At 41.5% G+C, this 71,900-nt stretch overlaps 3 protein-coding genes and 2 long non-coding RNA genes across 5 annotated transcripts; 2 read left to right on the forward strand and 3 right to left on the reverse strand.

Moving 5' to 3' along the window:
- Positions 1–3,939: 3,939 nt before the first annotated feature.
- LOC110696329 lies at positions 3,940–4,355 on the reverse strand. Its single transcript, XR_002506267.1, has 3 exons — positions 4,333–4,355; positions 4,179–4,250; positions 3,940–4,078 (listed from the first exon to the last, which is right to left on the reverse strand). It is a non-coding gene; the product is annotated as an uncharacterized LOC110696329 (long non-coding RNA).
- Positions 4,356–15,079: 10,724 nt separating this feature from the next.
- On the forward strand, positions 15,080–18,414 carry LOC110696330. Its single transcript, XR_002506268.1, has 2 exons — positions 15,080–15,172; positions 18,230–18,414. It is a non-coding gene; the product is annotated as an uncharacterized LOC110696330 (long non-coding RNA).
- Positions 18,415–22,244: 3,830 nt separating this feature from the next.
- Positions 22,245–49,512, forward strand: LOC110696312 (outer envelope pore protein 24, chloroplastic-like). Its single transcript, XM_021873606.1, has 3 exons — positions 22,245–22,567; positions 22,834–23,193; positions 49,089–49,512. Exons 1-3 carry the CDS (start codon positions 22,358–22,360, stop codon positions 49,167–49,169), a joined length of 651 nt encoding a protein of 216 aa, XP_021729298.1. The 5' UTR covers positions 22,245–22,357; the 3' UTR covers positions 49,170–49,512.
- An 815-nt stretch (positions 49,513–50,327) lies between these two features.
- Positions 50,328–51,567, reverse strand: LOC110696351. Its single transcript, XM_021873640.1, has 5 exons — positions 51,473–51,567; positions 51,204–51,374; positions 50,943–51,087; positions 50,634–50,778; positions 50,328–50,548 (listed from the first exon to the last, which is right to left on the reverse strand). The coding sequence occupies exons 1-5, from the start codon at positions 51,565–51,567 to the stop codon at positions 50,328–50,330; spliced, it is 777 nt and encodes a 258-aa protein (XP_021729332.1).
- A 1,901-nt stretch (positions 51,568–53,468) lies between these two features.
- On the reverse strand, positions 53,469–54,360 carry LOC110696352. Its single transcript, XM_021873641.1, has 2 exons — positions 54,041–54,360; positions 53,469–53,997 (listed from the first exon to the last, which is right to left on the reverse strand). The coding sequence occupies exons 1-2, from the start codon at positions 54,358–54,360 to the stop codon at positions 53,469–53,471; spliced, it is 849 nt and encodes a 282-aa protein (XP_021729333.1).
- Positions 54,361–71,900: the final 17,540 nt, after the last annotated feature.

Consider the following 71,900-nt stretch of genomic DNA (forward strand, 5'->3'; position numbering starts at 1 on the left):
ATCGGCTTCTCAATTGAGATCCGTCCCTTGATTTCTTTTAGGATAAACTGGTTATCCTTGTTAAACGCATACTTTGGGGAGTATGGTTTGAATTCTTTTTTCTTTTTCTGGGCCGGCTGTTTAGAGGAATCAGCTGCCCAGACCTCTTTTCTCTTCTCATCCTTGTTTGACGACTGTTTATGTCGTCCTTCTCTTTTGTCGAACCTTTTCCCGTCTGACTGTTTTACCGTACAAAGATCAGTCGCCTGTATATAGGCTTCTGCTTCAATCAAGGCCTCTTGAAGAGTCGCCACCCTCTTTCGAACCAAATCAAATTTGAAGGTAGACCCGTCTTTGAGACCTCTGAAAAAGTCAGTATAGGCTACCTCATCCGGTAACCCTTGAATCTGTATTCTCATCAGGTTAAACCGCCTGATGTAAGAACGAAGCCCCTCCTTCTCACCCTGTTGAATTGTTCCTAAATCAAGGGTCGTTTTCTTCGCAGGGATGTTCATGGCGAAGTTGGAGGTGAACAAGTAAGCAAGCGTCCTGAAGCTATTTACACAACCAGTCGGCAGGTTGCCGAACCATTGTTGTGCGATTCCTTTGAGAGTCGCTGGGAAACACTTGCACCAAGTGGGATCATCCAACCCTTGAAGATACATCAGGTTGGTGAATGCCATCAGATGGTCTTCTGGGTTAGTAGTGTCGTCATAGGCGCCTACTAGTACATTTTTTCACTTTGGCCGGCTGAGCGGCATCAGTAATTTCCTTGGAGAAGGCCGACGGCTGTTCACCAAGTCTAAGCAACCGTAGCTGCCAGTCCATAGGTTGGACGTTTTTTGCTGCAGGTCCACCAAACGGAGGTGGCTGCAAAAAATACTGTTGTTGCGGCACAAATGGTAAGTTTGGTACCGCCTGGTCGCTATGAAAGCCGGACTGACGGGAGGTGCCGCCTGACTGACTCTCATGATACGACTGAGTATGCCTCATCGAGGCATTTCGCAGACTGTCTTGAAAGTTTGAAGTAGAGGCCGACTCGAACAATCGGTCACTCTTCTTCTGCTCTAGCAGTAGCCGAGCGTCTGTGAATGTCTGCTTCGACCCGTCCGCCTGAATATGACGAACAGGTTTCCTATTTCCTGTAGGAAAATGGAATTTTGTGAAATCAAGGGCAGGTGGCTCCCGCTTCCTAGATTTAGGATGAGGAGTCGTCTCTCGCCCTTGAACTGGCTTCCTCTTCAGTGAAGTGGAGGGTTTCTTGGCCGACTGCTCCTTAACTGGAGCAGGCGGCTTCTTGTTGATCAACTCTTGAATCTCTCCCTTGAATGTCCTCATGAAGGTCATGAGTTCGTTTCTTGTGATGGGAGCAGACCCATCAGTCGGCTGTTGCCGAACAGGCGGTGAGCCTGCTGGATCACTTCCAGTTTGAAGATGTTCCCGTTCCCTCCTTTCAGTATGACGGGTACGTCGGGCCCTTAGGGTCCCGTCTGAAGCTGTGTGAGCTTCAACTTCAAATTCACTCTCGGTATCATGGTCCGGCTGAACTTGAGGGTCGTCTAGGGGACGCCTCTCTTCAGAAGTTGGTACAGACTTAGATGCCATCTCAGAAGTACTCTCCCCACAGACGGCGCCAGATGTTTCGGGGTTTTCTGATGTCCTGCGGGAGAGTTACAATTCCGAGACTGGAACCGGACGCCTGTACCTGCAAAATAACGGAGACTCCTGGGAGCTCCGCCTCCAACGGTCAAGTTAGTACTTGATTAAGGAGTAATTAATGCGGAAATTAAAGTGATTAGGTCTCTCTAGGTGAGAGTGTTTAACGTAGGTAATCTGCTTTGTTAGCGAGATCAGCCGGTTATTACTGTGTGTAATTAATGTGTTTTTTCGTTATATCCCCCTTAATGAGGATTAAGGGAGGTATTTATAACCTTGGGAAACGTGCCCATCCTAGGTTTAGGTTAACCTAGGGCTGATTGGGCTTCCCTCGGAAGTTGGGCCTGGGTGGCCGGTTTCTCCATTAGGCATGGAGTATGCCACATGTCATGACATAATAGGTCCAGGGTGGACGAATAAGCGCGTGCCACGTGGCAAGCCCTGACAGTTCCAACTGGGGGACACTTGGCAGGACCTGATTGGCCCACGTGGCGCATTCCGATTGGTGGGAGCAAAATCCCCTAATCACAAGGAGTTTATAAGTTGAGAAATGAAGAAAATAGTCAACTAAGTAGCCATTTCGGCTCAAAATGGCTTTATTTTGATGAATTGGACCATAAAACTTAGAACTTGGCGATTTTTATGTAATTTAAAATGAAAAACACTTATAAATATGTAATTATGAGTTGTTTTGAGATGCAAGGAGTTTATAAGTTGAGAAATGAAGAAAATAGGCAAGTAAGTAGCCATTTCGGCTCGAATTGGCTTTATTTTGATGAATTGGACCCAAAAACTTAGAACTTGGCGATTTTTATGTATTTTCAAATGACAAACACTTATAAATATTTATTATGAGTTGTTTTGAGATTCAAGGAGTTTATAAGTTGAGAAATGAAGAAAATAGTCAAGTGAGTAGCCATTTCGGCTCAAAATGGCTTTATTTTGATGAATTGGACCCAAAAACTTATAACTTGGCGATTTTTATGTAATTTCAAATGAAAAAAACTTATAAATATGTGATTATGAGTTGTTTTGAGATGCAAGGAGTTTATAAGTTGAGAAATGAAGAAAATAGTCAAGTGAGTAGCCATATCGGCTCAAAATGGCTTTATTTTGATGAATTGGACCCAAAAACTTAGAACTTGGCGATTTTTATGTAATTTAAAATGACAAACACTTATAAATATGTGAATATGAGTTGTTTTGAGATGCAAGGAGTTTATAAGTTGAGAAATGAAGAAAATAGGCAAGTAAGTAGCCATTTCGGCTCGAATTGGCTTTATTTTGATGAATTGGACCCAAAAACTTCAAACTTGGCGATTTTTATGTAATTTCAAATGAAAAACACTTATAAATATGTGATTATGACTTATTTTGAGATGAAAGGAGTTTATAAGTTGAGAAATGAAGAAAATAGGCAAGTAAGTAGCCATTTTGGCTCGAATTGGCTTTATTTTGATGAAATGCGCCAAAAAAATTAGAACTTTGCTTCTTTTATGCAATTTCAACTCACAATCACTAATACATATGTAATTATGATATGGTTTGAGAATGTACAAGTTTATTAGTTGAGAAATGAATAAAATAGGCAAGTGAGTAGCCATTTCGGCTCAAAATGGCTTTATTTTGATGAAATGATGAAAATTGCTTAATTTTTTTTTTAAAATATGCAACGGCAGCCGCACCGGGACACCCGAGGGAGCCGCCCCCGCTGCCGGAACAGCGAAGGCAGCCCGTGCCGAAGCCACAACAGCCCCGATAGGTGGGTGTAAAAGCTGTAGCAGCCACGGCAGGTGGCTGCCAGTCTGCTGCAGCCTTGGCAGCAGCCTGCCTGGGCTGTTGCTGTCTCGACAGGCGGCTGCCATGGCTGTAGCAGCATAGGCAGCACCTGCCGAGGCTGCAGCAGCCATGGCAGCCGCCTCTCAAGGCTGCAGCAGCCAAGGCAGGCTTCTGCCGAGGCTGCAACAGTCTGGCAGCCACCTGTCGTGGCTGCTATAGCCTAGGTGTCCCGGTGCGGCGAAAGTTGCTTATTTTAAAAAAAAAAAAATTAGAACTTGGCGATTTTTATGTAATTTTAAATGACAAACACTTATAAATATGTGATTATGAGTTGTTTTGAGATGCAAGGAGTTTATAAGTTGAGAAATGAAGAAAATAGGCAAGTAAGTAAATAATTTACCTCCTTATTAATCAACTTCACCCATGCACGTGGCCAATCACCGAAGCTACCTACAGCTTGCCAAAGCATTGTTATCTCAATCTCCTCTATCGGTACGGGTAGTGGGATGTCTTCAAATCCCGCAACCACTGAATCGATCCCAACCGAGTAATGATGTGGCCCCGCCGTAGCACCCGTCGTCGGTTGGGCACTACCATACGCCACCAAACTCAACGCGGTACTATTTGCATGCCCCGGGGCTAGAAGTGCACACCGGGTGTCTTCCTACACAAGTATATATATAAAAAGAAGATAGTTAAATAGGACTTTTACAACAGCATAGATATAACAAACCGGTTCATTAAGGTAGAGGGTTACAAATCACCTGTAACTCTGGAAATTCATGCGGTGTTGGATTTTCAAGCTCCCTCGAGTCCGCATGTGTAGGAGTAGGAACCTGCAACAGTACATCAATCATTGCACCTCAAATCTCAATTAACTCGGTATTTTAAAACTTTTAATAACCCAATTGATTTTACCTCAGGTGGCACATCTTCACCACATATCTCATCTCCTCCATGTCTACCACCTTCTCCTTGTCCTTTTGGTTCAGAACATGAGTCGACCGGGTACTAGTGAGGAACGGCAAAGCCGGTAAGTTCATCAGCTTCGCCCAAGCATTCAATTCACCAACTAACTCGTTGCGTACTTGTTCCTTAATTGATGCCACCTTGGCATCCAACTCCCCCGGTGAGTTAACACTGGCTTGAGATCTACCCGATTTTGTGTATTTGGGACCCATCACCTTATTCCATCCAAGCAATGACCCTCCCGAACCTACTACTCGTCCTGGATGGTATGGTCTTCCCAAAGCCATGGAGAAAGGGTCATTCTCCACACTTGGTTCAAATTTTCCCTCCACCATCTCTTGAGTGTGCTCAAGCTATAGCATAAGGAAAAATGAGGTCAGTAAAACAGTTAATGGTTTGTATAGTGATTAGATGCAAAAGTGACTTAATTTCAACAATTCATAGGTAACTTACAAGCTTATCCGCCAGTTTTTTGGCTTCCGGACCCTTGATGAACCATTTTCCGCTTTTCTTATCAAACGAATGGAGAGAAAAAAAGAAATCACCGGCAAGACTCACCAATGTAGTGATCGTGGAACTAGAGGGTTCCTTCGATGCCACTAGAAGCACTTTAGGGTATACACTCGAAGCGGCCCACTAAGGTCTCTTTTCAGCAAAAGTCTTAGGACCCATACGATGGACGTATTCCTTCTTTTCTGCATTCGCTTGATTTTGCTCTCGAAGTTCCTACAAAACAAAAAATGTTAGTCTCATTAATACAAAAAGTGTCAAGCTATTATCTCATATTTACACAAACTTACAATGGCTTTCTTTTGACTCTTCATTCTAACGAACTCTTCCCAATCATCTTTTGACACGGTCGGCCATATTTGCCACGGGAGACGGTCATCCTCTTTGGCATTCTTCTTCTTTGTTTGCACATTCTTCTTCTTGTGGATCCACCGATTAGTCAACTTGGTCTTAAAGCCTCTGAATCTTTCTGCTAATAAAGAGACAAACGGAAACCCCTTCGTCCCACATCTTTCTCAAGTCATCAATAAGCGGCGCAAGGTAAACATCTATGTCGTTTCCAGGTTGCTTAGGACCAGTTATTAGCAATGAAAGAATTACATACTTACGTTTCATGCACAGCCAAGGAGGCAAATTATAAATCACTAAAAGTACCGGCCATGTGCTGTGTTGGGTACTAAGAGTGCCAAATGGATTCATCCCGTCCGTGCACAACCCAAGCCTTAAATTTCTAACTTCATTACCAAATTCCTCAAACTTCAAATCAATGTTCTTCCACTGTGGAGAGTCAGCTGGATGCTTCAGCATTCTGTTTTTCTTTCTTCCCTCTGCATGCCACCTTAAGTTTTTAGCGTCTTTTGGTATTGAGAACAAACGCTTAAACCTTGGAATAATGGGAAGATACCACAACACCTTAGCAGGAGGTCCCTCTGTGCCAGGATTGCAACTCATGCGCTTGTACCGCGACCGCTTGCATTGTGGACACTCCTGCAGTTTTTCATACTCATTTCGATACAAAATACAGTCATTAGGACATGCATGTATCTTCTTATACTCCAAACCAAAGGGACACATGAGCTTCTTTGCGTAATAATAAGACTTAGGAATTTCATTCCCATCAGGCAACATATCACTTAATGCGGTCAACAAAGAAGTAAAACTGATGTCCGTCCACCCATGCTTCGACTTAATGTTGAAAAGTGTTAGCACGGCCAATAGTTTGGAGTATTTTTTGCACCCGGGATACAAAGACTTTTTGGAAGCCTCCGATAATAATTCAAACACTTCACCTTCAACACCTTGCAACATCTCATCCACTTGTTCATCCTCGACCTCATCCGCCTGATCTTCATCGGCTCCATCCTCACCATTATCAACAATATACTCATCATTCTCGTATTCCTCGTCCACATGAATCTCAGTGCTTCTAACACGCACATCATTCTGATCAAGATCCCCACTGTACTCTCCACTTTCTCCGTGCCAAATCCACACATGGTATAATTGCCTAAACCCACGACATAATACATGATCTCTAATGATTTCAACACTATCGACCACATTCACACAATTACAATCAACACAAGGACAATAAAGGCCTTTGCCTCCCAGTTTGCGTTGATAAGTTAAAGCCCTCTCGCAAAACTCTTGAACCCCATTCCAAAATTCCAATGTATCGCGTCTACCATACATCCAACCACGATCCTTCTCCATTTAGTAAATTGTCTCTAAACATATATATAGCACCATATAATTATAATGTGTAAGTGCTACATATTTTATGTAAATCAAATTCAAGTACAAAACGTGAATATACCATTCATATAGTGAAAAAATGCATGTTTCTAAAGGGTCCTTATCACTCCAACCTAACCCATCCTTGAATGTATACTCTCACTAGTGAATGTATGTCAACTTCCAATTTTAAGGAAAATCCGGCAGCATTTCCCCCTAGTTCTCCAAGTACACGATGTAGATAATTAATTACCCACATATGTACCCAGAGAACATAGTGAGGAAATGGTAAGCCAAGATGTTCCTTAAAATCGAAAAGAAAACATACATTCACCACCTAAGTGAGAGTACACATTCAAGAACAGTCCCAACCGGGGACTATTCAAGACTTTCTCCTAATGAGAAAGCCTTGAACGGGTATCTAGGCATATGATGATGCAATTCAAGTATTCTATATATTGTTGTATTTATTTGCAATTAAACAATACACAAGTTGCAATTTCATGAATAAACTTTTATTAAATGGATGAATAGAAAGAAATATAGGTAAGTAAAGTTTAGTAGTCATACCAATATAGCAAATACCCACTTGAGCTCAATATGTAGTCCTCAAGCTAATTAAACTCTTGCTTCAATTCACATATGAATCTATATATTAAAAAATCAAAAATTAGCAACGTCACTAATTATCTAATATATTCACAAATCTCTAATGTATTCACAATTCTCTAATTTATTCACAACTAATTAAGTGGCAATATCATTATTTCTCTAATTTATGCACAATTCTCTAATTTAATCACAATTCTCTAAATTATTCACAATTCTCTAATTTATTCACAATTTTCTAATTTATTCACAACTAAGTAGAAGCAAGGTCACTAATATACACATTAAAACATACAAAAACTCGACTAAGGAACAAGGTAATGCAAAATTACTAATATATTCAATCGAGGATCAAGAGTCAAAGCATTCAATCACAATAATTTGACTAAGAAATCACCATTTGGAACAAAAAGAAAAGTGCATGGAGAAAAATAAACTCACTCTTTTTCACCAAGCTTCACTGTAGTTCCTCCGTATTCACGGTATCCCCTTCTTTGACAGCAACAGGAATATGATTCCCCGTCTTGTCACGAAGGCCAGGTCCAACAGCAAGAACTTTGCCAGAATTCAGCTGAAATCGAATCCAAGCAACAAAATTCAGTAATAAATCCTTAAACTGATTCAATTATCAAAAACCAAACTCCCCAAAACAAGGCATCATAAACAAATTTCACAGCCAGCAATGTAGCACAAACATACAATTTTAATCCCAACAATGTAGCACAATTTTAATCTAAAATAATGAACCCATTAATTTTCTTTGCATTTCATATACAATCTAAGCACAATTTTAATCTAAAATAAGATGAACCCATTAACTTGAAAAGATGAACTTACCCTAAATTAGTTGGAGGTGGAAGAAGCTGAGGGGATGAGAGAATGAAAAGACCCTCGCTGGTGGAGGAGGCGGTGCGTGCTGGTGGAGGTGGAGGCGGTGCGCGCTGGTGGAGGTGGAGGCGGTGCACGCTGGTGGAGGTGGAGGCGGTGCGCGGTGGTGGAGGTGAAGGCGGTGCGCGCTGCAGCTGTTGTTGTTTGTTTTGCACAGAGAAAGGCAGTGGAGGGCAGGGCAGGGAGATTCACGGCGGTGGTTTAGGCACTTGAAAGCGCCGGTGAAGGTGGCGGCTGTGGTGGAGGGAAAAGGTGGAGGCACGACTATTCTAAGTGAGAACGAAAGAAGGGATGAACGAATGAAGGGAAGGAAAGAGAAAGAGAGGAAGAAAAGAGGAAAAGACGCGGTTTTTTTTTGTTTTGAATTTGGCACCGGTTCAAACCGATGCCTTTTTTATTTTTGGCACCGGTTCAGGCTGAACCGGTGCCTTTTCTCTTTTGGTAAAAACCCGCCCAATTCTAGACCGGTTTTGGGCACCGGTTTAGGCTGAACCGGTGCCATATGGGGGGTGCCAAAACCTGAAGAAAGGAGCGCCAAATGGAATCCTGATGCCTATTGCAAGTACCATCAAGGAAGGGGCCACACCACGGAGCAATGTTGGAATTTGAAGGACGTCATTCAAGACTTGGTGGATGCAAACAAACTTCCTGTCCCTCCAGGCGGCAAGAAGTAATGAACACAAGGCGCACAGTAGATCCTTCGTGCAAGATTTCATGATTTCTTTCTTTATCATTCATCTCAACTCCCCCATTCATGTCTAGCATAGGTTTTCCACTTTGAATTTTTTTTTATATGTTTCATGTGTTTTGTTCACCTTTTCCATTAATAAAATGAGCAATTTTCCTTTACATCTCGATCATAGAATTTTCCATTCATTCATTCATTCTCAACAAAAAAAAATAAAAAAAATAAAAAAAAAAATAAAGTAAAAAAAAAATCAATTACCGAACTAAACCCAAGGTACACCAATGACTTGAGGCACCTTTGCAACCATGTCATTCCCTGTTAACCGTTCAATCACATTCCATTTCTTCATCAACCATTTTGAGCCTCGTCTAACGTTTGGCCTTCATTTCTTCAACCCACATTCACTTAACCCTGGGATTGGAAGATGTGTAATTGTATAACATTCAAAAAGCAAGTAAAAACAAAAAAAAAGAAAGCAGCAAAGCAACAATAAAACAATGTCTAAAGGCAAGTGTTCCAATGTCTTTGATATGAACACGTCTCAAATTGCGTCTCTCATCGAGTGCTCGGTACCGTGCCTAAGAAACATGAATGCTAAGTAGTGATGGACCGCATGATCTGAGATTGCCTACATTGATTCAAAAGAATGAAAAAAAAAAGTTCAAAACAAAAAAAAAAAATGTGTTGAAAATAAACTTGCAAAATTCAAAATTTTCAAATTCACAATTACACATCTTGGGGGCTTCTCTCGGGTCTTGAGCCTTTTACCTCTTTCTTCCTTAAACCATCAACTTAACCACATTACAACCCTTGAAAGACCTCTTTGAGGTGTACATACACTTGTGCAAAGTTCGGTTAGAGCTACGTTCGGCCTGATTCCTAACGGATACGTAGGCAACCTCACATCGAGGTGCGGCCACATTCATATTCACATCCATGCATGATCGAGTCAACGAATATCCAATGCTTATCCCTACCCATTTAGAGCTAGATTTGGGGGCTTGAACCCAAATCACATTAGCTTACCCAGCCTGAAGAGTCATCATCTTTAACTCTTCTCACATCTCTTTCCATCGCTATAACCCTTGCAGCCAGCCTTAGTATCACATTCACACACTTCACTCACACATCCATATCCATATCAATCATCCTTCCCTTTAAGAGCCCTTTATCATGAAATCTTGTTTCAACACTTTGCATGTTTCATCATATTTAAAGACAACATTCAGTAGAAGAAACATTGTATACTTGCTTAGCTTCCTGACCTGAGCAATGTTCATTGTTTCGCATAATGTGCTAAGAAACATTTATATATCAATGATTTTTAATCATACAAAGCATATCGTGCTTAGCTCCTTAACCTAAGCAACGTTCATTATGCAATAATCACTATACGTGCTTAGCTTCTAGACCTAAGTGACGTTCAAAATCGCTTCTTTACACCATATATGATGCTTAGCTCCATGACTTAGTTCATTCATCTATCGTGTCACATGATGTAATTGTCCTTAGCCTCCTGGCCTAAGAACATGCATCATGCATACATTATTTTCAGGACAAGCAATTAAATCCATACGATTCATTTCGTCTTGCTCAAGGAGGAAGCTCAAAACTTCTTTCCTTTTTTCGCGTCTTTTCTTTTGGAAGGAAGTTCGAAAATAAAAGTTCAGTTTTCACATCTTTCTTTTTCGGGAGAAAATCGGTACCCTCCACTCATGACAAAAATTGACGGAAAATTTTTGCTTTTGCATCTTTGTTTGCTTGTGTCTGCCACACACATATACACACACACACACACACACTCACAAGTCATACACATGTCATGTCACATCAAGTCAAACTTGGTCAAGTTAGTGGTCAAGTCAATCACAGTATATACGAGTCCATTGGCAAATTTATTTTTGTAGGTCTTATCCACAGCCCACGTCTGGGGACAAGTGGACCATCTACAGCCCACGTCCGGGGACAAGCGGACCATCTACAGCCCACGTCCGGGGACAAGCGGACCACCATCATTTCAAAACTCAAGGTTCTCGATACATAGAGACTTGCAATCTCATCATCTTTCGACTTTCCTCAAGCATGAAAGTATTATCCGGTGGTTTTTTCTTCAAGTATAGAAAACCGCCAAATCGACTTTCCTCAAGCATGGAAGGCATTATCGGTGGAATTCTTCAAGCATAGAATGACACCATATTCATCAGTCGGCTTTCCTCAGGCTTGGAAAGCGTTATCGGTGGATTTTTCTTCAAGTATAGAAAACCGCCAAGTCGGCTTTCCTCAAGCTTGGAAAGCGTTATCGGTGGATTTTTCTTCAAGTATAGAAAACCGCCAAGTCGGCTTTCCTCAAGCATGGAAAGCATCATCGGTGGATTTCTTCAAGCATAGAATGACACCAAATTCATACGTCGACTTTCCTCAAGCATGGAAAGTATTATCCGGTAGGTTTCTTCAGGCTTAGAAAACTACCAAACTCCTCAGTCGGCTTTCCTCAGGCATGGAAAGCGTTTCAACAGACGTCATCCGGTGGATTCCTTCAAGCATAGGAAGCTACCAAGCTCATTTGCCACCAATACACTGGTGTTAGATAAGCATTCTATCCCTTTACTCTTTTATCTGTAGAACTAACATTATTCTGCAGGTATCGGCGTATACAGAATGATTTAGGATCACAGAACGTCTTAAATCATTCTCCGTCCCTATCGGCTACTTTGACTATCGTTTTCGAAACTGACGTTTCTACAAACACAGTCAAAGTGGGGGCTTCTGTAGACACCTAAAAATGTCTCCCCAAAACCAAACCCGATGATGAACAACCTTTTACCGCCACTATTGGTCAGGTTTAGTATTTAATCCCGAGAGTGCTTAAAAATCATATTTTATTAAATTCATATTTTTTAACAGTCCATGGATTAGTTTTGATGTTTGGTAAAATCATAGTTTTAATTTCAACCCAAACTTATTAATTAATTTTTAGCCCAAGCCTTTTTTATTTTATTGTTTTATTATTTATTTTTGGCCCAAACCCTTTATTTATTTTTATTTAATTATTTTCTTATTTTAGCCCGAATAATAAAAAGTCAGAAAAGGCCCGAAATTATCAATCGGCACTTAAAATGCCGAAGGAAATTAGGTTTAAAAATGTATTTAGACGGAAAAACAGGATGGAATTTCCCGCGCCACGGCAGGTACCTACCGTGTCACGGGAATCCTTCCCGTCTGACAGTGGGATTTCCCGTGACACGGGAGGTCTGCCGTGACACGGGACATTCCGTGTCTTTTCCGCGTAAACCCTTAACGCGTTTTTTATCCCGTTTTCTGAAAATTTCCCGCATCACACCAAAAATGTACCGTGTCACGGGAAAGTGTACCGTCTGACGGTGGAGCTTCCCGTGTCACGGTACAGTTTGACCGTGTCACGGGATACTTTTTTAGGGTTTTTATCATTTTAGGGTTTCGTGTGCTCCATCAGCACATTTTCCCTATGAATCCCCCCTCATTTCTGATGAAAAGGGTACCGAGTAATTCTCTGATTTAATTTTCTCTCTTCTATGCTTTAGTCTAAACACTAGCCTACCCCTTTACTACTTCAAAACTCCTTCTTCAAGTACTCAAAGGAGCCCATACTTTACTCGTGGTTCCATCCTTAAGCCAAGGCGTTTATTATTTTGTAGTTGCAAACAAACAGAATCAAAGTAAGAGTCATGCTCCTTTTATTTTTATTATTTTTCTAACGATTATATGTTGTTGGAATTGTGATTAAATTGGTTTTAATATTAATGTTGTTTTATTTTTTATGATAACCATATTGCATGTTTAAAGGGAATATGTAATTGAAAATCACGCCTAATAAGATAATTTGGACAACCGGTTTAGGATCCTTTTTAATCTTATTATTAATTGAAGTGATCACCAATATTTTAGAATTATGTGTGCATTAATATTAAACCAATTTAGTTAAATAATAGTTTGGAGCGAATTGAATTATTGTTTGTATGCCTTTGAGATCACAGGAATGTTTTTCACTATAAGAATCGAGTAGAGGCCAATACGGGCGAATGTGACTCCACGACTCACTTCGTACCATCATCCCCGATCCTCCTTTTGTGGTTCCGAACCATATGGAGTTAGTAATCTCATGGATTATGATGGGGTGTAACCTTCACGGGTCAATCGTTGTTGCCTTTGTTGTCCCTTATTCGTGGTTGCCTTTTTATGATCCGTGAACGGTTTACAAGTTCCTTAAAAACTTGTTGGCGGCTCCCTACTTTCCTTGTCCCTAATCGTATTATGTCAATTCCCACTTCCTATGAGTGCCAAGCATATTCACACATGCTTTTAACGTAGGCGCACTTCGAGCGACGCCTACACTTGTTATGAGAATGTGCCTGGGTATATATAGGAGAAGAACCAAGCTGGTGCCACCTTATGACGTTAGGTGGCAAACCGACCTTACGTACCAGGTGCCTACGTGGCGGAAGCAGCTCTCCACATGGCCGAAAAGAGGGTCGTTAAGGATGTTTGGGTTCTACTAAATAGTAATGTGAAAGATTTTACTTTCGGCCAATTAACAATGCTGTCGGTATTATCCCGTACACTAACCGTTCTACTTGATTGAAACATTTTAAAAAATAAAATTAAAATTAAAATGGAAAAACCTAATTTCTCACGGGTTTACCCTTTTTTTTATAACTCCATTCTCAACCAGCCGTTAAAGGCATACATTTCTTCCCTTCATCAATACTTTCCTCCTCTCTCCCTCTCCTTAGATATGGCTTAAGTAGGGATGGCAGTGGATCTGGACCCGACCCGGATCCGTGGATCCAGATCCTTTTTCACGGATCTGGGTCCTCAAATTTTGGACCCGACGGATCCGGGTCGGATCCGGGTCCAGCTGGAAAAAATGGATCTGGGTCCGGGTCTAACTACCAGACCCGGACCCGGATCCGTAGACCCGTTTTAGAAATTTATTTTTTTTTAAAAATAAAATTCCTAATACAAGTGTACAGGCGCAGCTATACAAGACTCACAAAGTCACTCACAAATTTCGGGCCATATTAGAAATTGAAATCAACCCACAAAAAAAAACCCTAATTTTCTCTCTCTAGATTCCTTCTCCAATCTGGCAATCTCCACCAGCCACCACTCAACCTACTCTCCATGAACCACGACTCCATCAGATCGGCGGCAATCTCCGATCAGTTCTGTAACTCCTGTTAGTTCGGCGGCAATCTCCCTTCATTGCTGTAAGTCCCGTATTCCCTCCTCTTTTTAGTTTCTTTGTTGTTTACTTGTTTACTTTATATGAGCCAATAAACTAAAGTAGTAGTTTAGATTTGTTTGTGATGAATTTGTATAAGTTTGCATTTCAGTTGATGAAATTCGTGGGTTTATTTGTGTTATTGACGAAATTAGTGGGTTTATTTGTGATGTTGATCAATTCGTGGCCTTGTGGAGTTGTGGGTTTATTTGTATGTCAGTTGATGAAATTCTCAATTTCGTGGGCTATTTGTGCATGTTTTTGCTGCCAATTTGGTTGCACAATGTCAGTTTATCAACTATAGAAGAACTTAGCAATGATAATGGGAATTTGTATGTGAAGTAACTGTGAAGTAATGTCAGTTTATCAACTTAGCAATGTCAGTTTATCAACTTAGCAATGTCAGTTTATCAACTTAGCAATGTTAGTTTATCAACTTAGCAATGATAATGGGAATTAGTAGTATCATGTTTTTGCTGCCAATTTGGTTGCACAATGTCAGTTTATCAACTTAGCAATGTTAATTTATCAACTATAGCAGCTTATTCATTAGCGTGATTGAATCTGTTTAGCCTCAGCAAGTCAGCAATAGTTTGTTTTGTTAATTTTTATAATGTATGAAGCGTTACAGTGAGTGAGCGAATGATTGGGGCTTGCAGTCAGCAATAGACCCGTTTTGGACCCGGATTCGGACTCGGATCCGTTGGATCCATCGGATCTGGATCTGGATCCTCATTTTATGGACCCGACGGATCCGGGGCGGATCTGGATCCAAGGTTGAAAACGGATCTGGATCCGAGTCCATCTGGACCCGGTCCAGATCCGACCCATTGCCATCCCTAGGCTTAAGGTTCCTCCATGGCTTTTACCCTAACTACAATCAAAATTATCTCCATGGCAGAAAACCAATCTCTTCCTCAACCAAAAAGCCCAAATTTAAAGCTTCAACAATGGTGAAACCACAAGCAACTAAACCAATACAAGTCGCCCAATATTCGGCCACAACGCCTCTTTCATTGTCCTTTATCAATTCTCCTCCACATTGCTGCCCAATTTGGATTTGATTGTCAAATTCAAATTGACTTATTCAATTTATAGATGTATATTTAGCATATTAGGTTGTGATTTTATATGTTTATTACTTCATTGTTTTTTTTTTTGGAAAATAAGAGAAAATTTTATTACCAAAAGGAAAAGTTACAACTTACAAAAGCTAAGTTATAACAAACACCACACCAAACAAACAAACCAACCAAACACCAAACCGTTCAAGCTCTATCTCCTACCACCTTCTAGGAAGGGTACAGGAGAAAGAGACAAGAACACCCGGAGCACAAGCTTCCAGCCACCTTCTAGGAAGGGTTCTAGAAATAAGGCCCGAGAACACAGAGACAAGCATAAAGCAACAACAAAACACACCACCCCTATAAACTTTAAAAGGCAAACCTCCTCCTAGACTCAGTTGCAAAGCAACAAGACTAGACAAAAGAGGGAAAAGAATCAGCCCAAGGACAATGACAAAAAAACTAGAAAACAAAGCATTGCAACACAGACAGCAGCATAGAAGAACAGCAACAGAGACTATTGCAGCATTAAAAACAGCTACAACACAGTGCAGCAACTCCAACACTAGCAGCACCACCTGCAGCTAAACATCACAGCAGCAACACAGCCTGCAGGGTACAGCAAAAAGCAACAGCAACAACAACTAAGGAGCAGCAGTACATCAAGTCAGCAGCAGCAGCAGAGAATCAGAGCAACAGAGCACAACAGCAGCAAACACCAAAAGCAAAAGTTGCTGCACAGAATAGCCCTCAGCAACAACTGCAGACAGCAAGCAGGGCAGCCAGCAACAGCCACTGCAACAGTACAGCAGGGCAGGCAGACAGCAGCAGATGCAGCCAGCAGCTGCAGCACAGCACCAACCATAGACATCTCCTGATCAGAGCAGAACCAGAGCAGACAACAAAGCAAACCAGTCAGCAGCAACAAGAGAAACAGCAACTACAACTGAAATTCAGCAACAACAAGAAAGCATAAGCAATAGCAGAAATCAGCATCATAAATAGAGCCACAAGAGCAGCCAAAGCAAGACATCTATAGCAATAACCCCCAAAAAACCAGAACTCAAAAGTTAGGAACCAGAAATCAGTAAGAACCAGCAACAGAAATAGAAGACCAAGAAACAGGAGAAGCTCCTAAACGATCAAATATTTGCTTCCCGCCGGGATTCTACAGACTGAATGAAAGACAATATCCCTAACTAGAGCATCAACAGATTTGCAACAACCAGTAAATAGAATTGCATTCCTCTGAATCCAAATACCATAAACTGTTTCAGTGAAGGCCACCTGGATCACTTTGTTTTTCAATCTGGAACTTCTACAAATTTTCTTCAGCCAATCAACCTCATCACTAAACTGCTAAACAGGCTTGGAAACATGTAAGATACCCAACACCTTACTCCAAACCTGTCTACAGTATTCACAATCAAAAAAATAAGTGTTGAACACTTTCATTGCTATTCAAGCACAAGAAACACCTTGGATCACAAGAAATGTGCCACTGAAGCAACCTATCCTTAGTGACAAGCCTATTCCACAAAGCTAGCCACAAGATAAAAACACTTTTAGGAGTTCCTAAGTTATGACAAATAACTCTCTTCCAAGGAACTTTAGGCACTTGAGGCCTAATAGCAGCATAAAGCTTCTTGATTTTCAACTTTTTTGCCCTGTATGAAACCATCCCATCCCCCTTGATCATTCACACCATCTCTACAACTCAGAATCTTCTCCAAGAACCAAGAGCATTTAGCAGGGGTAGGGGTGGTCCAACAATCTTTATGCTTGAAGTAGTAGATATGGACCCACTTAACCCAAAGATTATCAGCCTTGTGAGCAATATCCCAGAGTAACTTGGTGACAGCTGCTTTATTCCACTCAGGAAGAGAAAGCAAGTTCCAGCCACCACAAACTTTAGGTAGACAGACATTATTCGAAGCAACCAAAGATTTCTTAGCAGGGGCAGAGGATCCAGTCCAAAGAAAACATCTGAACCTAGCCTCGATCTCTTTCAGAATTTTCTTCGGCAAGATAAAAAATTTGGGCCCAATAAGTCTGAATACCAAACAACACACTCTTCACCAATTGAAGCCTCCCAGCATAAGGCAAGTGTTTAGCCATCTACCCTTGGATTCTAGCAGTGACCTTCTCCACCAAAGCCTACATTGAGCAATAGTAAGCTTCTTGGAAGAGAGAGGGACCCCAAGATACCTAAAAGGGATGGTACCTTGAGAAACACCAAGAAGCTCCCTCATCTCTTTCTGAACATCAACAGAAACTCCCCCAAAATAGACTTCACTTTTATCAATAGCAGAAAGCCCAGAGGCACCCGAGAATTTCAAGAAGGCTTGGAAAAGAAGCTTAACAGAAACACTATCAGCCCTAGAAAACATCAATAGATCATCAGCAAACATCATGTGAGTTAGGTTTAACTTTTCACATCTAGGATGAAAGTTAAAATCAGGAGTTAACCTAAGCTCATCAAGGCATCTGGAGAGGTATTCCATACCGATAGCAAAAAGAAAGGGAGACATAGGGTCACCTTGTCTTAATCCTTTCTTAGCTTCAAAGGGAGGGGCAGGAAAACCATTAATAAGAATAGAATAAGAGACAGAAGTATTACTTCATTGTTAATTATCATATACTGTTTGTTCTTGTTTTCTCACATCTTTTAATTTTTTTTTTCATTTTCATTAGTTGTTCATTTGATTAATGTGAGTTTCTATGCTTTAAATTAAAGTATTTTTTTGTTTATGGATTAATGTCGAAATGATGCTATAGATCTACATTTTTTTGTTAAGTTGTTTTGTTTTAGGAAGATGTTTCTTTGATCTTGATTTTATTTTATTTTTATTTTATTTTTGAGATTATGATTAAGATCTACAGTTTTGTGTTGATGAAAATGCATGCCTTATACTTCCTATTTGTTTTTTTTGTTGGCTCTGACATTAAAAACAAAGGGTTATTATTTGGATGTTTGGTTAATTTCTAGTAACATGACTAAAAATGAATATATTTTAGTTGTTAAATATGTTTTATTTTAATTATCTATACATCTAATACTTATAATTTTTTTTTGCTTGTTTGCTTCAACAGATGAAGTAGATATAGAGGAGAAAACATTCTTAAAGATCTTCATGGAATCCTGCATTTTTGTTTCAAGTATTATTTTTTTCGCATTTGATTTGTATCAAAATGTACTTGGTGTTTTTGTCAAAAAAAAAAATGTACTTAGTGTTGTAATTAATTGAATACAGAGGTGAATAAAATTTATTTTGGTATTGGATTTTGACTTTTACAGTTTAAATTTGATTTGAGTTATTGATTGATGATGTAGATTTGTAGATATCAAACCTCCGCAATTCATGGAAATTATTATATTATTTAAAAAAACAATTAGACAAAGAGATATGTTATCTATGGGAACCGTTCTCTTTGATTTTGTATTCTACACGAGTTTTGAAGAATAAAATAAAACGGCTGACTCACAAAATCGTTCTCTTTCTTTTGCATAAAGAACGCCTTTTCTACCCGTTTTATAAACTTTACACATCGCTTAGCAGAAGAACGCTTCTAAGACGTTCTATAAGCCCTATTTCGACAGTTCTCTACCCCCTTTTTTGTAGTAGTGAAGCAAGGTAGTCTGACCGTGATGATTAACACCAACAAAATTTGCAAAGGGCAAATCATATTTATTCAATAGGAATGTCGTATCAAAACAAACAACATCCCTAAAATCTTCATAAGCAGCTCGACTACGAGCATCGATCCACAAAACATCTTGAAGCATACCATTCTTATCCAACCACTGCATGTGAAAGAAATTCTTGTTGTTAGTCTGCATCATTTGAAAGTACTTCATCATCGCATTTGCATCACCATCTTTAAATTTCAGCTTCTTCTCCCTCGCCCTTAAATTATGCAAGTCCTTCTTAATGAAACGCATATTCTGTAGGCCATTCCTCTCAGTAGCCATGAGGTTATGCATAGTTGAAGTGCTTATCCCAACATCATCAACAAATTTTAGCCTTTTCCTAACATGAGGCATCTCTCCAATTCTGCCATTCTATGCTTTGGAACTAGCAATGCTTTGGAAGGGGTTGGATTATGATTCTTATGCTCCAACTCCACCTTCTTCAACTCCAAGAAACCCACATTTTTTAGTCTTCTTCATTGCTACGGGTTCCCCTTCTAACTCCCTTGCCAATCTTTTCCCACCAACTTTCCTCCTAGTATCTGTTTTACCATAACACTCGCATTTCCATGTTGTTGCACGCTAAACCTTAACTCCCCCACAACCTTATAGGCACTTTGTGCAAGCACAACCCCAAACCCTTGCTGCTTGCCATACACATTGTAATACAAATCTGCTTCTTGTCAGGTATCAAAAATCATACCAACCTGAGGAGCCTCCACGGTTACACAGTCCAGGTTCACCATAGACTTGCACTCCTTCTCATCTGGAATGCAATATCCTCCCCTTTCCCCATTCCCCTCCTCCTCTACATAATCATCCACATAAACCACAACCATTTTAGCTTCATCGTCACCCACTTCATCATCACCAATAAACATCAAGTCATTTTCCTCATCCTCTCCTTTTTCCCCCAACAAACAACCCTCAATTGCTCCTGACATTTACACCTATATTGGGGTAATTCAAGGCAAATTAGCACAAACACAGGCATATTCCACAAATACAAGCGTATAACAACCATTTCCACAAAAACAGATAATTAACCAAATAAATAAGAAATCTAACTAAACTAACTCAAAATCAAATAATTACCTACCCAAAATCAGATAACTAAATACAAAATCACAATGATTTTAGCCTTTTCCTAACATGAGGCATCAGCAAATTTTAGCCTTTTCCTAACATGAGGCATCTCTCCAATTCTGCCATTCTATGCTTTGGAACTAGCAATGCTTTGGAAGGGGTTGGATTATGATTCTTATGCTCCAACTCCACCTTCTTCAACTCCAAGAAACCCACATTTTTTAGTCTTCTTCATTGCTACGGGTTCCCCTTCTAACTCCCTTGCCAATCTTTTCCCACCAACTTTCCTCCTAGTATCTGTTTTACCATAACACTCGCATTTCCATGTTGTTGCACGCTAAACCTTAACTCCCCCACAACCTTATAGGCACTTTGTGCAAGCACAACCCCAAACCCTTGCTGCTTGCCATACACATTGTAATACAAATCTGCTTCTTGCCAGGTATCAAAAATCATACCAACCTGAGGAGCCTCCACGGTTACACAGTCCAGGTTCACCATAGACTTGCACTCCTTCTCATCTGGAATGCAATATCCTCCCCTTTCCCCACTCCCCTCCTCCTCTACATAATCATCCACATAAACCACAACCATTTTAGCTTCATCGTCACCCACTTCATCATCACCAATAAACATCAAGTCATTTTCCTCATCCTCTCCTTTTTCCCCCAACAAACAACCCTCAATTGCTCCTGACATTTACACCTATATTGGGGTAATTCAAGGCAAATTAGCACAAACACAGGCATATTCCACAAATACAAGCGTATAACAACCATTTCCACAAAAACAGATAATTAATCAAATAAATTAGAAATCTAACTAAACTAACTCAAAATCAAATAATTACCTACCCAAAATCAGATAACTAAATACAAAATCACAATGATTTTTAAACATTTTCCTTAAAAAAACTACACATTTCTACAACAACATGATATACCAAACCAGTACTGTTTAGGGTAATTTTACCCCGCCACGTGGTCCAATCAGAGGATGACACGTGTCAGCCCCAGGATGGCCCAAGGTGGACCTATCCCTGCTTGACACGTGTCACTCCAGAAAACTGGGAGGAAAGGCGACCTTCAAGCCCAAATCTCGAGAAAGCCGCAATGCGGCGCAACCCACCAATGATTAGGGATTCAGTGAACTAATAAGGGGCACAAATCCCGAGGACCCTATAAATAGGGAGATTCCCCTCTTTTGGAGGGCACGTTTTTACCATTTATTACAAACTGTCCTTGTGATAGAGACATCTGAGCTTGGAATCCGAGCAGAGACCCACCTAAATTTCCGCACCTTTTTCTCTCCCTTCAAGTTACTAACTTGTTCGTCGGAGGCGGAGCACCACCCAACCGGTGTCTCCGTTTGTTTTGCAGGTACAGCTCACGCCAGATCAGTCTTCGGGTTGTAACTCTCTCGAGGGACAAAAACACCCAAAACAAGTACAACAACATAACTAGTCAAAAATCAATTATGTAAGCTTCAAATACAAGCGTATAACAACCATTTCCACAAAATAGATAATTAACCAAATAAATCAGAAATCTAACTATACTAACTCAAAATCAAATAATTACCTACCCAAAATCAGATAACTAAATACAAAATCACAATGATTTTCAACCATTTTCCCCCAAAAAAACAACACATTTCTACAACAACATGATATACCAAACCAGTACAACAACATAACTAGTCAAAAATCAATTATGTAAGCTTCAAAACTTTAACAAAAAAACAAACAAATTGGCAAGAAAACACTAATACAACAACAATTTAGCATCAAACACTAATTTAATGGGACTTACAAATCAAAGCTTCAACACCGTTAATCGCCTTAGCCAATCAATCAATTGCAAATTCACTATGCATACTCGAACAAAATAGACCCACAAATCAGCTTCAGCTCAAGCAATCCACTTTACCTTCAATCGCAAAAATTAGATTTGTAACCCTAAACGTGCAAAAAATACTCCATATCAACATTAAAATTCTCCAAACAAATACCTACTCACGCTTGAATTGATAAAACATACCTGATTCGGAAAGCTAAGAATTGTTCACAATTGAATTGCGAGGAGAAGTATTGCACAAGGAGAAGACATTGATGATTGCAAGGAAGAACACAAAATGTGTTGAATTTGCCTTTCATTTGGTGGTTAAAGTCTTCAACGTGACACTGTTGACACAACGGAGTATACAATACCCAAATACACTCACTTCGTATAAAGATACAACTTAAAATACAGCCGGGACCCACAAATACACTAACTTCGTATTTTTTCCACGTACTATACATAGCACGGTGCTGGGAAGAGAATTAGCCCACAAAAACCCTGTCAAAATAGTCGATCACTGTCGTAAACTGTAAACATCCCCATTTACCAGCAACAAACACACAGAGAAAACAAGGGTCAGACCATCATTCATTGAGAATAGAGATGAAGGCATCTTTAAAGGGCAAATACGAGTACGAAACAGACAAAGCCGCCACCTCCGCCACTTCCACCCTCGCTTTTCCCGTCGGCGACTTCAAACTCCGTGCTTCCGTCACTGACGCCACCTTCGTCAAAGGTCCTTCCTTCAATGGCCTCGGTCTTTCCCTTGAAAAACCCGGTTTCTTTATCGTCGACTATAATGTTCCCAAGAAGGTTCGCTTTTGCTATATTACCCTCAATTTCTTAATTGTTTGTTCAATTGCTTGTATTTCACGCTCAATTTTTGTGGGTTCATTTTGTTTCTTTGTTTGTTTCTAGGATTTTCGGTTTCAGTTCATGAATTCAGTTAGGGTTTTAGAGAAGCCATTGAATATGACTTATATTCGTAATTACCTTCAATTTCTTTATTGTTTGTTCAATTGCTTGAAATTTACGCTGAACTTATGTGGGTTTCATTTTGTTTCTTTGTTTGTTTGTAGGATTTTCGGTTTCAGTTCATGAACTCTGTTAGCGTTTTAGAGAAGCGATTGAATATGACTTATATTCATAATAAGAATGATAATAGGACTTTGTTGGATGGAACTTTGGTGTTGGATTCTAGTAACAAGGTTTCTGCTAATCATATGTTGGGTTCAAGATATGGGAAATTCAGGTATACTTATATTCATAAAGGGGTTACTATTTTCGAGCCCAGTTACGATTTGGGGAAGAATTCGTGGGATTTTGCTTTGTCTAGGAGGGTTTATGGTGATGATGTTCTTAAGGCTTCTTATCAAACCTCCAATCAGATTCTTGGGCTAGATTGGTCCAGGAATTCCAAAACAAATGGATGTTTTAAGGTAAATTTAGCTCTATGTTGATTATTCTTTTCGTCTTTTCGAAATTATATTAAGGTTTTTATTTGCCTTGATTGCTATACTCATTTGCTTTGTTGTGAATTTTGCTATGTTCTTATTTTATGTTGCTGGTAAAACGATTGTTGATTGTTTTGTTGGGGTGGTTGTGTTTGGTGTGGGATGTCTTAATGTAAAAGATTTTCAGCATAATTATGAATACTGACTTGTTGAGTGTTGTTAAAATGTCGTACATTTCTTGCATTGTTTTCCATTAACCTTGTAACCTTCTAAGAAAATTGAGTAGAAAACATGCTATTGAAACATGCTATTGCTTTCTTTAGAATTATATGAGTAATTTAGGAATTGTATGATGATATAAAATAAAAATAATATTATTACCTTGATATGGATGTATTTTTTTTTATTTAACACATAGATTGCTTTTTTTAAAAATATTGCTTTGACGAAACTATCAATGATAGTGCAAAAAATTCCTGTAGTAAGAAAGTAAGTCAAAGTTTGAAGTTAGAATGTTTCCTACATGAAACACGTTTGAACATTCAAAGATTACATGCTAATTGAACTTTGAATTTGGTTTAGGGATAATGAGACCAAAATTTTGCTTTAAAATGTGAGTTAAGGTAACAATAAGAAACAAAGTTTTTTCTATTTTTCACCTTTTGGGACCTGAATTTTTTTTTCGTTCACCTTTTGGAACTTAGGAAAGAATTTTAGTTGGATAAATTTGTTTAGGGTAATTTTACCCTGCCACGTGGCCCAATCAGAAGGTGACACGTGTCAGCCCCAGGTTGGTCTAAAATGGACCAATTCCTGCTCGACACGTGTCATTCCCGAAATTAAGGGAAAAGGCGGCCTTCAGGCCCAAATCCCGAGAATGCCGCCAAACGGCGCAGCCCACCAATGATTAGGGTTCAGTAACCTAATCAGGGGCACAATTCCCAAAGACCCTATAAATAGGGAGATGTCCCTCATTTTGAGGACACGTTTTACCATTTATTATACATTTCACTCTTTGATAGAGAGATCCTAAGCTTGGAATCCGAGCGGATCCCCACTTAAATTTCCGCACCTTTTTCTCCCTTCAAGTTTCTAACTTGTGCGTCGGAGGCGGAGCACCACCCAACTGGTGTCTCCGTTTGTTTTGCAGGTACAGCTCACCCGGATCAGTCTTCGTGTTGTAACTCTCCGAGGGACAAAAACACCCAAAACATTTGGCGCCGTCTGTGGGGAGAGTACCTCGAAGATGTTTCAAGAGCCTGTACCACCCCCTAACCGTCTGGGCGAAGACCCAGAAGTCTTTACAGACCATGAGGAGGATGAGGATCCTCAGGTCGAAACCTCTAAAGCCGAGGACGGCTCTCTCAGAGTCAAGCGCATCCGGCCCAGAGAGACTCTGGAGCGGGGCGCCTCCCAGGCGGGTCGACCTAATGGGCAGCCGGAAGGGGCAACCCAAACGGCAGCTGGATCGGCCCCTGTCACCCGAGACGAACTCATGAGGTTCATGACGAGTTTCAAGGGTGAAATTACATAGCTGATCACCAAAAGCCAGGCTGGCCCAAGTAAAGGTCAGTCGGCGAAGAAGACTCCTCCAGAGAAGGGGAAGTCAGTCAGAAACCGGCAGCCCACTCCTCACCCAAAGGAGAAGGCAGCCGGGACCATCGATTGAACGAAAATTCTCCTTCCCGGGGGGAACACCAATAACCTCCGCCGGCCTCATCAGCCGGTGAAATGTAAAAAATCAACTCTCGATGCCCGGGAAATCATCAACCGGAAGAGAAATCAATCGCTGTCCAAGGTTAAGAATGTGTTGGTTGGTACCTATGATGGTACCACCAATCCGGAAGACCACCTCATGGCTTACACCAACCTCATGTATCTGCAGGGGTTGGATGATGCCACTTGGTGTCGATGCTTTCCGGCTACATTGAAGGGCATTGCCCAACAATGGTTCCTGTTTGCTTCCAACTTCTCAATGAACATCCCTGCTAAGAAAACAAGCCTTGATTTGAGCACTGTTAAGCAGGGAGAGAGAGAAGGGCAGCGCTCATATGTCAGGCGGTTCAACCTGATCAGAATTCAGATTCAAGGAATGTCTGATGAGGTAGCTTTTACAGACTTTTTTAAAGGTCTGAGAGACGGGTCGATCTTTAAGTTCGACCTAGTCAGAAAAGGGGCTTTCACCCTACAGGCGGTCCTGAGGGAGGCGGAAAGCTACATTCAAGCTACCGACCTCTGCTCGCCTGGTAGCCAGTCAGACTCCAAGAAGTCTGACAAACAGAAAGACAACCGGTCAGCTCAGCCGGCTAAGAACAAAGAAGAGAGCAAGAAAAGAAAAGAAGTCTGGGCGGTTACTGACTCTGACAGCCGTCCTAGAAGAAAAAGAAAGAATTTAAACCGTACGTCCCCAAGTACGAGTTTAATAAAGATTGCAACTCCATCTTCATGGAGGTAAAGGACCGGCTGTCCATTGAGAAGCCGAATCCTATGAAGAGTTCTGTCCAGTCACGGAATAAGAATAAATTATGTCAGTTGCATGAGGAGGTCGGCCATGACACCAACGACTGCTTCATTCTTCAGCGTGCGTTGGACCGTGTGGCTGACAAAGGGCTGTTGAAGTTCTACATTTCTAAGTCCCCAGCCGGGGCAAAAAAGAAAAACAAGGGTCAGTCCTCCAAGACTACCCCCAGCCTGCTAGTAGCTCGGATACCGATAAGGAGCCGGTCTACACTATAGCACGCGGGTTCTCATGTGGTGGCCCTACCATCCGGGGCACCAAGAGCCATCTTCGAAATATGGACAAAGATGATGATAAGCAGGCGGAAGCCAGCTCCTCCTTCCCAGACGTCTTGATCACTGAGAAGGATAGGGGCAGCGTTCGCCGCCCGCATGATTACCCGGTGGTCATTGAATGTAAGGTTGCCAATCAGCTGGTTGGACGGATCCTTACAGACACCGGCAGCTCATCAGACATCATCCGTCTCCGGTGCTTGCAAAAGCTGAAATACAACGTCAGCAGCATGCATGCGGTCACCCACCCCTTGGTTGGTTTTGGGGGTGGGATGGTCTACCCAGCCGGGAGAATTGATTTACCCATCCGGCTGGGAGAGAAAGGCTAGGGACGACATATTGTCGTCAGATTCTTGGTCGTTGAGGAGTTGACCGCCTATAACATCATTCTTGACAGGCCAACCCTCAACGTAGCCAAGGCAATAATCATCCCTTCCCTCATGCTCATCAAGTATAAGAGGGATGACGGCTCTGTTGGTTCCTTGAATGGGGATCAGAAGACGGCCCGAGAATGTTATCTTTCAGCCGTCCGAGATACCGTGGCCCAAGGCGGTCAGGAACCAATAGACCTTGACAACGTCAAGGAGGCCGACCCAGCTCCTACAGCAGCCGGAAAGAAAAGAAAGGCTCCTGTGCTGGTGGAGGTGAAAAAAGAGAAAAAATAGCAATCACTGACCGGTGAACGGTCTGATGAGCATTGATCTCGTACTAGACGACAGCCGTCCAGAACGCACTGTTAAGGTTGGGACGGTTGCTCATGCTACCTTGGGTGCAAGCTTGCACCTTCTGCTGAAAGAATTTAAAGACATTTTTGCCTTTGAAGTGGAAGAGATGCCAGGCGTCAGCCCGGATCTTGCTGTCCACAAACTCGCCGTGGACCCCAAAAAGAAGCCCATCCAGCAAAAGAAAAGAAACCACGGCGAGGAAAGAAGTCAGGCGGCAGCTGCCGAAGTAAAAAAGCTGCTAGACGCCAGGTTCATTCGGCCTTGTAAATTCCCCGACTTGGTGGCCAATGTGGTCCTTGTGAAGAAACCGAATGGGACCTGACGCATGTATGTTGATTACACAGACCTCAACAAGGCGTGTCCAAAGGACAGTTATCCGCTTCCAAAGATCGACTGTCTGGTCGATTCTACAGCCGGTCACGCCTTGATGAGCTTTATGGATGCCTACTCCGGCTTCCATCAGATACTCCTGTGGAAGAAAGATGAAGAGAAGACGGCCTTCGTCACTGATCAGGGGCTATTCTGTTATACTGTGATGTCGTTTGGCTTGAAAAATGCGCCTGCCACTTTCCAACAGATGATTAATACGGTCTTCATTAATCAGATTGGGAGGAATGTGGAGGCGTACATTGATGACATGATAGTCAAATCCAAGCTACAGACGAATCACCTTGCTGATCTCCGAGAAACATTCACCACCCTCAGGTGGCATAAGGTTATGTTAAATCCTAAGAAATGCGTCTTTGGTGTTGAGTCTGGGAAGTTTCTCGGATTTCTAATTCATCAAAGGGGGATAGAGGCTAACCCCGAAAAGATACAGGCGGTGATTGACATGAAGTCACCCCGCTCTGTTAAGGAAGTTCAGAGACTCACCGGTTGTCTGGCCGCGCCCTTGGGAGGTTCCTCAGCCGGTCAAGTGACAAATGCCTCTACTTCTTCCAAGCAACCAGGAAGAATTCTGGTCAGTCCTTTGCCTAGGGAGACGTTGTACATGTATTTAGCCGTCTCAGACCATGCCCTCAGTGCCGTTCTCCTTGCTGAGCGAGACGGCGTGCAGCTCCCGGTTTACTTCATTAGCCATGTTCTTAAAAATGCTGAACTCCGGTACCCCATGGTTGAAACATTTGGCCTCGCTTTGTATATGGCATTCAAAAAATTGAAGCCTTACTTTTTGGCACATCCGATGGTGATTTACACGGACCAGCCACTCAAGCGGCCAATGTCTACCTTGGACTCATCCGGGAGAATGTTGAAATGGGCTATTGAAATGCAGAGCCTTGAAATCACTTACGAACCAAGAAAGGCAGTGAAAGGTCAGGCGTTTGCCGACTTCATTGTGGAAATGACTCGTCCGGTGGCTCCGGATAATCTTGATCAGGTTTGGAAAATGTACGTAGACGGGAGCTCTACAAAGAACGGCTGTGGTGCAGGTGTAATTTATGAGTCTCCTGAAGGAGACAGATTTGAGTATGCACTACGCTTCAAATTTCAGGCCTCTAACAATGAGGCGGAATATGAAGCCCTGCTAGCCGGCATTCGCATGTGTAAGGCGACAGGGGCTATGAAAATTGACGCCTACTCTGATTCTCAATTGGTTGTTAGCCAGTATGAGGGAAGCTACGAGGTTACTCATCCGGCTATGATTAAATATCTTTATGCAGTTAAAGAAGAGACCAAGGCACTTGAGGAATTCCGGCTGAATCAGGTGCCTAGGTCGGAAAACAACCAGGCGGATGCATTGTCAAAGCTGGCATCTTCCGCCTGCCATGATACGCCTCGGTCAGTCTTCTGGGAAGTTCTTGAAAAAAGAAGCATCTATGAGGATCCCGTTGGAATTCTGGACCGAAGCTCTACCTGGATGGATGGCATCCGGGCCTGGATGGCATCCGGGCCTATCTCTCAGACGGCACACTTCCTGATTCGCCACTGGAAGCAGCCGTCCAGAAAAAGCGAGCTGCAAGATTCGAGTTGAAAAATGGAGAACTCTTCAAGGCGGGGTTTCTAAAGCCTTTGTTGAAGTGTGTCACCCCAGAGAAGGGGAAAGAAATTCTCGAAAACTTGCACTCTGGATTCTGCGCCTTTCACATAGGCGGCAGGTCCCTAGCCGTCAGAGCCAGACGACATTACTTTTGGCCCACTCTTGAGGCGGACGCCAAGGAGTTGGCGAAGAAATGTGACATGTGCCAAAAATTTGGCAAACTCTTTCACCGTCTGGCTACTGATCTGACGGCCATCCACAGCCCAATCCCGTTTGCAAAATGGGGCATGGACATTCTAGGTCCTTACACGCCTGCTCCAGGCGGAAAGCGCTATATCTTAGTGGCTGTGGATTACTTCACCAAGTGGGTTGAGGCTGAGGCGGTTAAAAACATCAAGACCTCAGACGTAATTTCCTTCATCTGGAAGAACATTATCACCCGGCTACTCATCTGGCGGCCATCCACAGCCCAATCCCGTTTGTGAAATGGGGCATGGACATTCTAGGTCCTTACACGCCTGCTCCAGGCGGAAAGCGCTATATCTTAGTGGCTGTGGATTACTTCACCAAGTGGGTTGAGGTTGAGGCGGTTAAAAACATCAAGACCTCAGACGTAATTTCCTTCATCTGGAAGAACATTATCACCCGGTACGGGATACCCATGTCTATGGTTTTTGATAATGGTCCTCAGTTTGAGACGCCTCAGCTAAAAACTTGGTTGGGAGATCAGGGGATCTCAAGCTATTTCGCATCTGTTGGCCGGCCCCAAGCAAACGGCCAAGTTGAAGCTTTCAACAAACTCATCTCAGACGGCATTAAAAAGAAAATATAAAGAGCTGGTGGCTTATGGGCAGAAGAATTAATCCATGTCCTGTGGGCCATCCAGACAACAGCGAAAGGGCAACCGGTGAAACCCCATTTCTCATGGTTTACGGTGCTGAAGCCGTCTTGCCCATCGAACATTACGAGCCGACTCTCAGAGTCATGCTGTATGATGAAGAGGCAAACTGAGAAGCAATGCGCCTGATATTGGATTCACTCCCAGAACGCAGGGGCAATGCCGCCTTGCGTCATGAGATTTACCGTCTGAGAATGACGAGAACCTACAACAAAAAAGTACACAAGCGTCCCTTGAAAGTTTACGACTTAGTGTTACGAAAAATGGAGGCAACCGGTAGGGCCAATGAGTTGGGAAAGCTAACCCCAAATTGGGAAGGCCCCTACCAGATCTATGAAGAAGTAAGGGACGATACCTACCGCCTGGAAATTCCAGACGGGGCTAGAACTTGGAATGTAGACAATCTAAAAAAGTACTACTTTTGAGAATGTAAACTTTTTGTAAACAGTGTCAGTTAATGAAGATTCAGACTTTGTTTGCAAAATTATCGTTTGATTATCCATCCGGGTAATATCCAGGCGGATTCCTCATTTACCTAACTAAGTTCGATACTTAGTGAAGGTTTCATTCGTTAGTCCGCCTGGGTAATTCTCGGATCTCTTGTTGGGTAATACTCGGACGGATTCTCCACTTAACTAACTAAGTTTGATACTTAGTATGATCGAATATTTGTCTGTCCGTCTGGAAGACATACTCGTATGCTTAAAAAACTAAGTTCGATACTTAGTGTAAATTCAACACTGATTAAGAAACTAAGCACAAAAACGTTTAGTGGCTACACAACCGGTCTCAAAAAGGACCAGAGGCTAAAATGGCCGGATGGTTGCTATTTTTATAAAATCGCCTGTCCAACATGGACAAAGGCGTCCGGCGACACCCCTCCGGGTGCAATCGTCGCAGAGAACAGATTCTGTCGGTTCTACGTATCCATGCAAACGACAAAAATTGAACGACCAAATTGGTCAACTCATAGCCGTATGACTAAAATAACCTACGAAGAACGAATAAGTTCCTAAATACCGGATGCCCACATGTATCAGTCGGTAACCGGCTGAAGTTCTCATAGGTTATTTATTTTAAAATTGCACCTCACCCCAATTGGGGCAAGAGTTCAATGGCTATGAAATCTCTACCAAGACGGGCATAAGCCGTCTGTGTAGTGATTGAAACGCCTGTTAGTGTACGGCTGTGCACTTGGTTTGGGGCAATCACTACTGTGATTGATTGACTTACAAACATATGTGCTCTTTGCATCATCAGACGTTTTCAAGTCAATCAACCAGCTCCAATTGAAACCAATCACACAGCCGTCCAGGGGCAAGGACAACCGGACTACTGATTAGTTAGGCAAGAATTCGCCGCATGCTTTTGATAAGTTAGGCAAGAAATCGCCGCATGCTTTCGATAAGTTAGGCAAAAATTAAAATTTGCAAAAAACAAAAACTCAAATGCTAAATGATCAAAACCGACCTAGTCGGTGCAATTCATAAAAGTCCATCCAACCAAACGATTGTAATGGATCCAATGTTAACCGGACCCCGTCCGGGAGAAAGAAATTGTTAATTAACCCGGCTCCATAGCCGGTAAAAACACAAATACTCGGCACGCAGGCCGGAAAAAGCAAGTTTTGGCATACAGCCGCTGAATAAAAAGGAATTGAAAAAGCAAAGACTGGCATACTGCCGCTGAGGGGTCACTTCTGGCTTGCACACGGAGCCTCCTGGTTCTCCCCCTTCTCCTCATCATCTGAGGGAATTTGGTGCGCTTCGCCGGGACCAGGAAGCTCAGGCGCGGTTGGCTGAGCCAGGCTTCAAAGGAGGCAGGCTCTGGCTCACCTTGCTCTCTCAAGTACACCATGTACTCGGCATAGCTGTGTGCTATTGCCCAGATGCTATAATCAGCTTCTGGGTACAAGGCAGCCTAAGCAATCTTCATACGGGCGTCGTTGTCAGCATCACTCTCAGCAACAAGGCGGTTTTGCTCCGCCTCTAGGGTTGTTGCAAAGTTTTTCTGAGCTTGAGCAGCATCCTTCTCCAGCCTCTCAACCTTGGCTTTCAGTTTGCCAAGGTCCGCCTGGGCCTTCTTGAGCGCCTCATCAGCCTGCTTGGCGCTCTCGTCTGCCTTCTTCTGGGCCTCCTCCGCCCCCTTCTTGGCCGTCTCAGCATCCGTTGCCTGCTGGTCGGCCGCCTTCAGATCTAGCTCCAGCTGCTGGATTTTAGACACCTGTGTCATAATTATTGCTTTAGTTTCAAGTTCATTTACGATAGTCGAGTGTAAAGCAATATTATCAGCGTCTATGGCGGAATTCTTGGCCCTTTTTACCTCTTCCCGTTTGCGGGAATAAGGACGTTTGAGCACGTCCACTCGCAACATGGCCTGCAAAAGCAGGCGGTATAAGAATTACAGGCGGGATAATTACTTGGAAAAAATAACATTGAATTGACAAGTTTCTTACCTCAGCCACAAGGGATATAATGCGTTCAAGATTGAACGTCTCTATCCCAGGGATATTGTCCTTATCCCTCTTCCGGACGACATCCAGCATGGCCTTGGCGTGCTTCTGGACGTCTGGCCAGCGGGGAGATTGATCTGCACCACAATCAACACGTGATGAGTGCGAAACTAAGGCAGCACCTATATGTTGCCGACCGTCTGAGGAGGATGTCGTCTGTTGGGAGTGAGATTTCACTCGTAAAGGCAACCCCAGCTCAAGCGGGGATTCAAAAGGGTTCTTACCTTCAGAGCCGGCCAAGCGGGAACGCTTGCAGGTGTGGTGAACCCCGCGGCTGCTGATAAGGGGTTGACAAGATCAAGGCCCACGCTGCCGCCTACCTTCTCGAGCCGCCCCGCAACCCGCATCGTCTTAGCCCCTGCTGAGGCGCCAGGAGTTGACGCAGAGGCGGACTTTTTTATTTTATTGAGAACGACTGGGGCCTCCTCTCTAGCCCGTTTGAGATTCTTCTCAAACGATTTCCCAACTTCTCCCCCTGTGAAAATACACAAGTAAAGGTTAGTATCCGGGCAAGACAGTTTATAATATAAACTTAAGAAAGGGTCAGGCGCTCAATACCTTGGCCCTGGCTCGATCGCAGCTTTCTCTGCAAGATCTTTGCGGATGGTCGCAGAAGACCGCTTGGGAGTTTTCTCCGACTGCAACATGTTTAGCGCTTCTTCTGCAAAAAAGAAAGAAATTGATCAGAATCCAGGTCACAGGTGCATACGTTTATTAAACATGTGCCCTAGCTCGCAGGCGGATAGGAAACATTCATCCCTGAACCAGGCGCTCTTGGGAATCCAATTCTTAGGGACTTTTATTGTTTCCCCGGTTGATAGAGTTGCGTCTGTGAGGCCGAAAAGTCTGCCTCGATTATTTTGTCAAAGTCTTCCTTTGGGATCCGGGGAAGAGCGCACTTCCTGCCCAACAAGTCGGGCTTCTTATTATACGGATGGAATTCATAATTTTCCCGTCTGGTTAGGGCTGACATCAGGTAGAACCTGTGCTTCCAGCCATCGAACTTGGAGACCTTGTCCAAGGTCATCATGTATTGCGGCTGTGGGGTTAGAGTATACCACGCCCTCCAGCCGCCTAGGCTTCTGCTGAGATAATGCATGCTTGCAAAGGCTTCCCAGCCGGGGTTAAGCCCTTGGAACTCGCAGGCGGCAACATACCCCAGAATGTTGGTCCAGGAGTTGGGGGTAAGTTGCCAAACCCCAAGGCCGTAGCCTCTCAAAATTGCCTTCATCGGGTGAAGGGGGAAGCGAAGGCCGGCTTTGAACGCCGCCTCATAACAGCTAAAATAGCTGTTGGCGTTCTCTTGATCATCCCCCCAAGTGATGGTGCCCAGCTCAGGCGGCACCCGGATCTTATACCCGTCTCCAAGCGGGTGCATTTTCTTAAAGTTCTCTAAGTTCTCCCCCATCTAGATTCGGTCCTTGGAGGAGACGTGGATGCTGAAGGGATCGTCCTTCTCATTCCACTTTTTCCTTTCTTCCTCCTCGCTATCCGGAAGAGGGGGGCAAGTCATCGCTGCTCTCGGAGGTAGAGGCGGAGTTGTCGCTCTCCGTCTCCCCCTCGCTTTGGTCCATGGGGGGCAGAGGCGGCCTCGTCGCCGCCTTGGTCACACTCTTCCAAGAAAGAGTCAGCAGGGGTTGAAGGGGCGCGCAGAGGGGATCTCTCCAGAGCCGTCTGGTCTCCTTGACCAGACGATTCTCCCTCAGGCGTTTGGCCGCCTGAGCCTTCGCTTCTATAATTCGGATCAGTGGCCGTCTGCATTGTCCGAGCCATGGTGTCCTGCACAGACACATAACTGGTCGGAATCCATGGCAAAGGGTGGTCCCAACACCTCGAGCCGACACTCCCAGTCCTAGACTCAGCCGTCCCTGGTGACCGGCTGGACTCTAACCTAGGCTGTGCCGTGTGTGTTGGTGATGCATCCATTTATTGCAAGAAATATGTACAAACGGTGAAAAAAGAAAAGAGTTGAGAGAGACAGAGACGGTACCTTTGGATTTGATATCTGAAGGAAGGCGGGTCCGGCTTGGTTGCGGAAGAACAAAGTTTCTTGCTTGCGCCTGACTAAAACGGATGTCTTCTGCTCTCTCGAAGTTTCTCTCTAGAAAATTTTTTGTAAACGTGCAAAATTATGAGGGTAAAACGGCTATATATAGAGGGTAAATTTGGGGGCATTTCCGTAATTTACCCGGAAGATGAACGGTTACTCTGTAACGGTAAAATTACCGCCAGCCAGAGCGTGATATGTGTCACAGATGCCACGTGGCGTGCCATGTCACATATGTGAGGGGCAAATGTTTAGGGTAATTTTACCCTGCCATGTGGCCCAATCAGAAGGTGACACGTGTCAGCCCCAGGTTGGTCTAAAATGGACCAATCCCTACTCGACACGTGTCATTCCCGAAATTAAGGGAAAAGGCGGCCTTCAGGCCCAAATCCCGAGAATGCCGCCAAACTGCGTAGCCCACCAATGATTAGGGTTCAGTAACCTAATCAGGGGCACAATTCCCAAAGACCCTATAAATAGGGAGTTGTCCCTCATTTTGAGGACACGTTTTACCATTTATTACACATTTCACTCTTTGATAGAGACATCCTGAGCTTGGAATCCGAGCGGATCCCCACTTAAATTTCCGCACCTTTTTTCTCCCTTCAAGTTTCTAACTTGTGCGTCGGAGGCGGAGCACCACCCAACTGGTGTCTCCGTTTGTTTTGCAGGTACATCTCACCCCGGATCAGTGTTGTAACTCTCCCGAGGGACAAAAACACCCAAAACAAAATTAACTATGGTTAAGCACTAGGCCCACCAATTGTTTTAGGGTCACTTTTACAATTTTTGGGTAACTTTTATCAATAAAGTATAAACACTTTGTAACTTTTATTTATGTTAGGGTAACTTTTATTCATATTAGGGTAACTTTTGCTCATTTTAGGGTAAGTTTGTCCTAATTTATTTGCGAAAGAGAGTTTTTGTTAGTTTTTCTAAAAAAAAAAATGTGTGTTAAACCAAAAAAAATAAAAAATAAAAAAAATAAGCCTTGTAAAACCTCATCTTCAGCTTCATTAATTCAATCTCATTATTTTAGGCTGAAAAACTTGATTCTTAGAGAGCAAGAAAAAGGAAGTTGCAAAAAAAAAAAAAAACCGTAAATTGGAAATGATATGAGAATTTGTAGCCGTTTGTATCTTTGATGCATCTATTTTTAGATGTTGAATGCTGTTGTTTTTGTTTTGGATTGTTGTTTTGGGTATTTTTGGTCCCTCGGGAGAGTTACGTCACAAAGTCTGGTCTGCGCGTGAGCTGTACTTGCAAAACAACGGAGACTCCGGGTGGTTGGAGCTCCGCCTCCGACGATCAAGTTAGTAACTCGAATAGGAGTAAAAAGGTACGGAAATTTAGGTGGGTATTTGCTCGGATTCCAAGCTTAAGATGTCCTTATCAAAGAGTGAACTATGTATTAAATGGTAAAACGTGCCTCCAAATGGAGGAAATCTCCCTATTTATAGGGTCCTCGGGAATTGTGCCCCTGATTAGGTGATTAAGCCCTAATCATTGGTGGGCTGCGCCGCATTCCGACTTTCTCGGGATTTGGGCCATGAAGGCCGCCTTTTCCTTAATTTCCTTGGAAGGACACGTGTGAGACATGGATTGGTCCTACATGGACCAATCCTAAGGTGACACGTGTCACTCCCTGATTGGGCCAGGGTAAAATTACTCCAAACATTTGCTCCTCACAGATGTGACGTGGCATCTGTGACGGGTGTCACTCATCCATTGGGGGTGATTTTACCGCCAATTATTTAACTATTCACCTTCTGCGGAAATTACGGGGGTGCCCCTGAATTTACCCCCTATAAATAGCCGTTTACCCTCATTTTTGTACTTTTTATAAAAAATTTCAAGAGAGATAAACTTCTTAGAGAGAGAAAGAGTCTGTTTTTCACGTCTGAGTCAAGCGCAAGCAATCAAGTTCGTTTCCGCCTGCCTTTGACGGTTCTGCCTAACTTTCAGTCAGCAAATTTCTAAAGGTACCGCCTCTGTCCCTCTCAGCTCTTTTCATTTTTTCCGCTTGTATATACTCTTTGCAATAAATGGATGCATCACCAACACACACGGCACAACCTAGGTTAGAGTCCAGCCGGTCACGTGGTATGACTGAGTCTAGGACTGGGAGTGCCGCCTCGGGGTGTTGGGACCACCCTTATGCTTGGAATCCGACCGTCTATGTGCCTGGACACAATGGCTCGGATAATGCAGACGGCAAGAGATTCCAACTATAGAGGCGAGGGCTCCCGGGGGGAGACGTCAGGTAGGGAATAGCAGACGGCTGCTGAGAGATCTCCCCCGGGTGCCCCTCAAACCCCTGGGGATTCATTCCTTGATGAATGCGATCAGGGAGACGGCAAGGAGGCCGTCTTTGTGCCCTTCCCGCAAGATGAGCACTCATCCGGGGATAGCTCCGCCTCTAGCTCCGAGAGCAGTGACGAGCCTATGTCACCGCTTGAGGATAGTGAGGTGGTGGAGAGAAAAAAAATGGAGTGAGAAGGATGACCCCTTCCAAATCCATGTCTCTACCAAAGATAGGGCAAACATGGACAGAGACTTAGAGAACTTTAAACTTATACGCCCCCTAGCCGGCAATTATACCATCCGGGTGCCGCCTGCAGAGGGAACCATCTCTTGGAAAGACGACGAGAGGAACGCCAACGCCTACTTTGGCTGTTATGAGGCGGCGTTCCTTGGTGGGCTCAAATTTCCACTTCACGAGGCGGTGAAGGCAATTCCGAGGGGTTATGACCTCGGAGTCTGGCAACTTACCCCAATTCCTGGGCTAACATTCTGGGGTACGTTGCCGCCTTTGAGTTTCAAGGGCTGCATCCCGGCTGGGAGGCCTTTGCCCATATGCATTATTTAAGTCGCAACCCAGCGGTTGGAGAGCGTGGTATACACTGACCACCCTCCCTCAATATATGATGACTTTGGACAAGGTGTCCAAATTTGATGGCTGGAAGCACCGCTTCTACTTGCCGTGTGCACCCAGCCGGCGCGAAAATTTCGAACTGCGCCGGTACAATAAAAAGCCTGACCTTGTGGGTCGGAAGTGTTGTCTTCCTCGAATTCCAGAAGAGGATTACGACAAAATAATTGAGACCAACTTTTTTGGTCTTGAAGATGCTACCCTGTTAACCGGGGAAACAATAAAGGTTCCAAAAAACTGGATTCCGAAAAGCGTCTGGTTCAGGGATGAGGCCTTTCTATCTGCCTGGGGCTCAGCACAATGTTCACCAAACGTATGCGCCCGATCTTAAGACCATCTGGGGTACTTTTGTGTCGAATTTGGCGATTACTAATGTCTTTCATTCTTTTTTGCAGACGAGAAACGCCCAGGAGGTCCTCCGTCGCCATCCGTCGGAGAAGCGGCCGCTAGCCGCTATCAGGGCACGCCTAACCCTTTTCCCTTATCTTCACAAGTTTATTCTTCGGATGCATAACTAACTTGCATCCAATTTGCAGGGAGGCGAAATCCCTAAGACGTTTGAGAAGACTCTCAAACGAGCCAGAGATGACTCCGCCTCTACCCCCTCAAAGAAAAAGACTGGCTCCTCCCAGACTACTAGAGCCCGAGCCGGGAAAACCATTCTGCGCCTTGGGAGTAGAATGACGGAGGTGGACGGCGACCTGGCCTGGATCTCGTCAACCCCTTATTCGTTGGGAGAGGGGTTACAACGGCTGCAGGCGGCTCTCGCCGGGCCGTCTCCGAAGGTAAGGCTAACCAATTTGAGTCCCCGCCTGAGTTAGGGTGGCCTTTGTTATTGAAATCCCACTCCCAACAGACTTCTTCCTCGGTCGACAACAGATTGGTACCGCCTATATTTCGCACTCATCAAGTGTTGATTGTGGTGCAGATGTCTTTCCCCGCTGACGTCTAGAAGCATGCCAAGGCCATGTTTGACGTCGTCCGGAAGAGGGACAAGGACAACATTCTTGGGATAGAGACGTTCAATCTGGAACGCATTCTATCCCTTGTGGCTGAGGTATGATGTTGAAATTAAAAGTGGACCTAAAGTGTTATCCCGCCTGCATGTCTGACCTCATTCCTTTTATGCCTGTTGCGGGTAGACGGTCTCAAACGTCCATATTCCCGCAAGCGGGAAGAGGTAAAGAGAGCCAACAAATAGAAGCTAAAAACGTTGCTTTATACTCTTGCACAATAAATGAACTTGAGACTAAAGCCACAATGATGACACAGGCATCGAAGATTGATCAGCTGGAGAAGGACCAGGAGGCGTTCAAACAGAAAGCTGGGGATGCTGAGACGACGCTTAAAAAGGCTAGCGAGGAGCTTGACAAAGCCAAGACAGAGCTGGACTCTCTAAAGGGAATCTCCCAAGAGAACAGCGACCTCAAGGCCAAAGTCAAGGGGCTAGAGGAGGCAGCGGCCCAGGCGCAAACTCTGGAGGCGGAACAAGAGCGCCTGGTTGCCGAGAGTGAGGCGGACAACGCCTTGTATCCAGACAAGGAGTATGGCATTTGGGCACTGGCTCACAAATATGCAGAGGAAATTGTATATTTGAGAGAGAAGGGTGAGCCAGAGCCGGAGTCGTTTGACGCCTGGGCGCAAGCTGAACTTCCGGAGCCTGACCAACCTGTCCCAGCTGAGGCGCACGAGGTTCCTTCTGAAGAGGAGGCCGAGGACGAAGGGGGTGATGACCAGGTTGACCCGTCTACAACTCAACAATGATTTTCGGCGGCAATATGCCATTTTTATTATTTTCTTGTTTCAGCGGCTGTATGCCAAGATACTTTCTTTCCGGCCTGCGTGCCGTGTATATTGTTTTTACCGGCTAAGGTAGCCGGGTGAATTAACAGTTTGTTTCACTTCCCGGACGGGGTCCGGTTAACAATTTCCTACCTCAGCCGTTTGGCTGGGTATTTTTTAAATGAATGCGCCGACTAAGTCGGTTTTGATCACTTTGGTTTCGAATTTTACATTTTTATTTTGCTTGCAAGTATGCTTGAAATTTTGTTTTGTTTTTTTTTTTGCCCAACTTATGGAAAGCAGGTGGAGCTGATAAATCGGCTGCACTTGCCCGGCAGCTCATAAACCGGCTGTACTTGCCCTTGGGCGGATGTGTGGTTGGTTTCACCTTTTAAGTCGATTGATTGACTTGGAAACGTCTGATGCTTTAAAGGGCATGATATGTTTGCAAGTCGATCAATCACAACAGTGATTGCCCCAAACCAAGTGCACAGCCGCTCATGTGACAGGCGCTGAGGATCAGACAGAAAAAGGGCCGTCTTGATACCAGACGAGAGACGGAGAGCCGCCTGCCTTGTGAAGAGACAAGGGGCAATTTTATTGTCTGAGGGATTTGCATCCCAATTAGGTTTTTCCGCCTTTGGGAAAATATTACATTTGAAGGGTGATTCATTTTACCCAAACCAGGCGGCTATGGGCTGGGCCATGCCGCCCGTATGTACAAGTGCACTGATAGTGCTTGTGATGATTGCACCCGGAGGAGTGTCGCCGGACGCCATATTTCAAATTGGAGTAGGCGATTTTACAAAGATGTGTCACCATCCGGCCATTGGCCTCACGTCTCTTTCAAGACGGTGGTATAGCCATTGCACAACTTATTTGCCCCAATGGGAGGGTCTGTGCAATTTTGAATTGAAAAGCCCAAGTAAGAACTTCGGTCGGTCACCGATAGATGTCTAAGGACATCCGGTGTTACAAAAAACTTGATCGTTCTTTTGAATGTTCTCGGTCAGACGGCTATGAGTTGACCAATTTGGTCGTTCAATCTTTGCCGTCTGCGTAGGTACGTAGAGCAAGCATGTAGTCTGCTCTCTGCGACGATTGCACCCGGAGGGGTGTCGCCGGACGCCATTGTCCATGTGGGGACAGGCGATTTTATGAAAATAGATCACCATTGGCCGGCTGTATAGCCACCAAGCGGTTTTGTGCCTAGTTTAGTTTTCCGGCCAGTGGCCTCATGTAAAATGAATGCTAAATTATCTACCAAGTTTCAAACTTAGAGACTTCACTAATGCTAAATTATCTACCAAGTTTCAAACTTAGAGACTTCACTAATTGGGCCACCTATGAACTTCTTGTTGTAGGCTCTTGTCATTCTCAGACGGTGTATCTCATGACTCAAGGCGGCATTGCCCCTGCATTATGGGAAAGAATCCAAAGCCAGACGCATGGCCTCCCAATTTGCTTCCTCATCGTAGAGCATTACTCAAAGGGTAGGCTCGTAATGTTCGATGGGAAAGACGGCTTCAACACCGTAAACCATGAGAAAGGGGGTTTCCCCGGTTGACCCTTTGGCCGTTGTCCAGATGGCCCATAGGACATGAATCAACTCTTCTGCCCATAAACCTCCGGCTCTTTCAATTTTCTTTTTTATGCCGTCTGAGATGAGTTTGTTGAAGGCTTCAACCTGGCCGTTCGCTTGGGGTCGGCCGATTGATGCAAAACAGTTGGAGATCCCTTGATCCCCTAACCAAGTCTTGAGCTGAGGCGTCTCAAACAGTTGGAGATCCCTTGATCCCTTGATCCCCCAACCACATAAGAGCGCAACCCTTCTCTCTCCCCCTGCTTAATAGTGCTCAAGTCAAGACTTGTTTTCTTTGCAGGGATGTTCATCGAGAAGTTGGAAGCAAATAGGAAGGCAAGCTTCCTAAAACTATTAATGGACCCGGCTGGCAAGTTGCCGAGCCATTGTTGGGCAATGCCCTTCAATGTAGTCAGGAAGCATCGACACCAAGTGGCATCATCCAACCCTTGTAAGTACATGAGGTTGGTGTATGCCATGAGGTGATCTTCCGGGTTGGTGGTACCGTCAACACATTTTTAACCTTGGCCGGCCGTGCCGCCTCGGTTATCTCCCGGGTGAACACATAAGGTTGTTCACCCAGGCAGAGCAGACGCAACTGCCAGTCTAGTGGACATTGTTGTATGCCGCCTGACCTCCGAAGAAGGTCGGCTGCATGAAATAAGGAGGATACTGACCGTAGACCTGAGAAGGTACATACGGTGCAGTCCCAATCATCTGAGGGCCTGAATGGACGGTATTACCACCTGTCTGGCTCTCATGTAAGGAAAGTGCATTCCTTGCAGAAGAGTTGTTGAAGCTGTCTGGAAAATTCGACGTAGAAGCCGACTCAGACAACTGTTGATTCCTCTTGCAGGTGATGATCTCCCGGGCATCAAGAGTTGATTTTTTGCTTCCCACCGGCTGTTGAGTCCGGCTGGGATTGTTGGTATTCCTCTTAGGCAGAAGAATTATGGACCAATCAATGGTCCCAGCTGCCTTCTCCTTTGGATGAGGAGTTGGCTGCCAATCTCTGACTGACTTCCCCTTCTCTAGAGGAGTCTTTTTTGCCGACTGACCCCTACTAGGGCTAACCCCGCTCTTAGTGATCAGTTCTTTGATTTCACCCTTGAAACTTGTCATGAACCTCATGAGTTCGTCTCGGGTGACAGGTGCTGAGTTGTACCTGCAAAACAACGGAGACTCCGGGTGGTTGGAGCTCCGCCTCCGACAATCAAGTTAGTATCTCGAATAGGAGTAAAAAGGTGCGGGAATTTAGGTGGGTATCTGCTCGGATTCCAAGCTCAAGATGTCTCTATTAAAGAGTGAACTGTGTATTAAATGGTAAAACGTGCCTCCAAATGGAGGAAATCTCTTTATTTATAGGGTCCTCGGGAATTGTGCTCCTGATTAGGTCATCAAGCCCTAATCATTGGTTGGCTACGCCGCATTCCGGCTTTCTCGGGATTTGGGCCAGGAAGAGGACATGTCACACAGGGATTGGTCCTACATGGACCAATCCTAAGGTGACACGTGTCACTCCTTGATTGGGTCACGTGTCAGGGTAAAATTACCCCAAATAATTGTGGTTTGCTATTTTAGATTTATGAAGAAAATTAGAAAATAGAAGGCTAGTTTTTGAAGTTTATGTTTTGTTTGTTTTTTAAAAAGTTTTGAAGTTGATGCCAACGTCCTTACTTAGTTTGGAATTACTGAATCTTTTTTTTTTTGTAAAAAAAATAAAATATAATTAATGCTTAGGTTGGTTAATAAGCTTTTTAAGATGGGTTATGTTTTGGGTAATTTTACCCATGCCACGTGGCCCAATAACACGTGTCATATCCTGGTTGGTCCGAATTGGGCCAATCTCCACCTGACACGTGTCTCTCCTAGAACTTTGGAGAAAAAGGCGGCCTTCAATGACCCAAATCCCGAGAAAGTTGTAATGCGGCGCAACCCAGAATGATTAGGTCAGAATTACCTAATAAGGGGCACATTTCCCAATGACCCTATACATAGGGAGATTTCCCCCATTTTTGGGACATCTACAATTATTACAGGATACCCTACATTCTCTTACATCAGAGAATCACCTGATCTCAGAATCCGAGCAGATCTCACCTCTTTTTCCGCACTTTCTTCTGTTTATCTTAAGTAATAACTTGATCGTCGGAGGCGGAGCTCCAACCACTCGGAGTCTCCGTTGTTTTGCAGGTATAGGCCGAGCGCAACCAGTCTCTAAGTTGTAACTCTCTCCCGAGGGACAAAAACACCCAAAACATTTGGCGCCGTCTGTGGGGAGAGTACCTCAAGGATGGTTCAAGAGTCTGTACCACCTCCTGCCCTCCCGGTTAACCAGCCGGAGTTCTTTACTGACCAAGAGGATGATGATCCTCAGGTTGAAACTTACATAGCCAAGGATGGCTCTCTAATTACCAAGTGCATCTGTCCCGGAACTAGGTGCAAGCCAGGCGGGTACAAGCTGACCCCCCGGAAGGGGAAACCCATATGGTAGGCGGATCCAGTTACCCGGGACAAACTCATGCAATTCATGACTAGTTTCAAGGGTGAAATTAAGGATCTAATCACCGAGAGCAAGGCTGGCCCAAGCAAGGGTCAGTCGGCAAGAAAGACACCTATAGGGAGGAGAAAGCCACTAGGCAGCCCATTCCTCATCTAAAGGACAAGGCGGCCGGGACCCTTGATTGGTCCAGGATTCTTCTACCCCAGAAGAATACAACAACCGCTCGCCGAAATGAGTAGCCGGTGGGTAACAACAAATCAGTTTCTAACGCTCGGGAAATCATCACCCGCAGGAGAGGTCAGCAGATGTCTGAGTCAGTTTCAACCTCGAGCTTTCCAAAAAGCTTCAAAAATACATCTGCACGGAATGCTCAATCCTTGCATGAGAGCCATACAGTAATACCGTCTACTTTAGCCCTCAGATGATCGGGAATGCACCATATGTACCCCCTATGGTCTACGGTCAGTATTCCCCTCATTTCATGCAGCCGACCTTGTTTGGGGGTCAGGCGACATTCAATGTCCAACCTTTGGTGAACAAACTTCTAATTTCACCAAGGAGATAACCGAGGCTACACAGTCACCCAAGGTTAAGAATGTGTAGGTGGGTGCTTATGATGGTACCACCAACCCAAAGGACCACCTTATGGCCTACTCCAACCTCATGATGCTATGTGGTGCCGGTGCTTCCCGGCTACATTGAAGGGCATTGCCCAACAATGGTTTGGCCACTTCAGGAAGCTTTCCTGTTTGCCTCAACTTCTCGATGAACATCCCTGCCAACAATACAAGTCTTGACTCTGGGGCTGTCTAACGAGGTAGCCTATACAAACTTCTGAAGGATGGGTCGACCTTTAAGTTCGACCTTGTCCGTAAGAGGTTTTTTACCCTTCAAGAGGCGTTGATAGAGGCGGAGAGCTTTATTCAAGCTATCGACCACTCCCAGCCATTAGTCGGACTCAAAGAAATCCGACAAGCAAAAGGAGAGTCGGTTTGCTCAGCTGGTTGAGGAACCTAATCAGCCGTCCAAAAAGAAGAAGAAAGAATTCTAACTGTATGTTTTGCGGTATGAATTCAATAAAGACTGCTACACCATCTTTACAGAGGTGAAGGACCGGCTGACCATTGAGGTGGGCCATGACACCAACGACTGCAATAGTCTCAAGCGGACGTTGGACCGTGTGGTTGACAAGAGCTTATTGAAGTCTATATCTTGACGTCTAAAGCGGCTTCTAAGACGAATCCGGGGTAGTCGTAAAAAACTGTCCAGCCTACTAGTAGTTCGGATACTGACAATCCGTCGGCGGATTCGCAAGCGGTGGCTCGACCATCCGGGGCACCAAGGATCATCTGAAGAGGATGATCCATTCAGTTGATGATGGACAATCGTCCTCAAGCGGAACATTCCCAGACGTCCTCATCACTGAGAAAGATCGGGGCAAAGTTCGCCGACCGCATGACGACCTAGTCGTCATTGAATGCAAGGTTGCCAACCAGTTGGTTGGCCGGATCCTCATAGACATGGGTAGCTCTTCTGATCTCATCAGCTACAAGTGTCTGTCCCGCCTTAATTACAAGCGGGACAGTCTGCGCGACGTCTCCCGCACATTAGTTGGCTTTGGTGGAGGAGTCGTGCACCCAAGCGGGACGGTCTGCGCGACGTCTCCCACCCAATAGTTGGCTTTGGTGAGAAGGGAGAAGGGCGACACATGGTCGTCAGATTCCCGGTGGTTAAGGAGCTTACCGCCTACAACATCATTCTTGGCCGACCAACTCTGAACGAGTGTAAGGCCGTCATCATCCCAGCTCTCATACTTCTCAAGTATGAAAGGGATACTTGAACACCTTGTCTTCCAACCGTCATACTTGGACACCTTGTCCAATGTCATCTGATACTTTGGAAGGGTGGTCAGAGTGTACCACGCCTTCCAGCAACCTGCTTGTGACTCAAATAATGCATGTGGGCTAGGGTTCAAGTTTTGCATCTCACAGGCAATATACCCCAGAATGTTGGCCCATGAGTTTGGTGAGAGTTGCCAGACTCCTAGGCCATAAGCCCTAAGAATGGCTCTCACCGCATGATGAAGCGGGTAGCGGAGGCCAACAAAAAACGCCGCCTCGTATCATCCAAAGTAGGCGTCGGTGTTTGGCATGGTATAACCCTTACCTAAGGGCCGCTTCTTTACAAAGCCCTCTGTACCGCTTGACATGAATTCTCTGTCCTTAGCGGAAACATGAATGTTGAAAGGATCGTCTTTATCCTCCCACTTTTTTCTCTCCTCAGCCTCACTATCCTCAAGCGGGGGAGGGGAGTGTCACTTTCGTCCTCAGAGGCGGAGTTCTCGCCGTCTCCTTGGGCTGACCTTGAAGTGGATTCTCCCGATATACTCTTTAACTTTATCTCTCTAGAATGTTTTGGAAACGTCCAAAACTAGGGGGGTAATGTTAGTATTTATAGAGGGGTAAATTTGAGGGCAATTTCGTAATCTCCCCGGAATGTGAAAAGTTAATTTTCACAGTAAAAAAAAAACCCTTTTTTATTCGCCACATGTGGAAAAGTGACATGTGTCATAGATGCCACGTGGCGAGCCACGTCATATCTGTGAGGGGCAAATTTTTTGGGTAATTTTACCCATGTCACGTGGCCCAACTAGACCCTTACACGTGTCATATCCTGGTTGGTCCGAATTGGGCCAATCTCCGCCTGACACGTGTCTCTCCTAGGGAGAAAAAGGCAGCCTTCAATGGCCCAAAACCCGAGAAAGCTGTAATGCGGTGCAGCCCAGAATGATTAGGTCAGAATTACCTAATCAGGGGCACATTTCCCATTGAACTTATAAACAGGGAGATTTCCCCCATTTTTAGGACATCTACAATTATTACAGGATACCCTACATTCTCTTACATCATAGAATCACCTTATCTTTGAATCCGAGCAAATCTCACCTCTTTTTCCGTACTTTCTCCCGTTTATCTTCAAGTCTTAACTTGATCGTTGGAGGTGGAGCTCCAACCACCCGGAGTCTCCGTTGTTTTGCAGGTACAGGCCGCGCGCAAGCAGTCTCTGAGTTGTAACTCTCCTGAGGGACAAAAACACCCAAAACAGGTTAAATTGCTTTATAATTAACCACAGGTCTCAAAGGTGAAATAAAAAACTTCAAATCCCAAAAGGTGAAAAAATAACAAAGTTTAGTCTCTAATTGTTACCTTAACTCTATAAAATGTTCAATAATGAATTTTTGTTTTTTTTCTTTTACACTTTGAGGAGAGGGGAAAAGGGGGGAGGGGGGGCAGAGCTTGTCGTGCATATATGAAGCTGCATTTCAATGCACCGCCTTTTATTTTCATTCTTGTTTGACAACTGTGGTGGTGGAAGACTCTTTCCTTCCCTCCACCCTGCGCCGGGAAGGGGGGGGGCAGAGTTTGTCGTGCATATATGAAGCTGCATTTCAATGCACCGCCTTTTATTTTCATTCTTGTTTGACAACTGTGGTGGTGGAAGACTCTTTCCTTCTCTCCACCTTGCGCCGGGAAGGAGGGGGGGGGGGAGGCAGAGTTTGTCGTGCATATATGAAGCTGCATTTCAATGCACCACCTTTTATTTTCATTCTTGTTTGACAACTGTGGTGGTGGAAGACTCTTTCCTTCCCTCCACCCTGCGCCGGTGTTGCTCCTTTTCCTTCCTTTCTTCGTTGTCTTCTTTGTGCAGCCAAGACCTTCTCCCCTTGCCTATTCCCTTAATATTGTCCTCAACCATCACTTTCTGGAATGTGTCTTTGTTAATGGGATAGAGTTAGTTCACTTAGTTGGCAACTATTTAGCTAAGAGGCTTTATTTCTCCTTATTGCCCACTGAGTGCCCCGCTTATATTATTATGACTGTTCTAACAAGCCATGGCTTCCACCTTTTGTCATTGTGAAGGCAGGATACTTCCCTTGATTTCTTTTTGTATTAGCATATTGCTCACTGTTAAATGCTAAGTTGTTACTTGTTAGCCCTGATACTCCCTTCACCTAGATTTTGATTTTTGCTGTCTTTGACTTATATAATTCTTGGAATCTGGGCAATTAAATTAAATTAAAGATTAATTTTATATGTTTTGAATTAATTTGTGTATGATACATTGTTTTTTGCACTACTCATGTCTTACTTTGTTATTTTTCTACAAAAGTAAATTTAATGTTTTTTGTAAACTAATATTGGGTTTATCTCACAATAATATTTTTTTTATGATAATTATCATTTATAATAATTATTGTTATTGTTTAACTTTATATTTTCTACTTTTAGAGTATTAGAAATATAAATTTTCATATTTCTACTCTGGACACGTAAAAATCAATATTGAACACTTAAATTGGAGGAGATATAAATTAATGGCCAATGTTCAAAACCATTTTGTTACTCTTTTGTATAAAAGGTAATCTATAAACGAATTGTTTTTTTTTTTTCTTTTCTTTTTCACCCAGTACAAAGACTACCAACAACTTTGTACTAAAAGACCCTCAAATGAGTATTGAGTTTGATTTTTAGTGTCCTCAACCTCAAATCTATTGACAAGTTGTGTGCTTTTTTATATTTAGACCCTCTGTCCTCTTCTCCCTAATATGCCTTTTGTGGTGGAAGGTTAAAAAAATAAAATAAATAAATAAGTAAATAAAAACAACTGTCTGTTACCCCAATATTAGTTTTAAAAAACACGACTTGCTTTAGTAGAATTAATATTTCCTTAGATTAGTTTGATACTCTCAATATAAATACTAAACATTGTGAATGAAAGTATAAGGATTAACAACTACAAGTAATAGATTTTTGTACAAAAAACAAAAAAAGATTTGTAAATTGCATTGAGACTGAGACTCACTGAGAGTATATACTCTCAATGTATACGTTTTTTGTAAACTAAAATTTAATTATTTTTTGTCTCAATTTGCAATTAAATTTATTAGATTGGTCCGAAAAATAGGAAAATTTGCAAATTGCAGGCATTTAAAGTCCGTATTTTGCAAATTGCAGCCATTTTAAAAAAAAATTGCAAATTGCAGCCCAAAAGTTCGTATAAATTGTAACATGGAGCCCGATGTAATTTTTTCATCGGTTTACATGTCGAAAAATCTTCGGTTAAAGTTTTAGGGGCCATTTTAGTCTTTAAGGATCCGAATTGAGCTCGGAATTAGCAAAAAATAATACGTTAGTGCCTCGTTTTGCGTAACCAAAATGTATCTATTAATGAAAAACTGTAAAAATGGGACACTTACGTTATTTTTTTGCTAATTCCGAGCTCAATTCGGATCACTAAGGACTAAAATAGCCCCTAAAACTTTTACCGAAGATTTTTTTGACATGTAAACGATGAAAAAGTTGAATCAGACTGCAATTTACAATTTATACGAACTTTTGGGCTGCAATTTGCAATTTTTATAAAATGGCTGCCATTTGCAAAATATGAACTTTAAATGGCTGCAATTTGCAAATTTTCCGAAAAAAATATATACAATTGTTTGTTGTAAACTTTCCTCCATTTTTTTATTAGCTAGTCAAAGATTTGTGTGGCTAATGTGCAAGTCAGTGTAACAACCAAAAGTTAAGAGGGAATATAATTTATGCTTGGTAACAACTATAAAAATGTGGTTTAGAGCATTGCTTATAAAATCGCTAAATGGCCAGTAAACCTATACTTCATTCTACTACTATATGCACTAATGCACACTGCAAACAGATAAATAAGGATGCGTTAGGAACTTTTGCAAACTGCATTTTCTTTGGATGAATAAGAAATCTATTCTATACAGACTACTAATAAAGAAATAAGCCTGTCATAGGAAATGCTACTTTGTAGGCCTTCAAGGTAGAAGCACTGAACGATAACTATGACTCAAATTGGCTTCTTAACATTGTGGACTGTAAAGTGTTGGTGATATGTTGAGGTCTATGATGTGGGACTTGACCTCTGATGACTCTTGTCCAGTCTATCTTTTTGCCTGCCTTTTAGTGAAGATTTAGACCATGAGTTGGTGCTGCCACTGCTGTGTCTCTATAAGAAATCATCGCTACTATTTCATAATTTACAGTTCTGATACTGTAGCGGTAGTTATATGCTGCTCATCACTCGTGTTCTTTTTTCTCTTCCAGATTTCAGCAATCCTCAAATTGGCTGAGGAATCTAAAATGCCTAAGTTGATGGCAGAGAGTACATGGAATCTTGAATTGTGATTTATTCTTGGTAGCATCATGCTTACCTTTTTTTTCCCCTTTTTGTGCGACAAACTGCAATTTTCTGTAATTGTCTCTGAGAATCCTATTTCTAGAAATGGAGCTCATTGTCATATGCGTTCGTTACTCTGAATTAGGGTAGTGAATTGGAAAATGTCTACTTAACTCATGGTAATACTAGTATGATTTAGTTTTGCAGTGGCTGGAGAGTTTGATGACTGATTATGTTGGCTCTAGCATAATTCGATCAATTGCATGGCAAATGGCTATCTAGCTAAAAATTATTACTACTCTGCTTTGTACTCCCTGTCACTTAATCATTGATCCATTTGACTTTTCATAATCTCAAATTGTTTTGTCATCCTACACTTGAATATTGTCTTGACTTTTTATGATCTCAATAATACGTGTTATTTGCGGATGTCTCCAATTTAGCACGCAAAATTTGATAAAAGTTGGCCTTAAACAAATATAACAAGATTTCATATAATTATACGTAGTAATATTTACTATAGATAGTTTCCCCTTCTTCCCCGCCCTTTCTTTTTGACCCCTTTTTTATTTTCTACATGTTTGTTAATTTGTTATTAGCTTTTAGTATAAATTTGTTGTTCGAGTGTATTAAGTTGTTGATGACTAAATCAGCTCATATACAATACTCAAAGCAGAGGAATATCAGAGAGAATTTAGAGAGGGATTAGAAGAAGAGGGGAGATATTTTATGATTGCTTGATTAATCCGTTACAACCTCTCAGCCTTAATACATGCACTCAGCAAGAGTATAGCAAGCTGGCAGGAGAATCTATTACATTCAGTGTACCAAAATAATAGAAAGCAAAAGGACAAAAAGAAAGAATAACAGAATTGCCAACAAGGCATATTAATTAGCACTTAATTAGCTTTAATATTCTTAATACTCCCCCTCAAGCAGGTGAGTGAGTGGAAGGAACTCCTAGCTTGGACATATGCTTGTAATGCAGCTGAACCAAGCAAGACCTTAGTGAAAATGTCAGCAACCTGATCTGCAAAAGAAACCTTTGCAGGCTTGATGAGACCCTCGTGAACTTGGTCACGCACAAAGTGGCAATCAACTTCCACATGCTTGGTGCACTCATGTAGGATAGGATTAGCAGCAATAGCCAAGGCATCCTGGTTGTCTCAACTGAGAACTGTTGGAGGAAGGTTGTGAATGCCTAAGTCAGAAAGAAGATTAGACAACCAGGAAAATTCACATGTAGTAAGGGCCATGGATCTATACTCAGCTTCGAGGAACGAGCAGTTACAGATTGTTTCTTGATTTTCCAAGAAATAGGAGAAGAACCAAGAAAGATGCAGTAGCCAGAAGTGGACTTTCTTGTCATAGGGAAACCAACCAGTCACTGTCACAAAATGCTGTAAGAATAGCAGAGGTTGAAGCAAGTAGGACACCTTAGGATAAAGTGCCAGCTAAATATCTTAGCAAACGTTTTGCAGCTTGCATATGAGAAGTGTAAGGCTGCTGCATGAACTGAGTCTGAATTGTGTAAGCTATATCAGGCCTTGTGATTGTTAAATAAATCAGTTTGCCAACTAATCTTTGATAAGAAGAAGGATCAGGTAAGGGATCACCCTGAGTTGCAGTCATCCTGATTTGCAGTCAGCTTAGTATGACTGTCCATAGGAAGGAGCAATGATTTGGTAGAAAGCATGCCAAACTCTTTGAGAATGTCTGTGGTGTATTTATTCTAAGAGAGAAAAAACCCAGCCAATCTCAATGCCAAGGAAGTATCTTACTTCACGAAGATCTTTTATGTGAAAAGCTTGAGATAAGAGAGATTTGAGACTGTCTATGTCATCTATGTTATTGTCACAAATGAGCAAGTCATCAACATAGACCAGAACCACAGTAATAGATGTAGATGTAACTTTAATGAATAAACTGTAATCAGACTTGGATTGAATGAAGCTCAGTTGCAGTAGAGTATCAGACAGCTTATGGAACCATTGTCTTGGAGCTTGTTTTAAGCCATAAACAGATTTCTTAAGCTTGCAAACCATAGAAGAATCAAATTTGATTGGCTTCCTGTAATCATTATTTTGCTGAATTTGCTACCAATACCTGAGTAACCCTGAGGTAGAGTCATGTAGACATTTTCCATGAGATCACCATGGAGAAAAGCATTTGTCACATCCATTTGTATAGCATGCCATTGTTTAAAATAGCAGCTACATCAAGCAATGTTCACAGTTATCATTTTAGCAATTGGAGCAAAAGTTTAGAGTAGTCAAAACCAAATTGTTGCTTGCAGCTAAGGATAACTAACCTTGACTTTAGTCTTTCAACTAAGCCATCAGGATTGTATTTAGTTTTGTACAACCAATTGTAGTTTTTCCTGGTGGTAGAAATGTGATATCCCATGTATCATTCAACTCAAGGGCATCTAACTCTATATTCATAGCTTTTACCTAGTGATTATGTTTTACAACATCCTTGAAAAAGACAGGATCACTCTCAGCTACCCGAGTAGACAAGAAACAGTGAAATTCATGTAAGATAGCAGTATTTGCAAAGTGAGCAATCTGAGTGGGTTTGGGAGGCATGATTATAGTCTTCATGCCAGAATGGAATAGTGTGTTCCCTAGATGATTTTCTGATAGATGGTGGGGAAGATGTGTTTGTAGAAAGAGGGGATGAGATAGGAGTAGTGATTGGAGAATGTAGAGTGTGTAGTGTTTGAGAAGAGACAGGGGAATGAGGTGGAGAAGAGTTTGGTGTAAAATTGTCAGAGTCATTAAATAGCTTATCGAAGCTGTCTGTGATGACAGATTTAGGAAGGGGTTGCATATAGGAATGCTGAGATGAGGTGTGAAATGGGAATATGTGTTCATGGAACACTACATCTCTGGAGACAAAGATTTGTTTAGTTTCCAGATTATGCAATTTTTAACCTTTTTGTGTTGCTGGATATCCCAAAAACAAGCAAGCAACACCTCTGGCATCAAATTTATCAAAGGTATGATCTGGATTATAAGCAAAGGCTGCATCCAAAGACTTTCAAGTGACTGTAATCTGGAGCTTTGAGAAATAGACACTCAAATGGTGTTTTGTTGTTGAGGATTGGTGTACCAGTCTATTGATGATGTGTACAACAATTAGAACACAATCACCCCAATAGGACAAAGGCAATGCAGCCTGAAACCTCACTACTCTAGCTATCTCAAGGACATGTCTATGCTTTCTCTCAACTCGAGCATTTTGCTGTGGTCTTTTCACATAAGAAGATTGGTTAATGATGCCATATTTTGCAAAGAAAGCATTGCTAGGACCATCATCAAATTCCAAGGCATTGTCTGACCTTATGAATTTGATTGTCTTCTGAAAGTGATTCTTGGCATAATTGAGGAAGGTCTCAAGAGTTTTCAGAGAATCATATTTAAGCTGCAACAAATAAACCCAAGTGTTTCTTGTGTATCCACTATTGTCAAGAAGTTCCTGTATTTTCCCTTAGTGTTGACTTTGTATGGTCCCCATATGTCCATATGGATAAGCTCAAAGGATTTAGCAGCATGAGATTTGCTCAGCGTACTTGGTGAATTTTGGACACGGGACTGGTGACACACACCTTAGAATCATGTGCAGTGAGAGATTTTACACATGGTATTCACTTGAGCTTTGTTATAGAGGCATGTCCCAATCCATGATGCCAGAGAGACATACTAGAACTGAGAGCACTAACTTGCATAGTGTCCTGTTCTAGAACATCAAAGATATGTGAATCAAGATAATACATGCCATTTATCATTCTTCTTGTGCCTCTGATTTTCCGAGTTTAACTGTCAAGTATAATACAGTGCTTAGGGAAGAGTTGCACTTGACATTTGTTGTTCTGGACTAGTTACTGTATAGACAGAAGATTGTTCTTGAAAGTTGGTACACACATCACATTTTCCAATTTCAGTCCAGATTTGAGAGTGACACTTCCTATGTGTGAGATTTCTGCTCTCTTACAATTTGGAAGATTGATTTTGGTCATATGAGCAACTCTCTTATACTCATCAGATTCTGCAAAGTTGAGGTCATATGATCTGAAGCACCAGAATTCAAAATCCATTCACAGAGATTTGTGCTGACATTGCAGGAAATCATTCCTGAGAAATGTTCAAGCTCCTCATCAGTTTCAGAATCTTTGTTCTGAATCATCAGCTTAGGCATCATTTTGGCTAGTTGTTCTGAGGTGTGAACAACACCCCATTATTGTCTGCACTGGTCTGAGCTACAGCTGCCATTTTTGATCCACCATTCTTAGAACCTGAATTCCATCAATGACCACTAGTAGGTTTAGACCTATTAAGAGAAGAAAAGGGATTGTACTTGGAGTGCCAACTTATTGGATATCTAATGACAGTCCAGCATCTGTCACTTCTATGACCCTTAAGGCCACATGCTGTGCACACAAATGATCTGTCAGCTCCAACAGGTTTGTTGTACATAGCCATTGGATCATTTGCACATTTGTTGAGGTTCAAGACCTCTCTTTGAGCTTCTTCTTGCTGCATAGAAGCAGCAGCAGTCTCAACTGAGGGTAAGGGAATCATGAGAAGCAGTTGACTTCTCTGAGGATTGTATATCTCATCCAGTCCATTCAAAAATTGGAAGAGTTTTGCTTCCTCCTTCTGAGTATTGAAGGCACTCAATAGAGTTTGCACTTCCGCACAAGGGTCAGAAATAGTAGGCAGCATATTCATAGAATCCAACTCTTCCCAGATAGCTCTCAATGATGTATAGTATTCATTAATAGGCATAGAATTCTGTCTAATTTCAAATTGATCTTTGTTAAGTTTATACTTCCTAGATCCATTAGTTAGAGAGAATCGTTTTTTTCAAATTTAACCAGATTTCTCTAGTAGAAGTCATAAACATGATGGATTTCTTAACAGAATAAGAAACATTATGAGTAAGCCAAGCAATTACCATACCATGGCAGGTGTTCCAGAGCTCAGCTTTCATGTCATCATCAGTTGGTTTCTCAATTGTACCAAGAACAAATCCAAGCTTTCGTTTGGAGGAAAGATTAATCTCCATTGTCCTGCGCCAAGCTCTATAATCAGAAGATTCTTGTAGCTTGTGCACTTGAACTGAAGTAGGACCATCAGAAGGATGAAGAAATAGGGGATTTAGCTTATCTTGAAAAGAGATCCTTCCACCATCCATGGTGATAAAAGAAAGAATTACAAAATTAAAGAATAACAGAATAGAAGAAGTAGAGTTCAGAATCAGAAGAGAGAAAGACTAAAGAGAGGAGAAGAAAAACAGTAATTAATCGGATCCTATTCCATCGCTGCAATGAGGTGCTCTGATACCATAATGACTGAATCACCTCATATACAATACTCAAAGCAGAGAAGATTAGAGAGAATTTAGAGAGAGATTAGAAGAAGAGAGGAGATATTTTATGATTGCTTGATTAATCCGTTACAACCTCTCAGCCTTAATACATGCACTAAGCAAGAGTATAGCAAGCTGGCAGGGAATTTATTACATTAAGTGTACCTAAATAACAGAAAGCAAAAGGACAAAGAGAAGGAATAATAGAATTGCCAGCAAGGCATATTAATTAGCTGTAATATTGTAGACACCTATTTGTGTCTCCCCATAACCAAACCCAGTGATGAGTACCTTTCACGTCGAATCATAATCGGATGAAGTGAAAGTGTGGAAAGTCTAGTGTTGCGGTCAGTTTTATTTCTTTTTTTTCTCTCTGTTTTTTGAAAATCTATTTTAAGAAAACAGCCAATCCAGTTTGGTTTGGTCCATGATAAGGGTTCAATAATAGTGTAGTTAAGTTGGGTTCGAAAAGAACTTTCCAACGATATACTATAAGCCCAATTCCGATGAATAATGATGAAGTTATGGCCAAATTACTAAAATGGGCCCGATTTGATATTTATATGCGGCCTAATGATCTAGAGGAGGGCCTAACATTGATTTATCATTTCTAATGCGATAAGGGTTGATTATAGTCTTCTAGATTCTTCTAGAAGGTTCTTTTGAATCCTAATTTAATTATGATTGATAAATTGACTTTAGTTGACTTTTAAGAGTTTTAATCAGTATAAAAGAAGTGTTTTTAAGGAAAATACAATTTTGCCCTCTCGTACGGTTAAATTTTATCAAAATAAGAAAACGCTTGGAAAATTATTTCAGCTCCATACGACAGCTCTGTCGCCTGGCTGCGGTCGTGTTTTATTCTTTTCGAAACTCTAATTAGTTTTTTATCATATCCGGCTGGTTTTCTCTATAAATAGCCTCCTAAAACCTCCGTTTTTAATCATCAATTCTTAGGAATTCTTTCTATCACCAATTCTCTCTCTCTTTTCTAAACTATTTTGTATACAAAATTTCGCATTCACAAAATCTAAAAACACCTAGCCAAGTTCAAAGTTGCCTTCGCCCTAGACGTGAAAGGTTTTAATTTCTGAGGGTTTGATCCCAAATCTCTCTTTCAATTATTTAATTTAATTGTTTTGTTTTATTATTTTCCTTGAAGTTACTAACGCATGTATTTTGTTATTAGAAAGAGGTACGAGGCATCCAAGTAAGTGCTTTAATTGATTTATTGCTATTATGATATAGAAATCATGTCTAGGTTGTTGTTATGATTCTCAGTGTCATGTTAGGGTGTTTTGATCTTCCTAGTATCATGTTTAGGGTAACAACTATAATTTCTCATATTAAATATGACAATTGTGTTTCCTGCGATGCTTCTTATTCTCTTCCTAATATTCATGTTAGTATCATGTTAGGGCTAAAGCTTTGATTTTTTTATTGTTAGTGACATGCTAGGGTTTGTTATTAATCTTGTTAGTATCATGCCTAGGATCTTGCTATTATTATTATTTAGTGTTGATATGATTATGATTATGATCATTTTTATTTTTATAATTGTTATGATGATCATGTTGCTTGATATATATATATATATATATATATATATATATATATATATATGTATATTGTTGTTGCTTGATCACACCTTTTATGCATATTTAAAGGGAATTTGTACTTGTAATCACGCTTAATAAGATAATTAATAATCTTGTTCAGGGCTAATATGATTATAATTCAAGTGATCGCCAATAATAGATCTATTTGTGCGTTAATATTCAACCAATAACATAGATAAACAGGTTTAGGGTAAACCTATTGATTGCATGTTAGTCAGAAAGCGCACATGAATACGATCAGAATAAAGTATAGGCCTATTATTAGGGCAGGTTCAATCTCTTTTGGGTTGGATTTGTACCTTCATCCCCGAACTACCATTCATGGTTCCAGAGATATTGGAGTTGACGATCTCTTGGATTGTTAAGGGGTGTAACCTTCACCAGTGAACGGTTTACAAGTTCCTAAAACTTGTTGGCGACTCTTTTGCTCTATCTTCCTTCTATTCGGACGCCACCGTAATTAAGTATATAATCACAGTGGGGTTCAAGTTTGGGGTAATGCTTGAAATATTCCCTACAGTTTTTGGCGACTCCGTTGGGGAGGATTTCTATTTCAATTCCTAAAATTTATTTTGGAAATTATTTAGAATGAGTGGATGAGACTCGAAAAGTTCTAAGTATTTCATGTGCATAATTTTGATTAACATTATTATCATATGCATAAAAAAGATCTCATTGGAAATACCATCCGTAATGAGTTAAAAACATAGGATTTTTACACGTAGGAAATTTGAGGAATATCTTTCACAACTAGGATCAAAATAATGTTGTGCAAAACTAGAAAATTTTATCGAGCACAGAAAGCTGCTGAGTGTAGGGAATATTTCAAGAATTACCCCTAGCTTAAACCCCACTATGATCATACACTAAAGAACGGTGGCGTCCAAAGGGAAAAAAGATAGAGCAAAAGAGTCGCCAACAAGTTTTAGGAACTTATAAACCGTTCACGAGGTGAATGTTACACCCCTTAACGATCTAGGAGATCGTTAACTCCAATAGGTCTGGAACCATGACTGGTAGTTCGGGGATGAAGGTACAAATCCAACCTAAAAGAGATTGAACCTGCCCTAATAATAGGCCTCTACTCTATTCTGATCGTATTCATGTGCGCTTTCTGACTAACATGCAATCATTAGGATTAACCCTAAACCTGTTTATTTATGTTGGTTGAATATTAATGCACAAATAAGCCTATTATTAGCGATCACTTGAATTATAATCAAATTAACCCTAAACAAGATTATTAATTATTTTATTAAGCGTGATTACAAGTACCAATTCCCTTTAAAAATGCATAAAAGGCGTGATCAAGCAATAACAATAAATATAATCAAGCACATTAATAATAATCATAACTATCATCATAATAATAATCATGAATCATAAAAATAATCATAATCATGTTAAAGAATAATAATAGCAAGATCCTAGGCATGATACTAACAAGATTAATAACAAACCCTAGCATGTCACTAAGCAATAAAAATCAAAACTTTAACCCTAACATGATACTAACATCATAAATATTAGGAAGAACATAGGAAGCATCATACTTTTAATCATACTTGGTATTAAAGTTACCCTAGACATGATACTAGGAATCATAATAACAACATAAGCACGATTTCTATATAATAACATCCATGAAAACCATTAAAGTACTTACTTGGATGCCTCGTACCTCTTTCTAATAACAAAATACAGACGTTAGTAACTTCAAGAAAAATAATAAAACAAACAATTAAATTAAATAATTGAAATAAAGATTTGGGACCAAACCCTCAGAAATTAAAACCTTTCACGTCTAGGGCGAAGGCAACTTTGAACTTGGCTAGGTGTATCTAAGTCTTGCGAATGCGGAATTTTGTATTTTGAGAAAAGGCTATTTTAGAAAAGAGAGAGAGAAAGAAAGTAATCAAGAATTTCTTGATGAGGGTGAGAATTGGTGAATACTGATGGAGTTTTTAGGAGGCTATTTATAGAGAAAATCAGCCAAAAAGATAAAAAATCAAAAACAGAGTTCTGACGCGTAAAACGAGGTTAGCGCCAGACGCTGACATCAGCGCCAGGCGCTAACATTAGCGCAAGACGCTAACACTAGCGCCAGGCGCCAAGCTTAGCGTCAGGCGCTAATGCTGGCGTTTGGCGCTGACTAAAATATTGACGCATTTTCTAAAATCAGATAGAAATTGCCATACTGGAGGATAAAATTGTATTTTCCTCAAAAACATTATTTTATTCTGATTAAAACTCTAAAAAGTCAACAAAAGTCACTCCTGTTACAAGGTAGCCGTAGAGGCTTCCCATACTGACCTTCCAGTTAGTTCCACTTCTGGAGCGAAGCTGAGCACTCGGGGTGCATGTACCGCTCCAAGCGCTGCCTCACACGTAAAATGTCTTCGCAAGAAGCTTCCTGAGGTTCCAAGAGTGGCAATTTATCAATGCTAATTGAATTAGGAATGAAAAGAACATTCTAGAAGAATCTAGAAGATTAAAACCATTCCTAATTACATTAGGAATGATAAATCTATATTAGGCCCTCCTCTAGATCATTGGGCCACATATAAGGCTAAAACCGGGCCCAGTTCAGTAAATTGGCCATAACTTCCTCAATATTCATCGGAATTGGGCTTATAATATATTGTTGGAAAGCCCTTTTCAAGCCCTTTCCAATTACACTACTATTGGACCCATATCATGGACCAACCAAACTGGATTGTCTATTTTTTTTAAAATAGGTTTTCAAAAACAGAGAGAAGAGAAAAGAAATTAAAACTATCCGCAATACTAAACTTTTCCACACTTTCACTTCATTCGATTATGATTCGACGTGAAAGATACTCATCACTGGATTTGGTTTTGGGGAGACACAAATGGGTGTCTACATTGAGGCATGTAGGAACTGGCATCAAAAAACAGAGTCTGTCGCCGAGAATTTGACTCTGTAGCCAGGTGACAGAACCAAATTGCGGCGACAGCCTCTGTTCGCTGGCGCCAAGTTCTTCCCATACCGAGCTAAAAATATGCGTTCTAATTTTGACCAGTTTCTAGCACTGTTTGCTCGATTAGTGCCAGTATTTTGACTTTAGCGCCAGACGACAACCTATGTCGCTAGGCGCTAAAGCCAAAAAGTGGTGCCGGCCTCTGTTTGCTGGCGCCAAGTTCTTCCAATACCGAGCCAGAAATATGCGTTCTAATTTCGACCAGTACGTTTTTAGCACTGTTTGCTCGATCCTGCTTCCTGATTGAGTTTTTCTCACTTTTCTGAAACCCATATATGTTCTACATATGAACATAACCCTCTGGGAATTCGTACTCCATCTAACTAATTGAACGCTCTGTGCAACAAAGGGTACATCCGAGAATGTTGAATTCACCAAACCATGGAAGCGAGTTTTTAACTCGCGGTGTCCCATCCACTCGCGCCAACCCTTCCAAAGGTAAGGCTTCCGCGAGGTGCATCCGGTCAATTAACCATGGACCCTCTTTGACTAACTCATATCCCGAACTTTAGAGAACTAGAGCCATGGTTGGGTTGCAAACTCATTGCATCATGTTGTGCCTACTTTCCTAATTGTGCATTATTTGTTGTGCATACTCTATGTGTTTTTCCTAACCGTTTGTTTGACTTGTGTTTAAGACTAAATAAACTAATTAATGACTAAAAGGACTTTGCCTAATTAATTAATTAATTAATTTGAGTAATTTAAGCCTAATAATTTAATCGAAATTGACTTAGTACGACTTTAGGCATGTCCCGTAGAGTTATAATACCGAAAGCAGTCCCAGATCAACGTTCTAGAAATGGCGCCACGATTTGGACTGCAGCGCCACACTGTGTTGTGCAACGCCTGGCGACAACTCTGTATTTTGCGGCGACAATCCTGTTGCTTTGGCGACAGTTGGGTATTTTGCTCGAGTCATCAATATGAGTCTAATTAAACCGTTTGCTAATCAATTCGATTATTTTTTTAATAACAGTACCCTTGTTAAGTCCTTAATTGAGTCTAGACACTAAGTCCCATGGTCTTACACAAGAGTCAAAGCATGTCACTTGCATTCACAATATAAAACACACACTATTATATGTATACACTTTGACCATGTTAAGAGAGTCTTGTATGCGCGTGTTTTCCGTCATTTTTTAGGGGGATAAGTCGGATATTAATCCTTTAATTAAACCACTTGTTTGAACCCTATACTTGATTCCCAAAAATATACACCCTATTTTTGCTTTTTTCTTTTTCTTTATAAACCCGTAAAGTCAAAGTCAATTTCAGTCAAGTCATTAAAAATGGTTGAATTTACAGCGCGTGGTCAAGAAAGGAAGGGCGTTTGATCAAAGACAACCTTTTCATTCAAGTACAACTTTTTGATAAACCAATCACTCGAAAAAGGAAAGCTATGAAGATAATGGGAACTCAAGAAGAAGTCAACAAACTTAGGAATCAATTGACTGACATAACTGAAGTGTTGAAGGCTTTAACCCTTCAAATTAATGATCACGTGAAGCAACAACAAATGGACCTCATGCAAGAAAGCTTGAGCAAACTATCTAGTGACTACAAGTTTCAGGGCATTAGTTCACAAGGGGTTTTGGTGGACAAGGAGCTTCTTTCGCAGAAGTTTAATGCTAACGACATCCCAAAATTCAAGGCAACTGAAAACCCTTATTTTCATCTAAGAGCTTTTGAAACAATAATGAGTATTAAGGGTATTGATAAAAAAGTATTTCCTTATTTATTTTCCCTATCTCTTGAAACCGTTTGCCAACAATGGTTCTTTTCCCTTAACAAAGAGAAGACCTCTACTTGGGAATCAATAGTAAACGCTTTCATTGATAGGTATAAGTGCAATATTCAAGTTAAAACTTATTATAGAGAACTTGAAATACTTGAGTAGAAGGAGAATGAAGGTTTCACTTCTTTCTTCAATAAATGGAGAGAAACCTCTGCTAGAATGATTGAAGTACCAAGGGAAAAAGAATCTGTGAGGTTGTTCATCAAGAACCCTTAAGAGAAGTACTCCAAACATCTCAAGTATCAAAATAATCTACACACCTTCAAGGCCGTCTATGACATTGGGATTAACATTGAAGACGACCTTGCTAAGCTAAAAGCTGCTAACAATAACTCCAGCAGTAGCTGGAAAGGCAAGAAGAATGACAATCCTTCTTCTTCCAAAACCACCCACTCAAACAATGTTAGCACTTTTAATTTGAGTGAAGTCCTTGCTATGAACAACCAAGGACAAAAGAAACCATTTAGGAGAAACTTTACTCCTATTGTTATGAGTTATGACACCGCATTTGACCGGCTAAATGCAAAAGGTCTTATAACTCCTATTGGACCATTTGGGGACCCACCAGTTGAAAAGACGACAACTAATTGGAACCCCAATGCATACTGCAAATATCACCAAGGTAGGGGCCATCTCACTGAAAATTGTTGGAAGCTTAAGGAAGCTATCAAAGATTTAATTGATAATAACAAACTACCTTTGCCCCCTGCCAGTAAGAAGCCAAGCATCGACAACGCACCTCTTGCTCATTCCTTGGCCATCTCCGATGAGGAAAACGAGGTTGATCCCTCATCTCTCATCAAACCTATTTAAGAAATTCATGCTATCGAAGAAGAGGAGGAGATCTTTTTGGATGCCGTGGATGACTTTCCAGAACTAGCAAGCAAGGAAGACGTGCGAATGCTTATATGGTCCATGTGGGAGGGAACAAACTTACTACATGAGGCTCTTGAATTTGCAAAGAAACAAGCGGAGGAGCTTTAGAGAAAGTATGATAAAATTCCACCCACAAAGAAGAAAACATTCCCTCTACAAGTAATTGACAGACCCAAGAAGAGTAATAAACTCTATACTCCAATTGGGACTACTTACACTAAAATGTTCCAAATGCTCTCCGAGAATGGTAAGGTCAAACCTCTCAAACCGAGACCATTCGAATCTCTAAAGAGGACATACAGGTTCTATTGTCCATACCATTAATCAGGGGGACATACTATCGAAAGCTGTTTTAAATTTAAAAAATTAATTTAGAAGATGATTGATGATAAAAAGCTAGCTCAAATCCCACAAGAAGAAGACATTAGCATCAATGGGGTTTGGGACATCGATGATGAAGACGTCTATCTTAAGGATATGGAAGAACCTCCACTTTCAGTCATATATCCAATAAGCGATTTTTGGGATGAAGAAGATTCACGTATAGATGTCCTCACAAGATCAGGAAGAACACAACCTCCCGTCTCTACACAACCTATGCCAACTGCGCAGCAAGTTCCCATACCTATCATAGAAGACAATGATATTGTCAAGAAATTCAAAAAGACCAAGGTCGAGATGAATGTATGGAAACTCCTAGCTATGTCTAGAGAACATACGTTGGCAGTAATGAATGCCTTGGATAAGATAGGGATAGATTCCGACACCACTTCTGAGGGGTTGGCTAACTTCCTTACAAGTGATCTCCCTAGTCCTCCAGAAGGTGACAAGCATTATAAGGCACTAAACCTCACAATAGTCTGCAAGAGAATGAATGTCCCAATGACTCTTGTAGACAATGGATCGACAATTAATGTCTGTCCACTCAAAACTGCGAGGATGTTAGGCATAAGGGATGAAGACTTAACCCCGTCAACACAAAGAATAAGAGCTTATGACAACACTCGTCGCCAAGCTCTTGGTAAGATTACTATGAATATAACGGCGGGAGCAATAGAACATGCTACTACCTTCCAAGTGGTAGATATTAAGGCTTCATTCAACTTATTGTTGGGACGCCCTTGGCTTCATGACCTCAAGGTCGTCCCTTCATCTCTCCACCAACAGGTAAAAGCCATAGTTGGAGGAATCCCTATCACAATTGATGCTTCATCCATGAGGATTAAAGCTGTGGAAAATCCAATCATCATTGTGGAGCACGATGAAGACGATGAAGACTTGTGGGGCTTTAATGAAGAGGTCTCCTTAATCGAGGAGGATGAAAGGACCCCTCTCTGTCACGATCCCCACTCCAATATGACGATAAATGATATTCTCAAGAGACAAGGGCATTTTCCTGAATGACTCTTGGAAAGAAGAAAGAGATAACAAAACAGCTGGAATCACCTGGCCTCCCTAAGCTAGATACTTTTGGACTTGGTTTCGAACCGACTCGGGAAGATCTTAAGCGAGCCCAGGAAAGGTCTAAGGCACGTAGGACTGCTCGCATCCAAAAGAAAGCAATCCCAATGGATCAGTATCCTCTTACTCTCAATGGACAATTAATAAAAGAAGGAGAGGACTATCCATGCTATGAATTTCCCAAACCTTTTGTTGTAAATGGCATAAGGCAATCGGGATTTGAAATCTTTTTAGATTACTACTTTCTAGATGAAATCCCAACTCCTATTCACAAGGAGAAAGCACCCCCATGATTTGACTTTTATGTCATGGGATTATTATATGGGCGAGAAAAAAATGAGCCGAGATACATAGAGGATAGCTCCACGCTCATCCAAACGGTCCTACAAAGCGAGAACTTTGACTCTTCAACGCTCAGCGCTCCAGCAGAAGGATTAGTACAAGGGTGGCGCAAGACAGTCAAGGTGACTACTCCAAGTGGAAGGAAAATCACTATAACAACAGGGCAAGGACCGATGTTCGAAGAGTCGTCTGAGTCAGAGTCAGAGTCAGAGTCAGAGTTCTTTCCTGTAGAGTCGTCTAAGTCTTTAGTTAATATTAATGCATAATTAATATTACAGCTTAATCTTAACTGAACCCTTCGGGTCACACCCTTAGCAGTAAACGAACCAACCCGACGAATTAATTCGGAAGAAATTAATTCGTCGCTCGAGTATTAAATATTTAGACGTCGGAAATTCGAGCTTGGAGCGTCGAAATCGAGCGTCGGAGAATCTCAAATGTCGAGCCAAAATTTAGGATTTGGCGACACTGGAAAATTCTTCAAGTAACAAGTAAAATCCTAGCCACGCAAAAGGCTAGAAGAGTGCGCCAAATGGGAGCGTGCCACGTGGCAGCACACTTGGCAGTGCGCCATGTGGCAGCTCACGTAACAGCACCATGTTGGCAGCCGCCACGTAGAAGCGTGCCATGGTGGCAGCGTGCAATGTGGCAACGCGCCATAGTGGCGGCATGTGTGGCAAGGAGTCGTGGACCCGGGTGATGGGTCATGGACACGGGCCAAAAGAAAATGGCCCAACCGAACCCAACTTGGGGCTCAAGGTTAGGTGACACATGGTTAGTTCACAATGCATGTGAAATGCCTTGGGGACCAAGTGAGAAAGTGGTCCTCACCTAACCATGTGACACTTGTTACTTGTTCCTTGGTTTATTTAACTAAGGGTTGAATTCATCAATCTTTCCATGTGGGATCTTTTTGTGAAAAAACTCCCATATTGAAAGACGAGTGGAATTCACAAGCTATCCTTCCTTATAAATAGCCAAAGCATGGCTTGAGAATTCTTTGCTTGAAGTGGAGTTCAATAGAGCATTGCATTAGCAAAAAACTCTTAAACTCATATAATACTTGGGTTTTGGTCAGACCTCGCTAACCTCGAGGTAACGGACCTGAAAGTCGCTAGTAGTTTTTGCGGTGGATTTCCGTAGGAGGCTCGCGTATTTTCGGAGCTCGAGCTTTCAAGTAAAAGCCCGACTTTGAGGGCGAAGCACGCTTTAAAGGTAAATTCAGATTTTACCCTTTTGTGATTATTTGTTATGCTTTATGGTTTTATTAATTGCGAGTGGTTCCTTGGGTCGGGGTTGTTTCCGCGGTGAGTCGGACTCACTAAACCCCAACAGTAATCATGTCCCTGAGGACATTTCCCTTTTTGATGTAATGATTTCAGAGTTTAATAATATGTCTTCTTTTGCTTACTCCTCGTGTTTTTCTTTAACCCAAGATGACGAGAATTGCTTAACTAACAATGAAAATGACAAAGAAATTATTAAAGCAATGGAAACACTTGAAAAGAAAACACCGATAATTGAGGAAACTGAGATGGTTGATATCTCGAATGATTCAACCATTAAATGAGAAGTTAAAATCGGATTAACACTTAATGAACAAGAAAGAACCGATTTAATTAATCTAATTAAAGAATTTATCGATGTATTTGCTTGGTCATATGAAGATATGCCAGGTATTAATAGAGAAATAGCTCAACACACTATACCACTAATTCCAGGAATGAAACCTGTAAAACAAAAGTTGCATCGAATGAAACCCGACGTAGCTCTTAAAATAAAAGAAGAAGTTCAAAAACAAATAACTGCAGGTTTTATCAGGGTATCCAAATACCCCGAATGGGTAGCCAACGTCATCCCAGTTCCGAAGAAGGATGGAAGGGTAAGAATGTGTGTTGACTATCGAGACTTAAATAAGGCAAGTCCAAAGGACGACTTCCCTTTACCGCACATAGATATTTTGGTAGATAATATAACAAATCATGCACTTCTCTCGTTTATGGATGGATACGTGGGATACAATCAAATTCTCATGGCAGAAGAAGACATGGAGAAAACAACATTCATAACACCATGGGGTACTTACTGTTACACGATAATGCCATTTAGGTAAAAAACGCGGGTGCTACTCCGTGACATGATGCATAAAGAATTTGAGGTATATGTGGACGACATGATTGTGAAATCAAAAGATCACCCAGGACATCAAGTAGCCTTGAGAAAATTCTTTGAAAGGCTAAGATAATACAACATGAGGTTGAATCCATCTAAGTGTGCTTTCGGGGTCACCTCAGGCAAGCTTTTGGGATACGTCATAAGCTCTAGATGAAAGGAACGGTGTCCTTCAAACAAGTGTATTATTCTGATAGTGGGTTCAGAATTATTAGAAAGCTAATATATTTAGTAATGTCAAGTGATCGGAAAGCCTAGGTGGAGGTCGCTTCTAGTCAGTAATATTAATGCATAATTAATATTACAGCTTAATCTTAACTGAACCCTTCGGGTCACACCCTTAGCAGTAAACGAACCAACCCGACGAATTAATTCGGAAGAAATTAATTCGTCGCTCGAGTATTAAATATTTAGACGTCGGAAATTCGAGCTTGGAGCGTCGAAATCGAGCGTCGGAGAATCTCAAATGTCGAGCCAAAATTTAGGATTTGGCGACACTGGAAAATTCTTCAAGTAACAAGTAAAATCCTAGCCACGCAAAAGGCTAGAAGAGTGCGCCAAATGGGAGCGTGCCACGTGGCAGCACACTTGGCAGTGCGCCATGTGGCAGCTCACGTAACAGCACCATGTTGGCAGCCGCCACGCGGAAGCGTGCCATGGTGGCAGCGTGCAATGTGGCAACGCGCCATAGTGGCGGCATGTGTGGCAAGGAGTCGTGGACCCGGGTGATGGGTCATGGACACGGGCCAAAAGAAAATGGCCCAACCGAACCCAACTTGGGGCTCAAGGTTAGGTGACACATGGTTAGTTCACAATGCATGTGAAATGCCTTGGGGACCAAGTGAGAAAGTGGTCCTCACCTAACCATGTGACACTTGTTACTTGTTCCTTGGTTTATTTAACTAAGGGTTGAATTCATCAATCTTTCCATGTGGGATCTTTTTGTGAAAAAACTCCCATATTGAAAGACGAGTGGAATTCACAAGCTATCCTTCCTTATAAATAGCCAAAGCATGGCTTGAGAATTCTTTGCTTGAGGTGGAGTTCAATAGAGCATTGCATTAGCAAAAAACTCTTAAACTCATATAATACTTGGGTTTTGGTCAGACCTCGCTAACCTCGAGGTAACGGACCTGAAAGTCGCTAGTAGTTTTTGCGGTGGATTTCCGTAGGAGGCTCGCGTATTTTCGGAGCTCGAGCTTTCAAGTAAAAGCCCGACTTTGAGGGCGAAGCACGCTTTAAAGGTAAATTCAGATTTTACCCTTTTGTGATTATTTGTTATGCTTTATGGTTTTATTAATTGCGAGTGGTTCCTTGGGTCGGGGTTGTTTCCGCGGTGAGTCGGACTCACTAAACCCCAACAGCGGTCTCGGAGCCCCGCTCGTTTATTTTTAAATATCATATTTTTTCAAGTTACTTTTTATGGCTTAATATTTCTGGTTTGAGTTGCTAATTAGATAAGTAGCTCGTATTATCCATTTTAACCTCGTATTAGAGCTGACTTCAGCTACCAAAGCCAGATTTTGACTCAAAAATAGTGAATTTTGGGTGGAAAAGGTGTTTTAGAAATGGTTTTTTCCTTTTAGGCCTCGTTTTTTAGCCAAAAAACGACCAGAAATACATTTTTCGAGGGTTTTTTTTTTTGTTTTTACGAAAAATTTTAAGTCTTTCTAACCTTGAAAATTAATTGCATATTTATGGTGGTTAAGTAATTGGTTCAATACATATTTTATATGCAATTTTAAACCTCTTTAGGCATGATTACTTGGTGGTAATTTGTGTTTGAAAAAATTTGTGTTTGAAAGCTTGGTTTTATTTTTCACATAATTGCAAATTAATTGCATTAAGTGTGAGAACTTTGTTTTTTGAGGCTTTTAAAGTGCTAAAGATTTAATCTTAATTATGTTAAGTTGTTGAAACTTTAAAAGCTACTAAATTCCATGACTTTTATGTTGAATTTTGTTGTTTTAATCATTTTTGGTTGATTGGAAACATAAAGTTTCAAACTTTGTGACAGAAATTTGTTTATCTTCATATTGGAAGATATAATTTTTCAAGGATTCACAAATGTTAGTAGTTGGATTTTTCATTTGAATATTAAAGTTCATATTTTTCTAACTCCCTCTTACTTTGTCAAAATCTCAAGATTAATTTAAATTGATTAAATTAATAATGAGAAAATGCCTTATTTATTTTGTTGCACCAAGTTAAACCAATTTAATTAAAGAATGGTTCTTGGGAATTATTTTGGTTAGATGCACTTTGAAAATTTTATTTAAGATAAACTTGTTTAAATTTTCAATTTTTGCTCATTGAATTAATTATAAAATCAATTTAGAATTAATAACATGTCACGCAAAATTGGGATCAAAATCCCGAGGATATGGCACGCAAAATGAGGCAAAACCCCCTTTGGCTAGCCGGGTTGCACAGCAGCCCGCATGTGGCTGCTAAGAGGGGTGCTCGTGTGTGCAGCCATGTGCGAGACTAGAGCACATAGCAGCAGCAGCACACGGTCGTGCGTGTGTGTGTGTGCGTGCATAGCAGCAGCCGTGGCTGTGTGCGTGCGTGCTGTGGTGAGGCAACGAGCAATGTGTGTGTGTGCTTGGTGTTGCGGTAAGAGAGTGTGTGTGGATGTGCTACGTGCTTGCGGCACGATGCGCACAACCCCACACATGGCAATTATACCCCGGGTTTTAAGGCAACGCTTTATTTTTTTGTTTATTTTCCCGTTTTATTTTAATTAATTTTGTTTATTTTAATTAAAATATTATGGAGGCTAGGCCTCGGTTTTGAGCGGCATTGGCAAAATTTGTTTTGACAAGTTTGGGTTCCACCAGCTTAATTAATTGGATAAATTAAGATGGATGCAGAATTTTATGGGAGCTTCAATTATTAATTACGTCAATTACATAATCAGTTAAACAACTTTGACTAGTTTTAATTAGGCGTGTTAATCGGATTAACCACCTAGATTAGTTACTAGTGCGCGCGCGTGTTTAATGCATTATTACTTGTTTGTTGTAAAATGCATGGGCCATTCACATATAGTGAATGGATGAATGGAATATATATTCTGTCACTGGTTTTATGAAATGACAACTAGTGGGACCCGATTAGGATAGAAAATACGGACTGCGTGCCGTGATGTATTTTTGTAAATCTAAATACGGTCTATGCACCGTTGAGTATTTTTGTACCTTAATATTTAGATTAGTTCTAATTGTATATACTAGTATTTGCATAGTTGGTTAATTCTTGAAGACGGAGTTTCTTGGAAGACGAAGCCTTGAAATTGCAAGCGAAGACCTTTTGAAGACTTGAAGATTTCAAGGGGTCATGCTAGTTTCCAATATGCATCTTATACTTATGCTTTATATTTATGCTAGTGCTTATATATGAATGATATGTTAGATGCATGTTTAGGTTTTCTTTATGTTGTGATGATTAGTTAAGTTCACTTAAATCAACCAACATAGAAATCCTAGGTCCCTAATAATATTGAGTTAAAACTTGCCTTTCCAAAACAACACTTGCACATCGAATGAGTGTGATGGTGGGCTACGCCAAAGCGAGGTACCATCACTACTCCAAGGATCGTAAGGCACACCGGGAGTGCATGTTGGTTTTGGTTGTAATTAACGATATGAGTGATGGAGTCCATACATGTTGAGGCAAAAGAGATAAATCGTCATGAGAGAATTAGATGCGACGATTATCTAACCAAGAGTGGCTTGGAGCCATTAGCAAAGAGTTACGTAGCTTAGAAGATTGAGTGTTAAGACAAGCCAAAGAATGCTTAACCACTCTTTGTTTATTTGGATCTTGGAATCGACTTATTCTCGCCAAATAGGGACAAATTTAATGCGTGGATAAGACGTTTAATAAGGTTGAAGTTTACATGAATGCTCTTAAATTTCAAACTTATTATATTCTTGATAAATGGTTATTCTTTGCACTTATATTTATAGTATTCAAATAATATTGTTTCCATGATTGGTAAAGGAAATCTTTGAGGATAGTTCTCAGATAAAGGAAAAGCATTTCTAAAATAAAATTCAAATGACTTTTATAATAAAGTCCGACAGGACGGTTGGACATCATGTATTCAAAATGCTAGGTAGTTTTGATAAAACATGAAGTATTAAGTTCCAAACTCAAATTGTCAATATTTGATAACCAACATATCTTTTCGCTTCATACATAAATGAGTAGGACTCATCGATGTAGTAATTCAAGCGTGAATTAAAGGAAATGATGGAACTTTGTTTTACGGAGCATTAGATGCTTAATTATGCCTAACAAAGTATAAAAGTCAAGGTAATTAAAGAAATGGTTCTTAAATTAAGGTCATGAGATATTGTATGATAAGAAATATAGGAAACAAGGAACAAAGAAAAGGAATAAAGATCCATTTCAACACATGAGTTCATGTTATTGTAGTTAACTTAGCAACTCGTTATCTTCACAAGTATCAGATATTGCTTGAGTGTTCCACTTTGAAAGTGACCTCAAATCTAAGTTATTGACTTACAAGCTTAGAATGAAGCAACAAGAGCTACATAAGTTGTAAGGTCGTATGCTTTGTTTAAAGACCTTTTAAGCAAAATGGCTGGAACGAATAATGGTTATTATTATGTTCCATAATCAGCAAATGATCCGTTCACACACAGAAAGACTCACATTCAAAGTAAAGGAGAAATAGTTGCGAATTTATTTGAATGACATGGTTATCCAAGCGTTGAGTCAAGAATGCTTGATTATAAACAAACATTTCCCTAACATGGTAAACTCACTAAGTTCAAGTCATGGGCATGATTTGGGTTTTGAACATCTTTAGCAATGTCACATAGACAAGAACCTACTCAAGACTCTATTAGATAGGCTCTTGATAGTTGCTCGATTCGAAATCATTCTAAGACAAGCAAGTCTTACTTGTTGAAACCGACAAAGCAAAGAGCTATTGTTCTTGGTATAGACAATTGACTCCGAAGGCTAAAGAGGATTCAATTACTTCAACGTTTCACAAAGAATTTGAAAGGATATGGCTATATTCATCAAATGTGAACAAACTTGACATGAGTAGCTCAAGAGTCAAGTGAAGTACATAATCGACTTGGAAAGATATCAAAACGTCTAGATTAGATCAAGCGATGTTTACTTGAGCTAAGTGTGACCATATCAAAGTTATGAATGGAAATTTTCATGAACAAACTCCACAAAGAACATAGCATGTCTTCACGGAGATCTCGATGTCATTTGAAAATGACTGGAACGATGATGGTTCACAACCCTTCCTATAAAGTTCTTAAATATTTGCACAAATGACTAATGTTACACTAAACAAAATGTCGAAGCTAAGAAAGGACGCCATATTCAGATATGGATAAAAATAACTTCTAAACGTCTTTTCAAGTATATGTCTAAAGCTCTTAGTCTTAGTGGGAGCAAAGTGGCTTAATGGGAGTTCACCAGCTAAGTAAAGCTAGGTGGCTCAATGGGAGCTTAATAACTCAATAAAGGCTAAGATAGCTCAAGTGGGAGATAACTGTTTGTTTCACAACGAACTTTTACCCAAAGACAATATACATGTCTCTTTGTAAGCATTCAAGTGAGACCACGGGCATTACCTCCACAACCTAATTGAGAACATAGTGTTTGTTGCTCTAAGTGGTGTCTTTCTAGAAAGTAACATGTTTACAAAATGACAAGTGGGAGGAAAATGAACTCGATGACAATCGAGCTTAGCAACAAACTAAAAATGAGAATGTCGGAAGACCTTAAAAGGACTTCGTGAGAATGCTTGATCAAGAATACTCAAAAGGAATTTACAAGTGCCTTAAAAGAGAATTCATTACTCACAAAACATCAGAAATGTTGGAGTAAGATCAATAAATAAAAGGCCTTTGAAAGCGCCTTGAAACTCAGTGGTTGATGCAATTGCCTCGTATAGGTATAGAATTCACCAAAGGCTTGGATTGAATCCTCTAAATTTCTATTAAGTTTGAAATAAACCTAAAACTTACAAGCATAATATTTACTATTTGATAGTAAAGGAATAATGTATTGTAAGATAGCTACGACAAATCCAAATTC

This window comes from Chenopodium quinoa, unplaced genomic scaffold, assembly GCF_001683475.1.
Source record: "Chenopodium quinoa cultivar QQ74 unplaced genomic scaffold, ASM168347v1, whole genome shotgun sequence".
Lineage (NCBI taxonomy): Eukaryota > Viridiplantae > Streptophyta > Magnoliopsida > Caryophyllales > Amaranthaceae > Chenopodium > Chenopodium quinoa.

What these genes read in the sequence shown, in the direction of transcription:
- LOC110696312 (XM_021873606.1), top strand. Translation starts at nt 22,358, where the DNA reads ATGAAGGCATCTTTAAAGGGCAAATACGAGTACGAAACAGACAAAGCC. An exon ending in ACTATAATGTTCCCAAGAAG is followed by an intron (nt 22,568 to 22,833) that starts GTTCGCTTTTGC and finishes GTTTGTTTGTAG; the next exon opens with GATTTTCGGTTTCAGTTCAT. An exon ending in AAACAAATGGATGTTTTAAG is followed by an intron (nt 23,194 to 49,088) that starts GTAAATTTAGCT and finishes TTTCTCTTCCAG; the next exon opens with ATTTCAGCAATCCTCAAATT.
- LOC110696351 (XM_021873640.1), bottom strand. Translation starts at nt 51,567, where the DNA reads ATGGGATATCACATTTCTACCACCAGGAAAAACTACAATTGGTTGTAC. An exon ending in GTTGAAAGACTAAAGTCAAG is followed by an intron (nt 51,375 to 51,472) that starts GTTAGTTATCCT and finishes TGCTTGATGTAG; the next exon opens with CTGCTATTTTAAACAATGGC. An exon ending in ACATAAAAGATCTTCGTGAA is followed by an intron (nt 50,779 to 50,942) that starts GTAAGATACTTC and finishes ACTGCAACTCAG; the next exon opens with GGTGATCCCTTACCTGATCC.
- LOC110696352 (XM_021873641.1), bottom strand. Translation starts at nt 54,360, where the DNA reads ATGGATGGTGGAAGGATCTCTTTTCAAGATAAGCTAAATCCCCTATTT. An exon ending in ACTTCTACTAGAGAAATCTG is followed by an intron (nt 53,998 to 54,040) that starts GTTAAATTTGAA and finishes TAATGGATCTAG; the next exon opens with GAAGTATAAACTTAACAAAG.